Here is a 71,101-nt window from a genome sequence, read left to right as displayed (position 1 = left end):
GCCAGTGATATTAAATATCGGAAGGTTATCCCACTCATTACTGGAGAATAGGTTTCGTTGAAATCAACGCCAGGTCTTTGCGTAAAATGTTGTGCCACTAGCCTTGCTTTATATCTCACCACTTCGTTGTTTTCATTTCTTTTACGAACAAAAACCCATTTGTATCCCACAGGAAGGATACCAGGAGGTGTTGGCATTACAGCCGAAAACACTTTCCTTTTATAAAGCGAGGCAATCTCTGTTTCTATTGCTATCTTCCACTTATCCCAGTTAGAGCGCTTCTTGCAATTTGCTCAGAGAGGTAACAGTCGACTATTGTGGACTTACGATCATAAGACTCTCCAGTCTCTATGAAATTTATAGCAATTTCATCTACCCTTAAAGATTCATCATGATTTCCCAAAACGATGGATCTAGGGTCTTCCGATGTTCCAGCCTCAGTGTTTATGCGCATAATTGGGCTAGATTGTGGATCATATATATCCACAGGACATTGCTTGTCCTCTAAGTGTCTATCAATGGAAATTTTAGATGTATTTCTAGTCTTTTCTTGCTTTTTGGAAGTGCTTCTCCCCCTCTTGTTTCCAGTTTGGGGTTGAGTGGTTTTATTAGGTACCTCCACTCTCTCAGGCACGTTCCTTGCAGGATATATTGATTTTGTGACACCTTTATAATCAGCAAAGGTGTCTGGCAGATTGTTTGCAATATTTTGCAAATCAATAATTCTTTGAACTTGTAGTTCAGTTTCTGTAGTACGTGGATCAGAGAATGAAATGCCTTCAGCATTCCAATTAATTTCCTGGCATTCTTTTTGGTACAATTCTCCCCCTAATGCCGGGAAATGATCCTTATTAAAAATACAGTCAGCGAAGCGGACAGGAAATAGATCCCCAGTCAAAGGTTCTAAATACTTAATGATGGACGGAGATGAATATCCAACATAGATCCCCAGTTTTCTGTGAGGGCCCATCGATGTTCGCTGAGGTGGTGAAATGGGTACGTATACAGCGCACCCAAACTTACGCAAATGGGAAATACTCGGAGGATGTTCGCTGAGGTGGTGAGATGAATACCAATACAGTAAAGTACTTTGTTAACCTTGTTAATTTGGTAATTTTTCCGTAAATTGCATTTTAACAACGGTTGTTTCTCTTAATTAAGAATTTCTTAATTAATGATGGATTATGCAAAATTGTTATATCCATATCCTATATACATATGGGATCCCAACACAAGTAATGGAGTTCTAGGCATTGGCTGCGCTTAATTCATATTGAATTATTCAGCCCAGAGACTGTGCCTATGGCAGCGATTATTCGCCCATTGCTAAGAGGTCTACATCATATTTATTTGAACTTGATGATTACCTATATTGTGTTCTTCCAAATTAGTATTTTGGTAATATACGAATGGTACATTTTTATGGTGACTACCATCATTCATTATTAAAGGTTACACACAAGTAGTAGAGTCTTAGGCATTGGCTGCGGTATATTCATGTGAATATATCAGCCTAGAGACCATGCCTATAGCAGCAATTTATTTGCCTACTACTGAGAGATCTAATTTATTTGCCTACTACTGAGAGATCTACTCTATGTTTTTGGACATAGAGATTATCTACTATGTGTGTGCCATATTAATAATGATTGTCTATGAGGTCTACACAACTTGTGACTACCTCTAATTGTTGTGAGGTTTAAAGTTCGTCGACTACCTCCAACTATCCAAAACAAAAAGAAGATATGGATCCCCTAAATTTTGCATTGGAAATTACAACATCAAAGTGATTTTTAATTTACCTTAAGTGTAAATTAATTATATCATTGGTCTGTCACATGTTTTGGATATTGACTTCAGAGGAGTCTATTGAACTCGCTCTTGATGGCATCAATATCCCACATAAACAATGGACATTAATATTGCTTTTATCCCATAAACTAATAAAAGAATTTAATGACCCTTGATTGGGGTTGTTTATTATAGATAACAGAAAATGTGCCTTGCTATTGTTAAGGCACTACATCCATAAAGATTATCGATAAGAATATCTTATGGAAGGAACAATTTATCTATATTAAACATCAATAAGAGATAAAATAGGAGTTATGACATAAGATTTGAAAGTTTTTCAATATGAAATTCCTGGTTCTTATGACAAGAAGAGGGAATAATTTTGGCTATCGCTAATGCCATGCAATGATAGTTTGGTCGACTCTTCTCCACTATCATTCTTCCTAAGGATATGAGTAAACAATTGATGACATTTAATTATGTCCTAATTCAACTCATAATTTACTAAAGTATAGAGATATCAACATGTGTTTTTAGGAAAACACAAAAAAACAACTTTGGATATGGCATATAAGTAATGAGATGGATCTCATTTTTGTTGTATTATGCATACAACCATCCCGTACACCATGTTGCGTATCCAAATTTTTCACACGGTTGATCTATTCAATTTGAAATGATCAGCTTGGGCATCCAAAGGGATGCGTGAGAAATTAATGGCAATTCATTTGGTCCTGACTTTCCCAAAGTATGGATACGATAAATAACATAGGGAAACAGATTTTAAAACCCTCTTATCTTAAAATCAAGTTGACTTTATTAGATTTCTTGATCATATTTAAAAGAATATGTATGGGTTTGTACAAAGATTGTATTTACAGTTCAGGCATTTCATGGTTGTATAGATACATCTATGAGATGATCTAGAGTGTGTAAAATTTACACACTCAACTATGCATTTGGTAGATAATGGTTCTAGTTATGAGTATTATCCTGAACATTACTAAACCTTTATACCTTCAATGACGATTGCTTGGTATCACAAGAGTTTAGTTACATATCCAAAAGCATAAATTGAAATCTATAAGTATAACATTAAAGTCATAACATGATCATCATTATTGGATTGCTATCATCAACTTCGTATTGAAGTCAGGTAGATTTACACACTCCTGACTTATGATTAATTGTATATCTCCCATATGCATATAGTACGTGGAAATATATGAAGATTTCCTATTTGCGTAAGATTGAGTTACGTTGTATACGTACCACTCTCACCATCACAGCATACATTGATGGGTTCACACAGGAAATTGGGGATCATCAGAGATTTCAAATTTCCGTCGATTGTTCAGTATCTAGATCTCTTAGAGAGGATCTATTTATAACATGTATGTTGGGTTTTAGTATAAATGAGCTTTTCCAGGCATTAGGGGGAGATTTGAAGTACCATATATAATGCCCGGAAAACATTTGAATGCATAAAGCATTTCAAGCTCAGGATCACGTACTAAATTAACTGAACTTTGAGTTCAAAGATTTGCATAGTATTGCAAATAAACTGCCACATGCATTTACTAATCATTAATCTAATGCAAGTATGTGCCAGAAAGAGTAGTGGTACTAAGTAAAACCACTCAACTCCCAATTGTAAATAAGAGGGGGAGCAGTATGGCCATAAAGCAGGATTATTCATGCTAGCAATAGAAGACTTTTCTTCTAAATTAGTAAATACAACTCAACCTATGGTTGAAAGATATCTAGAGGACATTTTATGTCCTATGGATATTTATAATCCACAACCCAGCTCAGAGGTGCACCAAAATACTGATGTTGGGATATCGGAAAGCCCTGACTCTCATTTAAGGAAGTCACGATGGGTCATTCAGGGTCCGTTTTTGAGTTTTGATAACCGAAGAATTATATCATATAAAGGCTACATGAGTCGACTCATACTTCTCTGAATAAATTATTTACATTATTTAAAGTTATCTAGTTAATAAGACTATGGTAGAGTGCTTTGTCACTCTTACTGGAATTTGACGAGTAAAGTTATACATACAGAGATAGTCTTGCTCACCAAAAGAGAGGTGTTTGGTAGTAAAGCTAACACCTAGATGTACCTTTACTGTGGGTACAAAAGTGTTTTCATCCTAGAATGGATTGAGAACAATGAGGTGGTGAGATTAAAGCAAGACTAGTAGCACAAGGGGTTTACGCAAAGCCCAGAGCATTGATTTTCAAATGCAAGTTATTCTTCATAGTAAATTATAAAATTTCTGATACTAACTTTTGACTGGCAGTACAAAAGCATCTATCTTTGCAGTTGACAGATGTAGTGATTACATACGATCACTTGATTTGGTATATTGTGAAACTTCCGGGAAGGAGTTCACATATCCAATACTTATATATAAAATCGCAACATATACCGTATATTACTTAAGTCGATATATGGTTTAAAATAGTTAAGTCGATTTTGGTACAATCGACTTTGTATGTATTCCTTATATTGAAGGGATACATGATTGATTACCCGTGGTGTTCATTTCAGAATCCTTAATTGGAATTTCTAGTATTATATGATTGTCAATAAACTTGACATCATTGGTAATGAACACTTGTGAAGAACACGTTGTAATCTATAGACAGAGTTTAGAGATGGGAGATACGGTCTAAACCAAAATTTTATTTTGTGTTTACGATCCAAGTATCTTCTCCCAGGTTTTTGTAGTAAAGCTATCTATATCCATATCATATTGAATCATTTAATATGAAAGGGAATCCTATGGTGGTTCTACCCCATGATAGAGAAAGATATGAGGGGAGATTGTTTTTATGCTATAGTGATTGAGTTAAGATAATGGGACATGTGGTCCATTATCTCTGTGCTATTTATGCGTTAATATATATATTGCAAAAATTTCCGGCCGGATATTATCTTTGTAATAATTTTCTATCTAATAGTTGCGCTATTCTGCCTAAGGCTGGTAGATTCAAGTTAAGAATATTTTTGATATCTTAAAATAGCACATACGAATTTGGTATAATCCGAGATCCGATTACGTGGATATCATGATTCTGGTTATCTATAAGATCCCCAAAATTCCAGATCATTGAAATAAGCTTTACATGAATATGAAAATACCATTATATAATAGTCTTTAAGTAGACATTTAATGGTCAATTCCATTAATTATTCTGACATTGTACTATACAAGACTGCACATGAATGTGCATAGCTTGGTAGAATGATAGATCACATAATGAAGTTATGTGGTATTGATTCTATTGAATCAAATGTCATTATCTATAAAGGTAATGCAGCTTGTGTTGTTTAGATGGAGACAAGTTATACTTAATGCAATACTTTGCATTAAGATTTTCTGTTCCATAGGTCAGATGGACATATGAACATTTGCAAACTAAGTATTGTGATAATCTCATTGAGATTTTCACATAGTCTACCATATTTCACATTTTATATGTGTTGAATACATTGGTATGAAAGGTTTGCCAGTTTCAGGGGGAAGAGTCTCTCGCCTCTCTGATTAATAACTTATTGAAAACATCATATTGCACTCTTTTTCTTATGAGTTTTCCCTTCGGGTTTCTCATATAAAGTTTTTAATGAGGCAATATCAACACAAGACTATGTCATATCATCCATTTTTCCCGAAGGGGTTTTTGGTGGATGATATTGGGACATATGATGCATTGTACTATTTTCTTTATGTGAGTTTTTCCTTTTGAGGTTTCTCATATAAAGTTTTTGATGAGACAATGACAACATAAAGTTATATGCTATGTCGTCTAGTTTTCCCCACTGGGGTTTTTGGAAGATGATATTTGAAGCATATTGACCATAGGGTCAAGGTGTTATTAGACTAAGACTTTGGATTTATCTCAGGGGTCTACTAACATTGGTAATTGTATATTATGGTATTTCTCCTTATTTTTTCCACTGGGTTTTAAAGAGTTTTTGCCTAGTATACCGGTATTACTTTGGTTTTTCCCACAGGGTTTTCCAAAGATTCTCCTCACATTTTTCCTAAAAGGTTTTTGGAGGAGTTATATATTGTACTGCATCTCCTGATTTTTCCCATAGGGTTTTTAAGGAGTTATTCGATTGATTACAAGACCACAAGTAGATCAAATTGATTACAAGACCACAAGAAGGACAAATTGATCAAGGGGGAGTGTTATGAAGAAATTAGAATTAGTGATCAAAATTTGTAATAGTTAATAAGATTAGTCAGTAGACGGTTACCTTTTATGAAAGGGCCATCACGAAAGGGCCAACTCACGAAGGGGCCATACCGAAGGGGCATGTCCCTTCGGCCTCCCTTGGTCTTGTATATAAACAGTGATCTCTATTAATCAAGTAAATCCAACCATTCCATTCACTTTCACTTCTAACATTAACTACGGCGTGGAACGCATGGAAGCACTAAGAAAAAGGAACATGCCTAGCTTTTGTTAGTATCATTTTCGTCTTCAGGGCATCCTTTTGTAATAATGAATTATGTTAGCCGTTAACATGTCGGACCAAGGAAGCAATGATATAGAGGACTGGTGACCAAAGCAAGCACAAGCTAGGAGAAAACTGGTGGAATCGCTCCCTTCAATTGTAGAATCAGTAGCAGCCGCATGCAGGAGGAAGCATATTCCCAGTGGGCAGCCGGATTACAGAGTTATTGTTGGTCACCCACACCACTCACCTGGAGCTAGCTCTCCACCTTGGTAAGTTCATTCTTAAATTTCTAGTCTGGGCCTAACTGATTAGTAAATTGTTGTGCTCATCAGTACGTAATCTCAATTATTCAGGCCGTGCTAGCACAGATAGGCTGCTTATTATGACATGTTCAATTGTTCATGCTTTGATTTTCTGCTAAAGTATGAGCAATTCAATGTGGTGCTAACGACTTGAAATTTGGCAAATCAGCTGACCATGGCAGGAGGGAATCTAACCCTAAACTGCTCCGCTAGCGCAATCCAAGAATGCTCCTCTCGGATGGTCTGCCCTGTCGACGCCACGACAACCTTCGGCAACAGCATGAGAGGGCAGATATGGCGAGTCAACGCGCTGCTACTAACTGAAGCTATCCTGGCTGGAGTCATAGTTGGGATAGGCGCCTACGGCCAGCGGTACCGCCACCACCCCATCACCCGCTTCATCTTCCTCGGAGCCACCACACTGTTCTTGCCCATCCTCTCCTCTGTCGTCTCCACTGTTGGCACCTCCCCTACTTACACCTTGATGCTAAATGATTTATTTCCACTGTCTGCGTTGGTCGCGAGTTGCGATGCGACCGATCACTACACCTTTCTCATAGTGTGGGCATTCCTTGTTCAGATCGTCATGATCAATACTAGCACATTAGTTGCTGTTGATGACAGAGAAGGTCAAAGCAAAGGCCCCCCTTTCGAACTACTTGTGCAGGGGGTCTGGACCCTTTACCTGGGTCTCAGCGGCGGCTTCAGTACAATCTTGAAGAGTGACGCTATTATCTTTATCGTCTTCATACCTTTTCCTCTTCTCTGCTCCAAAATTGTGCTCAAATATTATGCATTCCAAAAGGCACGCCGCTCCTTTGCACTTGGACGCAACCCAGGACTTGTTTTTGTCCACATGCAGAAGCTACAAGCACACGAATCGAACCAACATGTGGAAGCACCTCCTCCTCCTCCACTCCTGGTTATGAGAGAAGAGGGAAAAGAAGTGGAGATGCAGCCTCGTGGGTATTCAATCAAGGATGATGATTCAAGGACAACACGGATCCACCACAACATTGGCTTGGTGACCATTGACAAAGTTTGGCAATTGGATATCGCAACGCCAAAACTCAAAGATCTATGCTTGTCTTTTGCATTGTTCAAGTTGCTGCGGTGTCGATTTGCAAGATACAAGCTCACTAGCTCTATGGGGACCCTCACCTTTTTCCGGAGCTTGTTCCTAAAGGTTGGGGAACATGACAGGGTATTTGGGTTGATTGTAGATGAGCTCTCTTTTGTTCATGATTACTATTACTCATCCCTTCCAATATCATATTCAAACTGTTCAATTCCCATCGTGAGTATCTTTCTCTCTCTCCTGACCATAGGCTACTGCACCTTCTCTATATGGAAAGTCATGTACGCTCTGTTCTCATCATTTCTGTTCTCATCATTTCGAGAGCTCACCAGTTCCTTTTCGGTGCCATTGCTTCACTGTGAGGTATGGTGTATTGATCAAGGCTTGGTTAGTAATGTGTCGTCTACACATCTAGGAAGGTATTACCTTGACTTGGTGCCACTACTTTTGGTTCTTGTGTTAGCGGTGGCAGCAGAGATCAAGGACATGGCTTCCTACATTTGCTCCAACTGGACCAAAGTAACCCTTATCTGCCGCCATGTAAACCGCGCCTCTTCTCCACAACATTCTTCCCCGGGCAAGAAGAAATGGGTCAACCTTCTATTGCGATGTAGATGCAAGTTGATGAAGCACTGGGACGGAAAAATGAGCCAGTGCTCAGTACTGGTACTTCAGTCGAGACGAACAAGCCCACTAGTTCTTGTGAGGCGTCTTCTTCCTTTGCCAGATCACAGGAAAAAGGTCAAGGTGACAGCGGCTGTGAAGGTTTGCATCATCAATGCACTAAGAAGTATCATCAATGGAAGCTTGAGCAATGGTGTGGAATCTCTGCGACGAAGCCAAGTTGGTGAAAGCTTCATCTGGGCCTGCGATGGCAAAGGTACATCTGATACAATACTTGTATGGCATATTGCCACATGCATCCTTGAGGTGAAGCACCCGTATGGACATGATAAAAGGCAAGGTTCTTCACCAAACCTCGATTCTGATCATAAGATTGTTGCCACTCACCTGTCACGGTACTGCGCATACCTGGTGACCTGGTGTCCGGAGCTACTTCCCGACAACAATGCATGGAGCAAGAGCCTACATGAGGCTGTCAAGAAGGATGCAGAGTGTGCCGTCGCCGGCCACGCCTCAGGAAGGTCGTCGACGCCAGAAGACGACTATCAGAAACTGGTCGAATTGCTGAGTGCGAACGCGAAGCATGAGGTGCTCAAGAATGGCGTGGAGCTCGGAAAGCAGCTGGTGGAGACGATCAACGACAAGGAAACAACGTGGAAGTTGCTGGCCGACTTCTGGTCCGAGATGATCCTGTACGTCGCACCATCAGAGAACCTGAAAGGGCACTCAGAGGCCATAGCCAGGGGTGGCGAGCTGATAACGCTGCTTTGGGCGTTGCTCTTCCATGCCGGGATCGTCAGCAGGCCAGGCGAGGACGACGGCGCCACTGCTGCCTCCGGTGTTGAGGTTTGATGGAGTCCTCCAGCTAGTGGTTGGCCTTGTTCTCCTGTGCCATCTTAATTTGTTTTTGCTTTGGGTTATTTATTCGATAGAGGTGCATTGCGATGTGTGCTATTGTTTAGACATGTGTCCATTTGAGTGAGACGTCACTCACCTTCAATTTCTCAAACGTTGTTGCTGCGACCGTGTTCCAAGTCGGTTTGATGATTTATTTCCTGAAAGTCTGTAATATTGTCGAGGCTTGAGACTACAGTTTGTTACACTTGCAACGTACTGTCCGTGCCTGATTGGGATGTGTGTTTGTTTTTGCAACGAAATTAATGGTGACTGCAAGCACTGCGTTGCAGCTTTAATTTGTTTTTTTTTTGAATCGCAGCTTTAATTTGTTCAGAGTCGAGTGCGTGTCGCTTCGTCAGGTTAGGCAAAGAGAAGAGAAGGTCGGGTCACGATGTTCACCGTCTCTAACTGCGCCGACCATGAACCTTAGCGATTTTTTTATTTTTATATTTTTTATTTTCATTTTTTACAAAAATATATTTTTGTTTTTGAAATTTACAGAAATATACCCCGGCCGCCCCGCTGCCGGGCGGCCGGGGCCTGGTCGCCCCGCTGCGGAGCGGCAGGGACTTTTCTGCAAAAAATTTTACAAAAAATTTACGCTAAGATCCCTGGAGGACTGATCGCCCGGCAGCTGGGCGGCCAGTGCAAGCACCTCGACAGCAGCAGGTGGGTCGTGAGCAGGTGAGCAGCTTGGCACATTTCTTCTCCATTCAGATTAGTGTCAGCCGGCAGCTTTTTTTTTCCTCGCATGGAAGGTCACTTTCACTCAATAGTGCTACTTGCTTTGAATAGATAAACAACAATCTCTTTGCTTGTATGGTCCGCGGTGGTTTCGTAATTATGATATATTTAGTGTGTTGCTCAGTACAATCTCTTTGCAAGCTTTTTTTTCACGGCTGCTCTGCCTTGTTAATGTTTGCATGCTTAGCGATGACAACTCTTTTGCAAGTCCTCTTTTGCGACACTTAATAATCGTTGCTTCTGCTTTGCGTCGAGATTTGCCTAACCATTCTTAGCCTGAGCACGTCACGAGTTGGTTTGTATCACCTTTGCGGGTAGAAGAGAGAGACGTGTTGAGTTGAATTGGTGTTGACATAGAATCACGCCAATTCATCACGAGTTGATCGTTTTGACGATCGTTCGCGCGTGCTAACGCATTCAGTGTGTTGGCGCGATTCTGTGTCAACACCAATTCAACTCAACATGTCTCTCTCTTCTACCGGCAAAGGTGATACAAACCAACTCGTGACGTGCTCACGCTAAGAATGGTTAGGCAAATCTCGACGCAAAGCGGAAGCAACGATTATTAAGTGCCGCAAAAGAGGACTTGCAAAAGAGTTGTCTTCGCTAAGCATGCAAACATTAACAAGACAGAGCAGCGGTGATCAAAAAAAGCTTGCAAAGAGATTGTACTGAGCAACACACTAAATATATCATAATTACGAAACCACCGCGGACCATACAAGTAAGGAGTAATCAATTGTTGTTTATCTATTCAAAGCAAGTAGCACTATTGAGTGAAAGTGACCTTCCATGCGAGCAAAAAAAAAAAAAGCTGCCGGCTGAGACTAATCTGAATGGAGAAGAAATGCGCCAAGCTGCTCACCTGCTCCGGCCCACCTGCTGCTGTCGAGGTGCTGCTTGCACCGGCCGCCCCGCTGTTGGGCGGCCTAGGGGGCCGGCCGCCCCGCTGCCGAGCGACCGGTCCTCCAGGGATTTTAGCGTAAATTTTTTGTGAAAATTTTTATAGAAAAGTCCCTGCCGCCCCGCAGCGGGGCGACTAGGTCCCGGCCGCCCGGCAGCGGGGCGGCCGGGTATATTTCTGTAAATTTCGAAAACGAAAATATATTTTTGTAAAAAACAAAAATGAAAAATAAAAAAATAAAAAAATCGCATGAACCTTAGCCTAAAGTTTAATCTTTGGCCCAGTAAAGCCCAGCAGGCTAACAAAGAAAACCCACGTCTCATCACCCCTTGCGGCCCAGCTAGCACGCTAGTTGGCATATGATGACGTACTCCGTGCATCGGTGAAGCAGAATAACTAAGATAAAATTTCGTATTTGACACTCGAAAAACTAGAGTTCCTTTGTTAGCCCGCAAAAAGTTTTCATTTCTTATTTGACACCGAGTTCAATTTTGATTCCCTACTAGCCTATCAACCCGTACTCCTGCGCGGACTAATTAGAATTAACATAAAATGAGACATATAGCTAATAATTATAATTATTTGTTTCACACTCACTTTCATCTATTATATATTTTAACACATACTTTAGAATAATTATTTATCATTATCTAGTTGTAATAGATTTTATTTTTCATCGCACCTCTATCTATATTTAATATATATTTAATTGAACCATTTGCTTGTGAATTGATATTCTTATATCTTCCATCATACATGAATACATGGTGATGCATATCGTGGGTAGTAATAATAAACAATAACATAAATAATATTTAATAATAATAGAAATAGTAATTCAAAATTTTATATTGGCACACTTCAATATTTTGTTATAATTATATAATTTTGATTCTGATTCAGAAGTTACTTTAATTTGATTAATGACATAGTTGGATAATTTATATGCAAATTTAGAAGGTTATTTTCATTATTTTATAATACCATATGTGGGTAATTTACATGAAATTAGGGGTTACTTTAATTTTTTTAATAATAGCATAGGTGAGTAATTTAGATACATATTTAGAGGGTTACTTTAGTATATTTTTATAATGGTAGAGGTGGGTAGTTTATTAGAAACAATAACAGATTCAATGACTATTATGATTAGAGTTATCAAATTGATGGCCGGATGTTTTTGATTTTGTGAGAATTTCTCTATCTTTTAGAGTGTCCACCTAGGATCCTAGGCGGCTTTACGTGGAGGCTTCAAAGGAGCCTCCGGTTAGTAATAGTCACATATGACACTTTGTTGGACTTTCCATCCAAGAACCGTTAAGTGCCCTATAAAAAGACAATTTTACCCCATACGGACCCCACCACCTTCTCCCTCATCTCCTCCCCTTCTTCCTCCTCTACTCCCGCAGCCGCGAGGTCGGGCGCCACTGGCCACCGTGCCCCCGTGAGAGGGCGCGTGCCAGTGCCAAGCATCAGCATGGTTGAGCTTGCTGAGGCTAGCAATCAGCAACAGCCGACAACTCTCATCTTCGACGCTGCTCTCCTGAGCAGCCAGGCCAAAATCCCGCAGGTGTTCCTATGTCCGACCGACGAGCCCCCTACACCCCCCCCCCCCACTACTACATATTCATTTTCACCGCCGGCCCTAAACCCATTTTGATATATCGGCGGTGAAAATGGGTATTTTCACCGTTGGTCCCTGTTACGGGCCGGCAGTGAAAATAGGATTATCACTGCCGGTCCATGTCACTAGCAGAACCTCATAATACAAAACCTCAGCTCATTCAGTGAAGTACAACTAGAAAACCCCCATAATACAAAAGTTGAAACTATAGTGATCATAAAGTCTGCTCATCAATGGTTATTTGGAAAGAATGCAGTAATGTTGAAACAATAAATCAGTCGTCTAAAATGTTATACAGTCGTCTAGTCGAACCTAGTCGCCATGGCACCAATAAGGCGACTAGTCGCGACTAGTCGTCGATCAGGTCGATTAGTCGACCCTAGTCAGTCCTAATCATCGCTATAGTCGTCCTATATATCCCACGACATATATGTACATGTATATGTACTTATATACTATATAGCAAGCACGAACACCACAATGATAATCAGTTTGGTGACACTTGTGAGATTTGATGTTTGAACTGTCCAGAACTCCATATTCTTGTCCCACACTCCATATCCTTGCTGTTATGCTGGTCTGCTGGACATCTTTTGGTTTTGGCCTGATCGTCCAAGTAGCTAGTCGGACGACTAATCGCGATTAGGCGATGATTAGTCGGACAATCAGACATCTGATCGACAAAAGCTAGTCGTTTCACTTATCGAAGCCAGCGGAGCGATAAGGTCGACTAATCGCGACTAATCGCGATTAGTCGGACGACTGTATAACATGGGTCGTCTATGAAATGAACATTTGATGAACTACAGTAGCAGCACATACTAAAGCATAATCTGCTACTAGTACTGCTACTTTTATTTATATTGTGTATCAGGTACATTGGATAATTCATAGTGAAGTGTTTTGTCAGTACCACGATTAGGGAGCTATTCTAGTAAATATGCTCCTGTGGATTCCAAAAGCTAAAGTAAAACATATTTGGAATTGCTCGAGCATGATTTCACATCTCCTAAGCATAGTTTCAGTACTAACAAATAAAGGCCAGCTATTTTCAAGTCAACACCAAATAAAAGTTCAGAGGCAGGAGCACAAGCCCAAACTGCCCAGGCTGATGCTGGAGCACAAGCACAAACTTTGCAGACTGATGAGGGACCAGATTCTGATGAAGATGACGATCTGCCACCGCTAGAAGCAAATACAAACAGGAATAGAGTAATGGACCATATGAACTGTATTCTGACTCAGACAATAGTTCTGATTCCTTAACAAATTAGATAGTAACATGCAATTGATGTTGTGGTATACAGTAGTGTCTGTTTCCGAAACAAATCAGGCTCGGATGAAATATACTGTGACATGATTGTGAATGAACGGAAGCAGCAACAGACAAAAGAGCCGACCCCGTGAATGCTAAGCTAGTGCCATTTGTTTCAGCTATTGCAGGATCAGTGGACGGATGACCACCACCACTGACAAGAACAAAAGCAGAAAGCCAACAATGGCAACTCCAACTGTCTCACCTCTTGTTGAGGTCGATGCCGGCCTTGCGCGCTACGGCATCGAGGCCGTGCTTCTCGATGGTCTTGAGGGCCTTGGTGGAGCGCAGCTTGACGAAGCGCCTGCCGGCCTCCCACCACAGCTTCTTGTACTGCAGGTTCACAAACTGCAGGCGCGAGCAAGAGTGGCGGCGCCGAGGGGTCGAGGGAGTGGGATCTCCTCGTGACGGCGGTGCGGCAGCTCCTCGCGACGCGGCGGCGCGTGACGGGGGCGCGCCGGACCTCCTCGCGCAGCAGCTCGTCGGGGGTCCGGGGCGGGGGAGCTGCGTCGGGCACGGAATGGAGGGCGGGCCGGGCGGCATCGGGGTGGAGGGCGGAGGGCGGGCCGGGCGGCGCGCAGGTGGGGCGGCGGCGGAGGGGATGGGCGTGGAGGATGGAGGTGGCGGCGCCGTGGATGGCCTAGCTGCCGCCGGAATCGGACCCCCCCCCCCCCTCCGGTGGGATCCCTCGGGCACAGGGGGCGGCGGCGCCGGGGTGGAGAGAGGAGGGCGGGCGGCGGCGCAGGGGTGGAGAGCGGAGGGCGGGCGGCGTGCGCAGGGGGCGGCGGCGCCGGGGTGGAGAGCGGAGGGCGGGCCAGGGGCATGTTTCACGGGCGGCGCAGGGGTAGGTTTCACGGGCCATGTTTTATTCAATTTGGCAATTGGCCCATCACCACCGGCTGTAACGGGCCGGCGGTGAAAATAATTTCCATTTTCACTGCCGGCCCCAACGACTTTGGGCCGGCGGTAATGATTAACGGACCGGTGGTGAAAATAGCGGTAGTAAAAATAGTTTCTGTAGTAGTGCCCCCGCCCCGCCCCGCCGTTGAGGAGCTGCCCGCGTGCCCGCTCGAGGCCTGCAAACTGCAGGCCAGTAGCTTCACGGGCCGCTTTGCCGCCAAGCTGCACCAGAATTGTCGTTCGGTTGCTGCTCCACAGTGGTGGCAGACGGCGGCGGCGGTGGCTACTTCGCTGGGCAAGGAGTACCAACACCACAGCGGGGTGTTCGGGTGCTACGACTTGGAGATGAGCCGGCTGTTGCTGAGATCATCGAGGTGCTCTGGATTAGAATCGGCATGGGGCGCGGCCACTTCTGGCGATTCTTCGAGGGGGAACGACTCCATCATGCACCTCAACTACCCGCCCTACCAGCGCCCCTACGAGATGCTCGGCACCGACGCACGGCCTCCCGCGGGGCCATGACGGCCAGCGGCGCATGGCCTCATGGCTGCGTGGACAGGGCGATGCCGCTCGGCCTCATGGCACTACTACAAAAATGATTTGTAGCAACGCCTCATTTTCTTAGGGGCGGACCAAAAAGTCACATGTTCCTATAAATAGAGCGAGGGTACTGTAGAAATGGTCTGCCCCTAAAGATGGCATCTGTAGGGGCGGCTGACCCCCTCTGCCACCCCTAAAAATGGGTGCCATTTTTAGGGGCGGGTGGGAGGGTCAGCCGCCCCTACAAACAATCATTTTTAGGGACGGCTCACCCCCCCTCCCCCATCCGCCCCTGAAAATGCCCTCATTTTCAGGGGTGGCTGAGGGGGTGAGCCGCCCCTAAAAGTATCATTTGTAGGGGCGCCTCATCCGCCCACCCGCCCCTAAAAAGGTATATAAAAATCTGTGACCTTCTTCCTCCTCCCGACCCTCAATTATTGGCACGGGAGAGGTACTCCCCAAGATCGAAAAAAAGGAAAAAATGGGGGAGTTTTTCAACTCGATTTTCTTGAAGTTTGGGGCTCTAGGAGGTAAGTTGACGCTAATTTTTTATCATTCCTAAGCTCTTTTGTTAGATTTGTGGCTCAAATGGTGCTCTCTTTTCCTCTAACTAGCTCTAGATCTCCATGGTGTGGATTAGCCATTTGAGACACCATTTGCCTCAAACTTTTGGATGAAGTTTGTGCTATTTTAGATGGAGAACAAGATTATCTAATCATTAGTATTAGATCTACATATTTTAGCCTCATTTCTAAGTAAAGTACTCACTAGATCTATGGAGGAGAGAGAAGAAGATTTATTTTTTTCCTATTTTCACTCACATGCATGATAGATTTTTTTTGCAAGAAATTATGGTACAATAATATGTTTGGTTTCTATTTTCTTATTTAGTACTATCTAAATTACATTTTATTAATATCTACGCTTATAGATTAGTATGTATATTTGCAATGCCATTTATGGTTATTATACTTAGAGAAATGAATTTATGTTTTCCCTAATTATTTACGTAAGTAGTTTCTTTTTTTAATTCATTTAAATTATTTGTTACTGTTCAGAGATGGATACGACATGAATGTACACTGCAAAAAAGGACAGATGCCTATTTTCGTGAAGAGTTTAACAAATTCATTCAAGTTGCCGAGAACCACGCAAGAAATGAGAAGACACAGCTGATGCGTTGTCCATGCTTTGACTGCAAGAATTTGAGAGTATTCAGCAACCCAACTACAATCAGATCGCATGTGATAGTGAGGGGTTTTGTCAAGGACTACATGGTCTGGAAGCAACATGGCGAGACTGGTGCTCCACCTCCGGCGAATAATCCATTGAGTCAAATCGTAGAGGACGAAGATTTTGACAGAATGGTTAGTTCTTATTTTCATGATGGCGGAGATGATGATGGTGTTAGTGGATCCCATGGTGATGATGGTGATGCTGATGATGTTGGGGTTAGTGGATCTCATGGTGATGATGTCGAGTGTCCCATGGATAGTGATAGTAGTGATGATGAACTTGATGATGGTGATTTTCTCGGCCAGTTGTTGCGCCACACTAAAGCGGATGTATTGGTTGCTAGTGCCCGAGGGTTAGCAAACTTCGAGACAGTGAAAAAATCAGCTGAGGAACTTATTTATGACTACTCGAAGGGATGCCCGAAATATTGGACCGTGCTTCATTTCATACTTGAGCTGTTGACTCTGAAGGCTAAGCATAGTTGGTCAGATGATAGTTTCAATGATCTGCTGCGTATCCTGACTTGGTTACTTCCAAAGCCAAATAAAGTGTCAGCCAACACATACAGAGCAAAGAAGCTTGTCAGCCCGTTCATCATGGGTGTGGAAAGAATCCATGCGTGTCCTAACCATTGTATATTGTATCGTGGGGACACTTTTAAAGACCTGAAGAAATGCCATGTATGTTCCGCAAGTCGGTACAAAAACAATGCTGGATACTGTGGTGATGACAATCAAGATCCAACCAATATGAATAAGGGGAAGGGGAACGTGGCGAAGAATAATAGTGCTGCCTCCATTGAGCCAGATGACGCTACTTTAGGCATTTCTGAGAAGCAGAGCCGAATTCCCGCCATGGTTATATGGTACCTCCTAGTTTCCGATCGCCTTAGGTGTTTCTTCTCGAACCCAAAGGATGTTGAGCTGATGCGATGGTGGGATTCAGATAAGCGCAAAAAGGGTGACAGAAAACTTCGACATCCAGTTGATGCTCGGCAGTGGAAGGAATTCGATGACAAGTACTATCTGGAATTTGGGAATGACCCAAGAAATGTTCGGTTTGCACTGAGTACGGATGGAATGAATCTGTTTGGTGAAAGAAGTAGCACCCACAGCACATGGCCAGTGATACTGACGATGTACAACCTGCCTATATGGCTGTGCCAGAAGAGAAAGTATCTTTTGCTATCCGTGCTTATACAGGGTCCCAAGCATCCTGGCATCGATATAGACATTTTTCTTGAGCCTCTGATGCAAGAGATGGAAATTTTATGGAAAGAGGGTATCGATATATATGATGGTTTTGCACGGCAGCCCTTTAATCTTAGAGCTATTATATTCATCATTGTTCATGATTATCAGGCACTGTTTGTTCTGTCAGGACAGATCAAAGGTAGGACGGGATGCACAGTGTGCGTGGATGACACCGTATTGTCTTTTCTTGAGGGTTCTCGGAAGGTAGTTTACCTTGGATACAAACATTTCTTGGTTGAAGGGTATAGGTACCGAAGTAAGAAGTTCTATAATCATTTTGATGGCAACCCTGAATTCCGTTCTACTCCAGAATGACGAGACGGGCATTATGTTTTCAAAATGGTCCGAAAGGTCTAGGTCATTTATGGGAAGAAGAAGGAAGATGGGAAGAAGAGAAAGAGAGATAAGGCACCTATCGAAGGCGTACCATTCAAGAAACAGTCCATCTTTTACAAGTACTTGCCGTATTAGGCAGATCTTGAGGTCCGCCATGCAATCAATGGTATGCACCTCAAGAAGAATGTGTTTAGTAACACAATTGGGCTCCTTCTGGAGACATCAGCCAAAACAAAGGATACGTACAAGTCACGACAGGACTTGATAGCCATGAAGATAAGAAAAGACTTTCACCCTGTTGACAAAGGAAATGGTAGATATGAACTTCCCCCAGCTAGCTACAACTTGACACGTGATGAGAAGAAGGCGATGTGTGAGAGCTTAAGAGGGATCAGAGTCCCGAGTCGTTTCACATCCAACATAAGAAAACTAGTGTCGATGAAAGATTTGTCACTATGCGGCTATAACTGTCATTATTGTCATATGTTGCTTACGTTGTTCCTCCCCATTGCAATTAGAGCGATCAAGCGAGTATATGTAAGGATGGTAATCAGTCGGTTATGTTACTTCTTCAATAGGATTTCACAAAAGGTGATAGATGAAGATGAGTTGCAGGATCTCAAAGAATTCATTGGAAAAACTATGGCGCAGTTGGAGATGTGCTTCCCTCCGGGGTTTTTTGACATAACCGAACACCTAATGATTCACATGGTCGACCAGATATGGGCACTTGGTCCACTTTACCTTCATGAAATGTGGACGTATGAGCATTTTATGTCCATCCTCAACCGCTTCGTACTGAATCGTGCTCATCCTGAGGGGTCCATGATAGAGGGATACAGTACCAAGGAAGTCATCGAGTCTTGCCTAGGTTACCTAAAGGATAACATGTCCCATGGTTTGCCAATTTCACATTTTTTGGGGAGGTTGGAAGGTGTGGGCACGGTTGGGAGGAAAATCTTTATCGACAAAGATTTTAAAAGGTGTGCAACAAGCACATTATAGCATCTTGCAACACCTCACGATAATGACGCCTTTAGTCAATGAACACTTGAGCATGATTCGGGCAGAAAGTAACGGTCGCTCGGGGTATTGGATCATGAGAGAGCACAAGCGTTTACTGACTGCATGGTTGAAGGACCTACATCTACCAGATGGGGAGACCATGGAGGAACAAACAATCAAAAGATTGACAGCGGGTCCATCTATCCAAGTCACATCATGGCAAGGTTATGATATTAATGGATATTTATTCTATACTACCGTCAAGGATAAGAAGACCATGTCCCAGAACAATGGTGTTCGTATTGCGGCCTTAGACGAGAGAACAGGTGAAAATACAACATATTTTAGTATCATAGAAGATATATGGGAAGTGCACTATGGTTCCAATATAGAAATCCCAGTCTTTCGGTGTTGTTGGGTCAAACATCCGAAAGGTCTTCAGATGGACACATATGGACTCATAATTGTAGACCTCAACAATATTGGTTATAAAGACGACCAATGGGTACTTGCTTCACAGGTCGCACAGGTACTGTATGTAGCTGATCCTGCAAAGAAGACAAAACATGTTGTCGTCCCTGGAAAAAAAGATATCATAGGAGTTGAGGGTATCGAAGATGTGGAAGAGTATAATCAGTACGAGCAAATGAACCTCTTCACAGACCTACCACAAGAGATGAAAATTATAGAAGCAGGAATCAAAAAAGATGAGAAGCCATGGGCACGCAAAGATGGTGAATCGAGAATTGCTACGGCTTAAATACATCCTGAATTCATGTATTCAGAAATGTTATGCAAAGATGTATTCTGAATTCTAAATATGAGTTCTATTAATTTTGCAATGTGATATATTATGGTTTTTATAATTTTATTCATTATAATCATTCCATTGTAATTTTGATATTTTCACTACGTTACACATATCACAATATGGCTAGGGTAAAATTTTCAGAATTTTATCAACTGTTTTCCTATTTCTCTTAATTAAACAAATTTTCTGAGGGCTGGGCCGGCCCCCACCCGCCCCTACAAATTTATTTGTACGGGCGGGTGGGGGCCAGCCCGCCCCTACAAATATTTTTCAAAATTCCCCCAAAAATTTGTTTAATTCAAATAGAGTTGTACAACAATTCAAAAAAAGGTGTAATTTGCACCATAAGCAATTTATGACCTATAGAACTGGTGAATAATATTAAAAATATAATTCAACATGTTTTGTGTTAAGGACTGTTCAAAACATAAAGTTAGTCTTAAGTGGCATGAGATAGTAGTGGGACACATGACTACATTATAGTGTCAAGAATTTTATTCATTATAATCATTGCAATGTGATTTTGATATTTTTCCTACGTTACACATATCACAATATGGCTAGGGTAAAATTTTCAAATTTTATCATCTATTTTCCTATTTCTCTGAATTAAACAAATTTTCTGTGAAATTGTAGAAAAATATTTGTAGGGGCGGGTGGGAGGCCGACCCACAACTACAAATTTATTTGTAGGGGCGGGTATGGGGGCCGGCCCGCCCCTATAAATATTTTTTAAAATTCCCCCAAAACTTTGTTTAATTCAAATAGAGCTGCAAAACAATTCAAAAAAAACGTGTAATTTGCACCATTAGCAATTTATGACCTATAGAACTGGTGAATAATATTAAAAATATAATTCAACATGTTCTGTGTTAAGGAGTGTTCAAAACACAAATTTAGTCTTAAGTGGCATGAGATAGTAGTGGGACACATGACTACATTATAGTGTCAAGAATTTTATTCATTATAATCATTGCAATGTGATTTTGATATTTTTCCTACGTTACACATATCACAATATGGCTAGGGTAAAATTTTCAAAATTTTATCAACTGTTTTCCTATTTCTCTGAATTAAACAAAATTTCTGTGGAATTATAAAAAAAATTGTAGGGGCGGGTGGGAGGCCGACCCGCCACTACAAATTTATTTGTAGGGGTGGGTGGGGGGCCGGCCCGCCCCTACAAATATTTTTCAAAATTCCCTCGAAAATTCATTTAATGCAAATAGAGCTGCAAAACAATTCAAAAAAACGTGTAATTTGCACCATAAGCAATTTATGACCTATAGAATTTGTGAATAATATTAAAAATATAATTCAACATGTTCTGTGTTAAGGAGTGTTCAAAACACAAAGTTAGTCTTAAGTGGCATGAGATAGTAGTGGGACACATGACTACATTATAGTGTCAAGAATTTTATTCATTACAATCATTGCAATGTGATTTTGATATTTTTTTCAACGTTACACATATCACAATATGGCTAGGGTAAAATTTTCAAAATTTTATCAACTGTTTTCCTATTTCTCTGAATTAAACAAATTTTCTGTGCAATTATAAAAAATATTTGTAGGGGCGGGCGGGAGGCCAACCCACCACTACAAATTTATTTGTAGGGGTGGGTGGGGGGCCGGCCCGCCCTTACAAATATTTTTCAAAATTCTCTCGAAAATTCGTTTAATTCAAATAGAGCTGCAAAACAATTCAAAAAAAACGTGTAATTTGCACCATAAGCAATTTATGACCTATAGAACTGGTAAATAATATTAAAAATATAATTGAACATATTTGTGTTAAGGAGTGTTCAAAACACAAAGTTAGCCTAAGTGGCATGAGATAGTAGTGGGACACATGACTACATTATAGTGTCAAGAATTTTATTCATTATAGTCATTGCAATGTGATTTTGATATTTTTTTCTACGCTACACATATCAAAATATGGCTTTGGTAAAATTTTTAGAATTTTATCAACTGTTTTTCGATTTCTCTGAATTAAAAGAATTTTCTGCGGAATTGTAAAAACGATTTGTAGGAGCGGGTGGGGAGCCGGCCCACCCCTACAAATCGGCTTCCTATATATACCAACACTTGGAAAGAAATTTTAGTTTCTTGGGCGCGAGTTCAAACAGATGGCGTCAGGATACCAAAATTTCGACATTGCCACCTCCACCGCCGCCCCCGCAGCTCCGCGCCCGCGCCGCCAACCCGCACCGGACCGCCGCTCCTCCGCCCCGGCCGACGCCCTGGACCCACCCCGAGCTCACTCCGGTGCCGCGGACCTGCCTCGGCCTCCGCCCGGGACCGCTCCATGCCCGGATCCGCCGCTGTCGCGCCCTCTGGCACTCCGGACTGGCCTCCGCTCCTCGTCCGCCTCCACCACCGACCCCAGCCTGCGCTCCGGCCACCCGGACCATCCCCGAGCTCGCTCCCACTCCGGTACGCCCCTGCTCGTCATCCTCAAGCACCTACCCTTCCTCCCCCTACCCTTCCCCATCCCATACCGCCGGCCAGCGGCCGACCGGCCATGCCACGGCCGTCACGCGCTTCCTCCCCACGCGCGCAGCCTCGCCGGGCTACCCCGGCAACGGGAAAGCCAGGCTGCTGCGGCACCAAGCCGCCATGGCGCCACGATTTGGCCAAGCCGGGTGGCCTCCCACTGACATGTGGGGCCCAACTGTCAGCCCGGGTTAGGGTTACGGTTAGGGTTAGAATTATTTTCTAATTTTTATTTGTAATGTATGTTTCCTATTCAAATGATTTCTAATATATTTAGTTAGTTAGAAAGTATTTCATATATACTTAGTTTGCAAATGATGTTTATTTGGTTTGCAAATAATTGTAATTGAAATGTGGAATTGTGCATGAAAGAGTTCGCAATGTCTTCATTCTATATATTGAATGTAAATTGAATGTATATTTTTATTTATTTTGTAGTATTGAATGTAGCATTTTATATAGTTTTCGAGACCCTGTAATGTTGTATATATAGAATGTGTATTTCTAATTTATTTTATAGTATTAGTTAATTATAAATAGAATGTGAATGTGAGTACATGAATTATTGTCTCCATTATTTATTCATAAAAAAGTGTATATTCCAAATGTGAATGCAACAATTGCAGCATTTCTATTCCAAATAAGTGTATATTAAATGTGAATTGTTCATAATCCGTGTAGAAGTCATAGATGGATCCTCTGCCGTCATCTTCCCCATGAAGGGATGCCAAACTGCAAGACGAGCTTCAACAAATTGCATCCCAGATGGAGTTGGAGACCCAAGCCGACGTCGATGTCCAATCCGCGACGGACGAGTCTGAAAGTAGGGACGAGGATGTCCCTAGGGTTGGACAAGGGGCTTGGGTGGACGGCAGGTGGCAGGTGGCAGGATCCCCTAGATCCACACCCGTTTCCGCAAAGAGAAAGCCGTTCAATGGATGCGCTTGATCTGGATTACGAACCGAAACAACGTCAGGTAATGAATGAACGATTAATTACAACGAAGCATTCCATACGTTTTCATAGATTGCGCATTAGGACTTGATGAATCGTATTATCCATGTAGGCATCGAATGGCCGGGGTAAGAACCGACACGGACCCCCAAACCCCACAGAGGAAGACAATGAAAGCTCGGGACCCAATCCTGCAAGTACAACTTCCATTGAACAAAACAAAAGGAAATGGGGTCATCGAGGAAGAAACCAATACTCCGAAGGACAATTTACTATTAATGCAATTAGCACGGCAGGAGAGCGCATAGATCCTCAACAAATTGTACCAAGGTTTCGGAATGCTATCAGTGCAATAATAAGAACAAAGATGGTTTTGGATCCGATGATCCCCAGTTGGCCCCTATTTCCTGAGGGGAGAAAAGAAGTGATGTGGCAATTGTTGAGCAGAACATTTATTGTGCCTAGAGGAACTAGAGAACATGTAAAGCATTATTCTCTGAAGATGCTGGGTGAAACTTTCCGCTGGTGAAAGAGCAAACTGAATACACGGTATGTCCAGAAGGGTCGAACGCCATTTGCGAATTACGGGGACATCACACCAGCACAATGGGAAGAGTTTGTTCGACAGAAGACCACTGAAGACAGAGGCGGAGCCACCCATACCGCACAGTGGGGCAGCTGCCCCAGCTATCCTGCTGTGCTAGCTGTCCTACCCCTCTGGCCATCCACACCCCCACTCCCAATGTCCCAAGTGCAATTTGGTGACCATAGAATTGTCTGCGGCTACGTCTGGACGTCAGCATAGCCGATCGGAGAAGATAATAATTAGCAGGTATGTGTCAGCCCATTAGCCATTAGGTGGCCTAGCCCAAACCATACATTTTAGTTTTTCCAATGGCTAGGCAGGTAACCCAATGTGTCCAAGACTGGGTTGTCAACTATATTCCTCATCTATCATATGATTGTGCTTTGGGGCTGCGCATTGCATTAATAATGCACTGCACCACCACGAAGAGCACACTCAACTATTCATGGCACAAGGCATATGCATGTTAATTTTCTCGAGCATATCAATGCCTTATGCCCTAGCAAACTAATGTTACTATAGGGCGTACTCATTGAAATTATCTATATGTTTCTATTATCATCGATGGGACGATGATGGTTTTCATTCTGGATCCTGCCCCAGCTAAAATTCCTGGCTAGCTCCGCCACTGACTGAAGAAGCTCTAGCCCTAAGCCAGAAGCAAACTGAACTAGCAAAGAGCAACATACATAAGGTCCGTCTTGGACCAGGTGGGTACCAAAGGAAGATCGATGGGTGGCAGTGTGAAAGAGAGGCGCCAATAGCCGCCAGACCGACCCTTATGAAGCAAGGATTGGACGCCCTAAGCCAGCCCGGCCCTTATGAAGGATTGGACGACCGTGGATGGCAGTGGCTTGAAGCAAGGAAGCCAAAGATAGTTGAAGGGAAACCAAAATTTGATCGACCCGAGACCGAAGCGGTGGCAGAAAGAATGTTACAACTTGTCGAGCTTCAGAAAAAAGGTCAGTTCAAAGCCAATAGGGAGAAAGATGTGCTCAGTATGGCCATTGGGTCCAAAGAGCATGGAGGCCGTGTTAGACTTATGTCCTCTAAGTTGAGCATCTAGGATGGGTTCGAGAAGGACCGGGCTAGGTACAGGAGCCATGACCGATATAAAGAAGAAATCGTTGCTGCTGTAGAGAATGCAATGGAAGCAAGGTTCAAGAATTTATTTTATGCAACACTTGCGGAGCAGCAGCAGTCAGGGCGACTAATGTTCCCAGTCTCACAAGTGGTGGGGCTTCAACAGATGGTGGTCATGCCCCCTCCGGTACACGGCCAAGCGAGTTCGGCATGTGCACAGAGTAGTGTCGCCTCGACCACAGCTCAGCAATACCCGGTGGATACCATAATGAGTACTACTCCTTGCTTGTTGCTCTATCCTGTTGGCAAAGCTGGAAAGACAAAGGAAGTAGCCAAGGCTCAGGTGCATCTGGCTAGGGGTTTATTCGAGGGAAAATCGATCCCCATCGGATATGCATGCGTACAAGTAGAGCAACTCTTAAAATCAAGCTATGAGGATAACGAGATAGATTTTCCCACTGCAGATGGAAAGAGTTGCCTTGGAGAATGTGTCGGTACCACCATTCTATGGTATAAATGAGATATCTTATTGGTTGGTCAAGTACCTTTGGCTACTCAGGCCCTGCCATCACCACAACCACGAGAGGCATCGCCAGCTACTCCATTTTCACGAGAGGTATTGTCACCTCAGGCTCCGCCATCACCAGCGGCTCTAGTATCACGAGAGCCATCACCACCACTACAAGAACCACCTCGAACATCACCACCACCATGAACATCTCACGAGAGCTGGATCCGCCATCACCAACACCACGACAGCCATCCCCACAGGCCCCCGTATCACCACCACCACGAGAGCCATCCCCACAGGCTCCCATATCACCACCAGCAACACGAGAGCCATCCCCACAGGGCTCGGTATCAGCACGGGCTCCACCAACAACCCGATCACAAGAGCATACTCCACCAGCCCCACTTCGATGACACGATCAGTACTGCCTCGAATGCTGCGGCTTTACCAAAAGGACAAGGAAGGGTCAGAAATTGTGAATAGATGGCATGCCGCAAACAAGAAGTCTGATGAAAGTGTTAAGAAGGCTAAGTCTAAGGATAATCCACAAAATTCTAGTGCCAGCAGACGGTCGGGCTTTTCTACACCCCGTACTGACACCGACTTCCAAAAGTCAATTGGGGTTGATGACATTTTAGACTTGGACGATGCTCCTATAAAATTTGAGTACGGAAAAGACTTGCTACCAGGCTTGGCACTAGCAGATTGTCCTCCTTTTATGAGAAGGCTTCATAATTGGTACAAGAGGGCATGTAGACTTGGACTCAGAACCATACATGCCCCGCACCATCCGGATGTATTCGGAACTAAGGGGCCTGAAATCTTTGATATCACGTTCGATTTTGAAGACATCCAGCAAATGTTCCGCCTCAAAGAACTTGGCATTGAAATGATTCGACTCTGGTGCATTTAAGTGCTCATGATACTAATTCATTTTATATTACGGCATAAAATATTATATTATATGCATAAATATGTAATTGTCATCCATTATATTCTACAAGATGCAAACATTTGATGGTATTATTTTAAAAAAGAAGGTCCGATATCTTGACCCCGCAGCGATTTGCGAGGCCAAGCACGCATCGCCAAAATGGATGAACAATGATGATGACCACCTAAAGTCATTTGAAACAAAGAAGGCAAAACAAAAGGAACGAAAAAGATTTCATCAAGAGACCTTCACAAATGTTGCGGCCTACATATCGCTTATGATGTCACGATGGGAAGACATGGATGTCATATTTGCGCCATACCACATCCAGTAAGTCTAATATTAATCATTTCATAATAAACCATTGCTCCGATCCATGCCTCCAAAATGTACGTAATAATTTTTTTAGAAATCACTGGATTGCGTTCCAACTACAACCAAAGCTCGGAAGAATTCTCCTATTGGACTTGTTGGATTTGCCAACCAAGAGATACCAAGAATTCATAGATATACTACAATTGTGAGTGAATTTCTTATCTTCCCTAAGCATGTCATGCTTATTTCTCTAGAGAACTATATATATATATATATATATATATATATATATATATATATATATATATATATATATATATATATATATTAACTTTCAATTTCTTTCATTTTAAAACAGGGCTTACAAGTACTACATTCGTAAAGGAGGAGCTCATCCCGCAGACAAACCAAATGAAATGACTCTGCGCGCAAGGTTCCCGTGCCACAAGCAACCCACAGACTCCGTGTACTGTGGGTACTACATGTGCGAGCATTTAAGGGTGCAAGGGAGATATACTACGGACCCCGAACGTGTAAGAGGCTACTCTCTTTATTACGGATATATGCATGTCTACTCTATTTTTTACTGTAACCAGCACTTGCTTAATTTTACAATGAATTCAATAACTGCAAATTCACTCTGTGTGACACGATGATTATCTCCATGAGAAATAACTTTTAAATGTAGTCGACGATTTGTCCCGTTTCATTTTGCATGAAGTGGTCAACGTGAGGGGCAAATTTTTTTCACGAAGCACAAGATTTGGCAACGGATGACAAATACATTGGGCTTCGTGAATGACACAACCAACAGCACTGTGCTGCCACTAGTAGCGGTCCTAGGGAGGATTAGTGAAAAACATTTATTCAATATACTCTTCAATGATGTATTGTAATGATGTTTGCTTTTCATATAATTTAATTTTGTATGTGTAAGAATTTTTAGTTACCGAACATATTCCAAGTCTCTTTCACCAACTATTATCGATACTTTAATGATCAAAATCGATGGGAATGCAAATTGCAAAAAAAATGCGGGAAACGTTATCGAAAGTTTCAAAATCGAATCTAGGCGGGCGGGCAAAACTTTTTAGGGGTGGGTGAGGTGGTGCCCCGACCCTGGAAATAGAATTTCAGGGGCGGGCGACCCCCAGTCTGCCCCTGGAAATATATTTGCAGGGGCGGGTCGTGGGGTGACCCGCTCCTGGAAATGCATTTTCAGGGGCGGGCGACGGCGTGACCCGCCACTGAAAATTCATTTTCAGGGGCGGTTGAGGGGGTGGCCCGCCCCAAGAAATCTATTTTTAGGGGGGTTTCACTACCCACCCCTGCAAATAGATATTTTTAGCAGCGAGAACTAGCAACGGGCGCGCTACCCGCCCCAAAAAAATATGTTTTTACCCGCCCCAACAAATTCTTTTCGTAGTAGTGTGGCTGCGTGGAGCAGAGGAGGGAGTAGGCGAAGAGATGAGGGAGAAGGGTGGTCGGGCCACAGGGGCAAAATCATATTTTCACAGGACATTTAACAGTTCTTGGATCAAAAATCTAACAGTGTCATATATGGAACATAACTTTTTTGTGGGCCAAGAAAGGAACCGGTAGTTTTTCCGGTGTCAAAATAAGAAACTTCCTCTAATGGATGTTAATTCCATCGTCTATCTTACAAGTTCAGTCACGGATCTAAATTTGACTTGTAAATTTATCTATTTATATAAATTTTTATAGAAAAGATGAGAAGTCAAATAAACGGGAAAAATCACTGGTATCATATTTTTAAAAATGGAGGTAGTAGTTCAAACAGTTTATATATTGTCAACTGCAAATGACTACTTCATTCAGCTAGTTCCTGTTGGCCGATAAGTGCAAAACTCACATGACAAGAAAACGGATTATCACGAACGGATACAGTAAGACCAGAAATGTTTCTAAAAATCACATGATTTTATCGTTGAATATTTTTATATCATCACATCATATGCATATGCAGCTGACACAATGTATTCGTTTCGACCCGGTAAACAAACCGATCATACAGGCAGAGCATGCTAGCTAGAGCTAGCTAGTACGGGCTCTGGCCGACGACGTTGCCCGGCGGGTTGTAGTTGCAGGTGATGAAGACGCCGCCGCCGTTGTCGCAGACGACGCGGGCGCAGCCGACGGCGGTGGAGTCGCGCCACACCACCTGCGTGTAGTGGCCGCACGACCGGCCCTCCGGCGCCGAGCAGCTGTTGCTGCCGTGGTCGTACCACCGCTTCTCGGCCACCCACGACGCCACGGCGTCGGACGCCGACCAGCCGGCGCCGCCGCCGGAGCCCCAGAAGATATTCTCGCCGTAGGGCCCGCCGGAGTGCACCAGCGCGCAGTCTCCCCGCCGCCGCGCCGCGTAGCTCCGCGCGTACGCCGCCACGGTGTCGTCCCAAGACACGGCGCCCACGCCGACGTCGGACCGCGCCGTGTTGTGCGGGTCCACGAAGTCCTGCGGCGAGTCCTGCGCCGCGCACGGCGCGGCGAGCATGGCTGCAGCCGCCGCGAAAGCCGCCAGGGCTAGGCACGCCCGCTTCGACGCCATTGCGGATTAGCTTATGAAATTGAAGCTCCCGTACGTGACTAGATAGAGCTAGCTTGTTGCCGTTGTGATCGATCGATGCGCATGAGCTGAGGCGAGTAGCCGGGGTACTTATAGTGCCAAGAAAGGAGGAGATCTCCTGTTTATGATGGTTTTTATAAATGTCACCGAAAATCCATCATAGATTAAAAAATTTCTTGTTGTATGACACCAAGCTACTATTATAGCTGGTAAAAGAAACAATGCTGGTCCATAGACCATAGTCAATGATGGAGTTTAAAAGATTTCCAAGAGGGGAAAGAATTCCATGGAGGCGATCGCCTTTCGTTTCGATAGAATCGGCGGGATTAATTTGGATTAACTTGACGACTTTGGAAGGATTATTACTTTACCTAGTCTCGGCCAGCTGGCCATGACTGATCCATGCGCGCCATTGTTCGTGCTTGGCCTAACAGATTATATGTTGGGGTTCCATAAGATTACCAAGAGTAGACAATATAATACGACATCGTCGAGGTAAAGTATATATATGGCCCAAATAAATGAATTTTAATTAGTTAAAATATTTTTTCAAATTATTAAAATAATATGAAAATGTAATAAAATTTATTTATTTAAATAAATTTTATTGATGCTTTGAAGGTTGAAATTAATTAAACGATGGAGAACGAATGAAGGTGTATTTGTAGAACTTGCACGTGGTGTGCAAATTAAAATTATGAGCAAATCGTCTATCACTAAAAGAATATCACCGGTTAAATTCTGAAGTAAATCTGACTGTGTGCCCAAATTTTTGGAAAGAATCAAAGAAAGTAGACTTTTGTTTGAACTAGCCACTAAGATTATATATGAATGGGAGATGACTACATTTCCAACTGCCCATATATGATCCGACGAACTAACGAAGTTATTACTCGTGTACCAATGGGAAACGGAGGACGGTTAGGCGTGTTGGATGCAGATCAGCGGATGCAATGCTGTAAGAGAACCAAAAAAAAAAAACTCGTCACGATTGCCTTGATTACGAACGTTAATGAGTTGGCAATTGCTTACGTTTAGCCTTTAACCGTCCCGTGACACACGTCTTGCTCGGTTTTGACGAAACTTTGCGTGCCCAAAATTGATCACAAACTTGCATGCGTATACATGCAACTACTGGCAATGCCAAGATTAAATGGTTAAAGAGTTCAAGTACACCTCTCAACAAGTTTCTGCTGAATAATCTCGATTTGGGTCCCTTTCGCCATCCCTCAATGCAACCCCAAGGGTTTCTGGATAATTCCAAATCTCGTGATGGTTACAATTGACATGTGTATGTACAAAATAAAGCTCGATTGCACATCTCGTGAACAAGATATCGTCGACATGTGAAGGGGACATGCATGCATGCTTCTCTCTTCCTTTCTCATCAATCAAAAGTAAGTTTTTTTTAAAAAATAATTCCCCAGAAAATTTCAAAGTAAGAATATACACTACTCTAGCTCAAAAGTCTTAGCAGCCTGCTGATTTTCGCGTGCACGTGGTGCTGCTTACAAGCACTGCATTCGGCTGGTCTCCAGCCCTCCAGCGCTACAGTATTTCCCTCTCACGTCGCTCCAACTCCAGACTCCAGCCACCAGCCAGGTAATAGTATTTTTCTCTCACACCACACCAGCTCCACCCTCCAGCTCCAGCCTGCCGAACGCAGTGAAGTTACGATCCATTATAGACTAGTGTCGTATGATTTACCACACAGCATTCGATCAGCTAGCACTGCATAGTGCATAGGCTTCTCTTGTTGATGTTTGGTCACGGTTATTGTTATTGACCATTAACTCTCTTTTTTTTTTGGAAAAAATAATGACCATTAACTGGGCCTCGACTAGAGATCTCTTCAATTGGTTTCGGTTAAACTTAAAAGCAGTTCGGGACTTACAGGCCGTATCAGTGTATCGCCGTGGAACAAACGGGCCGCAACCAAGCTCAGGTCTTGTTTGTTTTTTTTTCAGTTTAAATCATAAATTCTATCGCATCGTATGTTTAAATATTAATTAAGAGTATCAAATATAGATTTATTACAAAACTGATTTCATAAGTCGTGACTTAATCACGGGATGAATATATTTTAAACTTAATTAGTCTATAATTTGACAACTAATTGCTATAGTAATCATCCACTAATCGTGTATTAATTATACTTATAGATTCGTCTAGAGTTCTAATTACAACTTATAAAATTAATTTTATATTAAATTAATATTTAAATATTCAAATTGTGATCGAGACACCTCAGCACCGCGCAAGAAAGGCCCGCATAGCCCACTAAACGAATCCCAAAACGGTGGGCTGCAACCGGCATGCAGGCCCACTTGAACATGGGCCCATGGATGATCCGTTCTACCCCACCGGCCCAAGGATTTGTTCTTCTGGGCCCACCTGCAGCCTCAGCCCCTTCACTCTCTCCGACACGCAGGCTCGTCTCCCGTCTCGCCGGCGTCACGGCAGCTCCAGATCCCCAATCCAGTGCGCACGGCGGCGAAGCCATGGCCAGCCGCCGCGACGGCGAGCACCAGGAGAGCCCGTGGAGACCTGGGGCGCCGGGGGCGGAGGGGGACTCTGGCTCCTCCCCCTCCGCCATCATCCTCTTCGCGCTCGTCGGCGCCACGGCCACCACCGCCGCCGTAAGTCTGCTGCTCCCCGCGCCCAGCCTCTCCCTCGCCCCGGATTCGTGGATGCATTCATCGAGCCTCGGCGGCGGCCGATCCTGATCGATGTGTGAATCCTCCTAGGCCTCGTAAGGCCACTTCGCCGTGTCTCTGTACCGTGGTTGCGCGGAACCATTCTTCTGAGATGTTCATCCACTTGAGCTGTTTTTACCTGTTCATTTTCCGTGTGCAATTATACATTATGATTGGTTTCCCTGCGAATTTGTAGGTCGGCCAGCTGCGCCGGACGGTCAGATGGTTCTACACTCAGGTACAAAAAAAAAATCGTGTCATTTCTAGAATTCCTTGCCTTGAAGGTGTTTTAGGGAAAATTTTAAAAAAATATTTTTCCTTTGATTGAAGCTTAGTAGGTCGGAACCATATGTGTACTGGGAGGATATACCTCAAACTCGGAGGCCAAATCGGTCTGGTGAAGCCTGGGAACAATATTACCAGAGGATGCGCGAAAGGAGCGAGGATCAAAGGGAAAGAGTGGTCAGTTCCCTTCTCACATACAAGAGATAAGAAATGCATTTTAGACATTTGTATACTGAAAGTGATGCTACTAGACTATTCATTGTGCAGTCCAGCTTCTTAACTTAGAGATGAACTTGCCAAAAAAACATCAATTTGTTTGGCTTATATTATTGACTCAGTAAAATATAGTTATAAAGCAGCCAACATCATCGATGATATATGTTGTCTGGTGGAAAGCAAGAGTAAATCTCCCTGAGTTCTTTTTCTACCCTATTCAGAATTATGTCAGTACAATTTCGATATGAGAATATGTGCTTGAGAAATCTCAAGTAAAGAACCATCTTACAAATTGGTCACTATGTTACTCATATGTTTTTCATCGTATTTGCATACTGATGATTTGTTTCAACTAATCCTCAGCCAACAGTAGTGATTTCTGTAGGAACGCATACGTCGCATGCAAGATGTATTTAAAAAGGAGAGAAGTAAATGTCGGGACTATCGAACTTGGGAAAGCCACAATCCCAACTATTATCAACATAGTCAAAGAGAAGAGTGGTACTGGGATGCAGAAGCATTTTATGCCAATCAAAGGACAAATTTCAGGTCGATGCCCAGGGAAACTATGAGTTACACAATGTCACGTCACTATTCTATTTTGGGTCTTGACAGGTATGTAGTAACGCCCATTCATGTCAATAAACATTCCATTTATTTCTGAGCTGCACGTGATGCTTGCCTCGTTTGTTGTCAACCAATATCATTCTTGCCCCCCTTATCCATCTGTTTTATCAATAGCAGTCAAGCATGTTAGCAAAGAAGCACTGGCATCCACTTACATGTGGCCATGCGCTGATGCCGTTTTTAGTAACTTTGTACCTTATGATTGCACTAGGCTAAACATAAAGAGTCACCCTGCTTTGTAGAGATAATTAACCAACTGTTCTGAGTCTTTTCACATAAATAATGTAGATGTAGGTGTAGTATTACAAATTTGTACTCAATATCTATAATTTTCGTTTGGCATATATATGTGACATTTGAAACATTCTACTTCAGCCATGGGCCTTATGGGCCAAATATATAGAGACCATGTACTAATATGTTTACTATTACTGTAAGTACTTAACAGTAGAGAATAGATATGCTAAGTAAATGATATCATGATGATTGCCCAATGGAAGTTGTTTCTTTTCATTTCACAGGTCAAGATCAGAGCCATTTTCAGATGCTGAAATCAAGGTGCCTTCTTGTACCTGGTTATTTTGTGTCTGATGAATATGATAGCTACAATGAGTGCAATGTGTTATGTTATAGTCTGTTGTACAGACTCCAGTTTTCTGTTGGGTTGGGCCAGCTCCAAACAGAGAGTTCAAAGACACACGTTTTAAAGAATTTTTTTACAGAACTTATTAAGTTACTCTCTGCAATGCTGAAATGGTAGCTATGAGCTAGATGAGTTAGGGAGAGGTGTTCAACTAAATATGTTTTAGGCATTTAAAAATTTGAGACTCACTCATCAGCACTTTTTTATGTGCTGGATCACTAAATTAGTAGAATAAATTTTGTACCTTGTAGCCAGGAATAGATAAGTCAAGTGAGCAAAGCAAGGCATGGCTGCACAAGGAGACATTCTTCTGCCTAAATTCTTGATTGTCCCCATTAGTCGGCTGAAAATTGGGGTGGCATGTGTTTTATATTTTCTTTCATGTCTGATAGCTAAAGCGTTCTTGTAATCATCTATCTGATTTTCTTACTTGCTTTATGGCTCCTGCATTTCAGAATGCTTTCAGAAGAAAAGCAATGGAGTATCATCCAGACCAAAACCAAAACAACAAAGGTAAATGCTGTTTCTTGTTTCTTCCCAGCCCCTTTATGTAAATCTGACATATGTATATCATGTAAATCTGTGCTCAATAGCTGCCTCTTTTTTTTTTCTTTTTTGCAGAGGTCGCTGAGGCAAAATTCAAAGAGGTTATGGATTCTTACGAAGCAATAAAATTAGAACGGCAAAATGGAAGCTGCTGATTGCATCTAAAGTTTTGTGGGCTGGAGGGAGGGAACACTGTATATATGTCATTTGACGCGAGACAACCAATATCAAGACTATAAACCATATGCCTCAGACAAGCTGATGCAAGCATTGTTGTTTTACTTGATAATCACTAATAAAACCATGTAGAATAGATTGGTTCCCACTGGTATAAGACACAACTTCAGTGTGGCGCTCAACAGGATGAGTGACTTTGCTGACATTTTTTTTCTCTTTATTCATGTTCTGGTTCCTGGTTGCAATATGTATCAATAAGATTATACTGGCCATTTGTTATTGCTTGGCACAATCTGTCTCAATTGCCATGATGCTTGACGACTCGAATTTATCGACATGACAGGAAGGGTCAAGGAGAACCTATCCATCCATGGTCACTATTTCAGACACTACAGGGTTTCAGACAAGAAAGCAACCCTTAGTCACGATTGCTGCGGAACAGCTTAATTTACTTAAATTTGTTGAGTTATGGTACTACATGGACCGTCTTTGATAGGCTGATAGGATGCATTGCACTTCAATTTTGTGCTATGGACAAATGGAAAATACAAGTGCCTCAACGGTACAAGCCTTGGAATACTAACTTGCTTGTGAATCCTACAGTTGCCTCCTTTCTTGTAACGGGAAGGATTGATGAGATCATCCGTGGAACCGAACGGCGACCGCTGGCTCGAACAGTCGAAACGACCTGCCAATGGGGTGGCCACGGACCTTCATCCTGCTAGCTATGCATTCTGGCTGGGTCGTCCAGATCTTCAGCTGGGCCGGCGAAGCTTGTCTTCGTCTGAAGATGCACGCCTTGAGCTGTCACAGGCTCACTGCAAATGTGAATCGAAGTTGTGAGCTCTGACAGAGCTCACAAGTACATGCCGTTTTCAGGGGATGCTGTCTGTCTGTCCCTCCCGAAGCAAGCCATTGGCATGTAGCAAGGAAACACACGGGACTGATGATCTGAATCCAACATAGGGCTTGCGGTGAGAGCGAATCTAACTATAACAATGACAAAGGGTAGCTTCAGCTTATCGCTGACTGATCATCCACTCTTTTTAGTTTGGCCAGCATCTCCTGTGTGCATGTTCTGCCTTCCATGGATGTCACTAGCAATGTCAGGTTCTAGAAAGGCTACCTGCTGTTCAGGCGGCCTGTGAGGCTGTGACATGCTGCAGTGACACTGTTGGTGGTGAAGCCCTGACGAATTGATGGTCCTTTCTCCATATTTTGTTCCTTTTTTTGCCATTATATTTCTACTTTATGAATTCTTTTGCGCATGCATGCATGCTTGGATCATATTTCTCGCCGTAGAGTTTTTACTCTTTGAGTTTTTTTTACCGGAGCTTCTGCGCCATCTTCTTTTTGAACAAGTCAAAGCAAAGCATAAGAAGGTACTGTGCCATCCAAAATCGAAGCACTAGTTGGTAACGGTCCCATTGTGCAGGAACCAACGAGTAGCAGCAGCATGCTGTTAGCAGGTACTAACAGCACCATAGTAGTAGCTTAGTTTAAATCCCAACCAGAGGATTATCAGTTGGGTTACTGGAAATATTCCAAGACATCAACCTCTATTTCGATGAACAAACATGAATGACACAAGAAAAATCCATCCGTTGAGACATCATGCATAGAATGACATCATCGGAGAGCCCTTGTACAGTTAGTTGTACTTGAACGCCCTTTTGTTTTTATAAAACGAGGGTGAATGAATGATAAATCTACGTTGTTCGTACCCTTGAGGTGCTAAGATTAATGATGAAGCCTATGCAACAAATGTCTTGTTGTCGTTGGCTTCCTGTGTGTTTGTTTAACCAATAAAGTGGAGAGCTCGATCAGCGTGTAAAACTTGTACAAACCGAAGTACCCACCGATCGACATTCTCTTGGACTGACTGCTCGTCTCTTCTTTACAGTTTACACTGACTGACTAGAACTACTGGCATGTACCATTTTTTTAAGCTAAACTGGCATGTACCATTTTTTTTGTGAAGATAAACTGACATGTACCATCATCTATGTGAAAGTAGTGAGTAGTGACATGGTTTCATCTCCCAATAAAAAAAACAGTAGCGTAGCCTACTAGCAGTTCTGAAAAGAGAGGAAAATCTCTGCGCCTCTGTCTAGCTGCTTAGGCCCCATTTAGTTCCTAAAATTTTTCTACAGTATCCGTCACATCGAATATTTGAGCACATACATGAAGCATTAAATGCAGTTGAAATAAATAACTAATTACACGGTATAAATGATTAGGACGAGATGAATCTTTTAAAATTAATTAGCCCATAATTAAATATTAATTGTCAAATAACAACAAAATGTGTTACAATACCAAAATCTGACTTTTTACTCCCAGTTGAAGTTTGGAAATGACATTTCAAGACACATTAGGATCCACTGTTCAGAGCTGCCGCTTTTTTTCTCTATTTGTTTGTACAGTCTGGCCCAGCGGTACCATGACATGTACTGCATCATCGATTGCACCATCCACAGCGTTTGCCTAGCTTTGGTCATCAGGTTTCAGATGGACAGTATTCACAACACGTCTGAAGTTTCTGAATAGGTTTGAAACCAGCCATTCGTCACATGCGCAACACATATATAACGTTCTCCTATCGATCTTGCAATAACACATGCCCTGTTTAGTTCTCAAAAAATTTTCTACAGTATCCGTCACATCAAATGTTCGGACACATGCATAGAGCATTAAATATAGTTAAAAAATAATTAATTACACAGTCTAATTGATTAGCACAAGATGAATCTTTTAAGTCTAATTAGTTCATGATTCGACATTATTTATCAAATAACAACAAAATGTGCAACAGTACCAAAATCAACATTTTTCACCAATTAAACAGGGCCCGAGATGAATGCAGCTGGCTGACTGGAAAAAAAAATTGTATGGAGTGCAGGCCCGAGGGCATGCATGCACCATTTTGTCCAAGGGTCAACCGCAGCTACAACCTCTGCAGTAGAGTAGAGTAGCTAGAACATACAGTAGTACTACAGTGCTATTCTTTTCTTTGGCTGTGTTTAGACGGAGAGAAAAGGAGATGCGAAAAGTCACATCGGACACTGTAGCATGTTGTAGCACTTTTCGTTTGTTTATGGTAATTGTTGTCCTACCATAACCTAACTAGGCTCAAAAGATTCGTTTCGTCGTGTACATCAAAACTATGCAATTAGTTTTTTTATTTACCTACATTTAATGCTCCATGCATGTGTCATTTGCTATATTTAATGTTTCGATGTGATGTCGATGTGATGGAAAGTTTGGAATTGGGGGGAGTTTTTTGGGAACTAAACACAGCCATGGAGGAAAAAGGATGCGAAAAGTCACATCGGATACTGTAGCATACTGTAGCACTTTTCGTTTGTTTGTGGTAAATATTGTCCTATCATGACCTAACTAGGTTCAAAAGATTCGTCTCGCAACGTATATCAAAACTATGCAATTAGTTTTTTTATTTACCTACAATTAGTTTTTTTATTTACCTACATTTAGTACTCCATGCATGTGTCATTTGCTATATTTAATGTTTCGATGTGATGGAGATGTGATAGAAAGTTTGGATTTTGGGGGTGTTTTTGAGGGATCTGAACACACCCTTTCTTTCTTTTTTAAGGAATTACAGTGCTCATGTGATCACGGGACTGACTGACTGACTGGAACGCGGTAGCAAGCACCAGATGGATGAAGCCTGCGGCGACAGCTGTAGGACGTGCGTGACGCGTCAGGCGAGCATAGCAACAAGGAAAAGGGAAATCGCAGGGGCGATTCGCATTCGCCAAGGCAGGTGCAGGTGCTGAGGTGCATGCCCACCGGCCACCGCTCCGGCGGCCGGCGCAGAGCCCGGCGGCCGCGGCCTTGCCTGGGCTCGCCGGCGGGCCGGCCGCTGGGTGCACGCGTCGTCGCTGGCGCTCGCGGCGGGTGGCTACCTGTTGAGCTCGTCTTGGCTGCGCGACACGCGCATGCACCCTGCGCCCTAACGGTTGGTACGCGTACGCTGCATCTGGATCGCAGGGGTAGGCACCGGCACGGCCAATTGCCAAATATTGCACTGGAGCTACAAGGAAAGAACAACAACAGTGGATGCAAGAAATGGAAGGCAAAATCAGTATATTTGGGATTTACAAGTACACCCTGCCATAGACCATCCGTCACAACCACGTCACTTTTCCGTGTCATGTTCAATGTTTCTACAGCCGGAACCGCGTAAATCCTACAGATTTCACTCAATTAGCCGCAGAATCATGTGGATAGACTTCACTTGATCTTGATTCCGGCACAAAAGCTGGAAACACCGTGCAGCCATTCAAGCTCACGCTCAATGGGCAGATTGGCAGGCGCCAACGCAATTGCTCCCAAACAAATGGCAGACGCCATCGCCATAAATCCTCGTCCTCCTCCCTCCTCCTCGTCTCTCTCTCCATCTCAGACGTGTCGAGCACTTGAGCTCGCTGTTCCTTGCCCTGTAGGCCTGTCTCTGTCTGCTTCCCCTTCTCATCTTCAGTTCTTCCCCCTTTCGTCTGTCTGTCGCCTCCATCTCCTTCTCATCGCATTTGCAGTTTTGCACTCGTGTGTCAAGCTTGCATTGCACGGAGACCGGCGTTGGAGCTGGGCGAGCTCAAAAGAAGGGGAGCCCCAGGAATAGAGACAGCCTCTCACTCTCTGCGTGCGTCTGTCACTCACTGTGCTCGGCTTGCTATTTTCGGACAGACGCGGGAGCCGCGGGTTCTCGGGCCGGCCGTCGATGGCGCCGTGGAGCGGCTTCTGGGGCGGCAGGGCCGTCCTCGCCGGCGGCACGCCGGTCGTCGTCAAGATGGACAACCCCAACTGGTCCATCTCCGAGATCGACGGCGACGACGAGGGCGCCGCCCTCTTGCCCGGCGCCGGCGGGCGGAGGCGCCGGAGGAGGGGCAAGAACGCCAAGCAGATCACCTGGGTGCTGCTCCTCAAGGCGCACCGCGCCGCGGGCTGCCTCGCGTGGCTCGCCTCCGCGGCCGTCGCGCTCGGGGGCGCCGCGCGCCGCCGCGTCGCGGCCGGCCGCACGGACGCCGACGCCGAGGACGAGGACGGCGAGGCGCCCGCTACCGCTACCGCGCCCGCGCCGCCGCGGCATTCCTGCCGGTTCTACGCCTTCATCCGGGCGTTCCTCGTGCTGTCCGTGTTCCTCCTCGCCGTCGAGCTCGCCGCCCACGCCAACGGCCGGCGCCTCGCCGCGCCCGCCGCCGTGTCCTTGGCCGCGCTCCACGCGGCCTGGGTGCGCTTCCGCGCCGCCTACGTCGCCCCGCCGCTCCAGCTCCTCGCCGACGCCTGCGTCGTGCTCTTCCTCGTCCAGAGCGCCGACCGACTCGTCCAGAGCCTCGGCTGCTTCTACATCCACCTCAAGCGCCTCCAGCCCAAGCCCGTCTCGCCGCCGGCATTGCCCGACGCCGAGGACCCCGACGCCGGCTACTACCCCATGGTGCTTGTGCAGATACCAATGTGCAACGAGAAGGAGGTGACAATGCAGCATTTGCACTTGCCATTGCGCCTAAAATTCCAATTTTTTCATCAACCCACAAGAGACCCAATTTTTTTTTATCATGCATGCTGTTCATTGCTCTGTGCCATTCAGGTGTACCAGCAGTCAATTGCGGCGGTCTGCAATTTGGATTGGCCCAGGTCCAATTTCCTGGTGCAGGTGCTGGACGACTCCGATGACCCGATCACACAGGCATTGATCAGAGAGGAGGTGGAGAAGTGGCAGCAGCATGGTGCGCGCATCGTGTACCGCCACCGCGTGCTCAGGGAAGGGTACAAGGCCGGTAACCTCAAGTCGGCGATGAGCTGCAGCTATGTCAAGGACTATGAGTATGTGGCGATCTTCGATGCCGATTTCCAGCCTTACCCTGACTTCTTGAAGCGCACCGTGCCACATTTCAAGGTATCCTGAGGTGAATTCAGCACTTAAATCATTTGAATTCTGCGAATTATTAGCATTCTGATGATTGTGATATACCGCATTGGTTGGTTGCAGGACAATGAGGAATTGGGGCTGGTGCAAGCGAGATGGTCATTTGTGAACAAGGATGAGAACCTGTTGACACGGTTGCAGAACATCAACCTCTGCTTCCACTTTGAGGTGGAACAACAGGTGAACGGCATGTTCATCAACTTCTTCGGGTTCAATGGCACGGCTGGGGTGTGGAGGATCAAGGCTTTAGAGGATTCAGGGGGCTGGATGGAGCGGACAACGGTGGAAGACATGGACATTGCGGTCCGCGCGCATCTGAAGGGCTGGAGGTTCATCTTCCTGAATGATGTGGAGGTACAGTAGCATGCCGAATTGCTTGCAGATGGCATTACCACAATGTTGGGATCATATTGTTTACTCTGAAATACTAGTGCTAATAAGTTTATTTGATCTCTGCGCAGTGCCAATGTGAGTTACCGGAGTCGTACGAGGCTTATAGGAAGCAACAACATCGGTGGCATTCAGGCCCAATGCAGCTGTTCAGGCTGTGCTTGCCAGACATCATCAGATGCAAGGTATTACCGATCACTCCTTTCCTGCTCTATAGTCACCAAGCTCCTGAAATTGTGCTGTTGAATTTTACTCTCCCATAGACATACTAGTTCTCTATGTTGTAGCACTTTTACAGATTAGTTTGTGACAAAAAAATTGCCATCTAGCTGGTGAAATATTTTCATTTAGTTTGGACAGACTTGGTCATCTAGTTCATAATTGTCCTCCTAATGTTGCCAATTTCCTGTGGTTGCAGATTGCGTTCTGGAAGAAGGCCAACCTGATCTTCCTCTTCTTCCTGCTCCGCAAGCTCATCCTGCCCTTCTACTCCTTCACGCTGTTCTGCATCATCCTGCCACTGACAATGTTCGTGCCCGAGGCCGAGCTCCCGGACTGGGTGGTCTGCTACATCCCGGCCCTGATGTCGTTCCTCAACATCCTCCCATCACCGAGATCCTTTCCCTTCATCATCCCTTACCTCCTCTTCGAGAACACCATGTCCGTGACCAAGTTCAACGCCATGGTCTCCGGCCTGTTCCAGCTCGGCGGCGCCTATGAGTGGGTGGTGACCAAGAAGTCCGGCCGGTCCTCGGAGGGCGACCTCGTCGTGCTGGCGCCCAACAAAGAGCACCGGAAGCAGCAGCAGCAGCCGGTCGCCGCCGCCGAAGCGAAGAAACCGCCGGCTCCGGTGGAGAAGAAGAAGAAGCAGCAGAAGCAGAAGTACAACCGGATATACAAGAAGGAGCTGGCGCTGTCGCTGCTGCTGCTGACGGCCGCCGCCCGGAGCCTGCTGTCCAAGCAGGGGATGCACTTCTACTTCCTGCTGTTCCAGGGCGTCTCGTTCCTGATGGTCGGCCTCGACCTCATCGGCGAGGACGTGAAATAAAATTAAAACTGTTTGGTGGCGACATAGATAGATGGATGGTTGGATGTAGCTGTAGCTTTGTTCAGGATTAGATCAGTCCTCTGAATTCTCGTAGGATCTGTAGATAGTATAGCTCTCTCCGTCTCTGATCTCTTCTTGGCTTGTAAATTCTCGTAGCTGCTCAGGGGTTAGCATCTCGATCGATTCTTTTGTATGAAGGATGAAGCTGCTGATGCTCGGTTTAGATTACAACATGGCGGTTGCTTGCTGAGTGCGTCACCCCGCCATTGCTGGTATGATGTGATTGCACGGGAGGTAGACGATGATGCTGGCCACGAGCTGTGGGTGTGTGACGCCATGACTGGGGTGAGTGGTTGCAGCTCTGAATTGAACGGGGCCATGGATCCATGATGCGCAGGGCCGGAAGGACAGGGGGGCAGCTGTGGCGGTGATCGGCTGAGATCATCCGCCTCACATGAACGCGTCAGGTTGTTGGCTGGCGGCCGGTACACAGGATTGATGCATTCAACTGTTGAATTCTTCTTCTCTTGTGCAACTGCTCGTGTGCTGTATACTACTGCTGATGTACCGCTTCTCGAGTCTCGGTAATATAAAATTATTTTTTGATTAGTGATGACCACCTTTAAACTAGCAACCAAATGCTCTTTTGAAATTCAGAGCAAATTTGATTGTGTAAGGTGGTGTTTGTTTTCCATCCCTCGGTTCCTCCACAATTTTCAGCTCGAAAAAAGTACTTGTGCAAAGAGGTGGAAAATGCGACAAATTTAAATCGGTCCTTTTTCTCTGTTACAAGCCACTTTAGCTGTAGTTTTTACGGATTGAAGATATATAAATTTCGGAACTATTATGGGTATTTTTGTTCTTTCAAATTTGCAAACAGTGCCCAGCTTTTCCATTTCTGATATACTATTGATATAAAATAATTGGTGTTACAATATATTTTTTTTTTGAGGGGGTACTAAAGCTTTCATTAATTAGGAACAAAGTACGAATTACAAATGCCATCCGGCGGATCGAAAAACCACACATGCCTCCCTAACGAGTTATACAGAGAACTTCTTGCCAAAATGTGTGCATCTTGATTAGCTTCCCTCCTTTCATGGACGAAGACCATCTCTTGGAAAGAAGCCGCTCCCTCCCTGATCTCCTTTATGATATGGCCATAAGACCCCAGTGTGGAGCCCGACAAGCTTCTCACTGCATTGCTGCAATCACTGGCCATTTGCAATCATTTGCTAAAGCTAGACCTTCCCTGCATGCCAATATTTCCATAGTTTCTGGATCAGTAATACCCTCTATAACCACTGAAGATGCTCCAAAAAAATCTCCCGCTCCATTTCTTGCAACAGCTGCTACAGAAGAGAAAACTTTATTTTTTGATAGAGCAGCATCTACATTAATCTACAATATATATTTATTGGGCTCATGATCCTCGCCTAGCCCCAGTTTATAAACCAAAAAGGTTTAAGCCCATTTGTTTAATGGGCCGGGCAGCCCAGTTGAGGCCCTCAAACACGCACGTGTCCCTCTCCTTTCGAAAGCCGTTCATCTGAAATCCACACGATGCTAAAAAAAAAACACCGAAATGAAGACCCAGCCTCCCTGGATGCAAGCTCTATGTGCTAGATTCAATCGTTGGGTGTTCTGTGTTCAGCTGAAGTTCCAGCAGCGAATTCAATTCATACGGTGACTGACAGTACCAATTTATCTGAAATCCAAACATGTTCAGTAGTTGATTTGGAATGAATTTGCATCCTGAGTGACCCACATTTCAACGGCTCAAACTTTAAAGGGGATAGCAACCAAAAACTCAACCAGGCATGTTGGCAGAGATGTGAATAAGAAACAAGACCAATCAGCTGTGAATAAGAATTAGTAGTGGATTAGTTTCTGGAAAATATATATATTTTGGAGGAGATGCACATTAGTTATCTCCGGCCTCCATATTACAAAACCCCTTCTCCTCCGACCCCATCGCCGTCGTCGTCGCCGTCGACGGAGCCGGAGAAGAAGGAAACACCAGAGGCCACGCCGTGCATTCTCTGACTTTCGGTAACCTCGCTCGATAACCTACCTACCTACCTTGACTACTAACCAATCTCCGATCCCCATGGCTAAGTAACTAATTAACCTGCATTCTATGCCAACCATCCAGCCAGCTAGCTAGCTAAGAACCCTAAATTAACTTAGTGAACAAGGCCGGCCGGCCGGCCGGCGGCAAGCCGCCGGTCGTCGGAGTCGGACGCGCGCGCGCACGCGTGCACGAGGAAAACGGTGGATCGGGAAGAAGTGCATGGTGCGCGCACGGAAGCCGGCCGTGGTGGGCTGATCAGATCGATCAGGCGTCGGTCCAGGCGGCGAAAACGGGCATGTGAGCGATGGACACGGAGGCGGCGGCGGCGGCCCTGGCCGACGCCGGCGACGCCCAGGAGCCGAGCGGCATGAGCGGGCTCATCGGCTGCTTGTTCATGGCCGCCTGCTGCTGCTGCTGCTGCGCCGGCGGCGGCGGCTTGGAGAAGAGCATGGAGAGGCCGCCGCCGCGGTCGGGGCTGGCCTCGCGCGAGTTGCCGAGGCTGGTCACCAGCGACGACGCGCTGGACATGGGCATGTGCGGCGCGACGCCGGCTCCGTGGTGGCCGGCGCCGCCGCCGGCATCCGCGGCGGTCACGAGGTCGTGCAGCACCGAGAAGGCCTCCGCGCCGGACAGCACGTCGTGGTGGTGGCCGTGGGCGTGGTGGTCCGCGGCTCTCGGTGCTGCCGCGGCGGCGCTGCCGCTGCCGGGCTGCACCTGCAGCGCGGCGTCGGCGGCGACGGGGGCCTGGTGGTGGTCGTGGTCCTTGTTGCGGCGCGCGAGGTCGCCGGGGAGCAGCGTGTTGCTGGCCATGATCTTGTCGACGTCGTAGCGCGTGATGTCGAAGTTGGTGACGGCGTTGAGGCCCCGGAACTTGATGGCGGCGATGTCGTACGCCTCCGCCGCCTCCTCCTGCGTGCCTGCGGCAGCCACTAGTCAGAACGACGAGCACACACGTAGCCACGTCGGCGTGCATGATGGATTCGAATGCGATGCGGATGCATGGAGGAATGAATCATCTGTCTGTCTGAACAGGAGAATCGGCATGATGGGCGCCGCATGCTATTGCTGATGGCGGTCAAAAGCTCTCTCCAGCGCGTGCGATCCGCGACAGTGTAAAAACAAGGAGCATGTCAGCCTTATGCAAAACACTTTCTTTCATCTCTCTCTCTAGGAATCACACATGCTGATGCAGGCAGAGGGCCATACCATGCTACTCCTACAAAGCAAGCACAATGCAAGTCTAGAGAGAGAGAGAGAGAGAGAGAGAGAGAGAGAGAGGAGAGAGAGAGAGAGAGAGAGAGCTGGCATGCAAAAGGAAATGAGAGGAGTAAAGCAGGAAGACATTCTTTGGCAGGGAGGAGGCCATGATTGGGGGGCTAAAGCTTTGCGTTCCGATCCATACGACTCCTCATCCTCATCAGAGGTTGCTGGCCTGGGCTACACATGACACAGTCACACACTAGAGCAGCAGAGCACGCATGTGCAGATGAAAATGATGACGGCGACAGACAGGGCTCCGCCTTGTACCCTCCGGCCATGACAGCCTCTGCATGAGCTCATGCTGCTCAGCTCCGCCATCCGTCGCCATGGATCGACCTGACCGACCTACTGCTCGCAGCTCTGCATGCGCTCACTCTCTGCAGCCAGACGGCGCCGTCTAGAAAATAGAAATGGGTGCAGATTGCAGAAGAAGCTTTCTGCGTAACTGAATGAATGAGGATGCAGATCGTGCAGAGATGATGGAGCAGTATAGGAAGGAAGGAGGTTGCATACTGAAGGTGCCGAGGTAGAGGTCCTTGTTGCCGGAGACGCGGCCGATGCGCGCCTGCCACCGCCCGTGCTGGTGGTGCCTGCACTTGCATTCGCATCCAGCAAAACAAACAAATGACCCCTCTGTAAATCGGTACAGTTCTTCTTCTGAATGCGGTAAATAATCAATCGATCGACATGGATTGTTCATCAGTGTGTTCAGGTGTGCAAAGGATTCAGACCTTGTGACTCCCCGGTACATGGACGCGCCCCGTGAGAAACCGCTGCTCTTCCTGCACCCAAATGCCCATCAGCTTGTTCAGATGTTCTCACACTAGCTAGCAAGCAGCTGCTTGGTTGCCTGGTCAAACTGAATGTTCAGTTCAGATGACCTGCAGCCTGGCAGGTGATGCACGTACACAGACAGTATTGTTATTGTAGTAGAGCTGAGGAACACGAGCGTACAGTACCTCCTGAGGTGTGCCACGTACTCCTGCCGCGTCATGTTCTTCATCTCCTCCAGCTCCTCCTGGTAGTCCTCCAGCTGCATTATTGACCAATCAACGCACCACATTTAGGCCATGTTTTTTCTTGAAAGAAAACATTTAGTAGCCTTTGTTTTAAGCTAATAAGCAGTAAGCACAGTACTGTCACTGCGACGAAGTTACCCATGGCTGTCCAGGTAACAAAAGTCAAGATGAGGAATTACCGGGAAGTTGATGTGCGTGGAGGGGCCCCAGTACTTGAGCGCCGCCAGGTCGTAGGCTCTCGCCGCCTTCTCCTCCATGTCGTACCCGCCTAGCACAGACACCCGACAAGTTTTTACCTCGCCCAACGACAGTAACTCTCTTTTTCTAAATCTTTTACCGTGTGCTGCTAACGACACACTGACAGAAGTGCTCAGTGCAGCAAAGAGTGCTTACCGAGGTAAACTGCAGCGTGACAGGCAGTAGATACAGCCGTACGCAGTGGAAAATATTCCGTGTTCCGGTCCCCAGCCAGAGCCGTTTGGTTCACCAGAGACAAACACAAACACCAGCTTTTGATTAGCGACTAGCTAGCTAGTTAATGACGCTGCTAATTAATGACAGTGGTTGGAGGTAACAATAATCTGTCTCCTAGCTTAGCTAGGGTTTGGTTGATACCTTGCCTGCCCTTCCTGGTCTGGCCTTCCTTCTTGCAGCTGTTGTCCCACAGGTGCGCCTCGTACCTCCCCGTCCACCTATGCCTGCTTAATTTTATCGACCCGTCGGATTAGTTATTAGCACGTAAATAACTACGCGACCGCTTACTTTCAGCGGTTTATGCGTAGACGCATGGTAGATAGATAGACGTGTGTGTCGTTGATCAATGTGATGCTGTGCGTGCGTGTACGTGAGCGTCGTTGTTATCATAAAAAAAAGATTGTTCATTACCTAGCACGAAGCTAATAACCTAATACTAGCTAGCTAACAATGCGCAAATATAGATAATGCCATTTATTTATTTAAGTTTGTCATTACGAGTAGTTTAGTTAACAGAGTTAACCACCTGTTAAACGTGCGTGCTTAGTCATCAGCTAATAACCTAGACGAGGAGAGCGCGCGATGTGTGTGTACCTCGTGACGCCGCGGTACTGCGACGTCCTCTGCCCGAACGTGTCGATGGACTTGCGGTGGTGCACGGGCTGCTTCTGCCCGCCGGCCGCGCCGCCGCGCTTCCGCCCGCCGTCCATCGCGGCGGCGGCCACCATGCCGTACTCGCCGGCGGGGTGCGCGGTCACGCAGCTCGACAGCGACCCGGGGCTCATGGACAGGGCCAGCGCGTGGTGGTGCCCCGCGGCGGCGGCGGACAGCACGCCGCTCTCTGCCGCGCTGGCGCGCGCGGCCACCCAGCTCGCCATCGCCGTGGCGGCCGCCGCGGCCTCGTCGTCGGCCACGAGCGAGGCCGCCGAGGGCCCGCCGTACAGGTCGACGCACGGCTGCAGGAACGACGACCCCTGGTGGTGCCCCCCGCCGGCGCCGCCGTAGTAGTAGAAGCTGGAGGCGGCGGCGTTGTCCAGGCTCAGCGCCATGGCGGCCTGCGACTGCGCAGCGCCCAAGAAGTCCTCGAGCTTCGGCCCTGCCGATCGGTCAATCGATCGATTCATCACACACGCACACATGATCCACGAATGAATCCAAGACACCAATAGGAAATAAATGGATCGGCGGCGGGCACATACCGTGGTGGTGATCTTGATCGCTTCGCCGGAGCGCCTCCATGATGCAGAGGGAGCCGTCGGACTTGAGCGGCATGGACGCGAGCTGCGGCGTGTAGTACGGCGACGCGCTGGTGGCCACGGCGTCGCCGGCGCCGAGGCCGTAGGCGGCGGCGGCGGCAGTGACGGAAGGGAAGAAGAGGCCATGCTGCTGCTGCTGCTGCTGCTGAACATGGTGGTGGTGGTCGTCCATGGCGGAGGCCATGTAAGGCGACAGCGAGAAGCCTAGCCAGCCGCTCGCCGCCGCGTTCGTGGAGTTGCCGTTGCCGTTGCTGCTATTGTTGGTCATCGTGAAGCTAAGCTAGGTAGCAGAAAACAAAGGAAAAGGATCAAGCTAAGCTGGCGGCAATGGCGATCGGGGAGGAGCAATCATTGAGGAGCACGCGGCGCAGCGACGCGCCCCGCCATTGCCGCGAGGTCGGGTTGAGATCGAGCTTCGTTCGATCGAGGCTAGCTACTAGCTAGGCGAAGCAAGCGGCGGAGTGTGAAGTGGAGAAGAAGTGGGCAAGCGTGCTTGTGCTTGCGTTGCGAGTGTGCGCGTGGCTTTAAAGAAGTAGTCTCTCCAGCTCCAGCAAAAGGAATGACTTGCTCCCACATTTACACACAACATCCAACCAAAAAAAAAGGGTGGCAAGAGAGGGAGGGGGGAATGCTTGGACTTGGATAGATAACATTCTCTTCACACATGCCTCAGCTCATAGGGATCTGTGTAGCTACTCTCTCTCTCTCTCTCTACAATATTGTCCTTGCAAAAAGTAAAGATCAAGAAAAATCTCTCTCTCCAATATGTCTGTTTGTAGATAGCTTTTGCTTAATGCTCTCTAACTTTGAACATTGATTGTTTTTGCAGAAAAAAATATTTGGGTTGCTCATGAGTAATTAGTATAATTAAATCTATCATAAAATTAAATAGTGTACAAAATTTACATTCTTTATTATTATCCGTTTCATTTAAAATCAAAGGCATGAAGGCAGCTATCAACATTGCCTATGGAAGACTATATATATGGATGTCTAAAACATAAAACATTTTTTTTTACATTAGCAACTGAAGGAGCACGATTCTTCCTTTTCTTAAAAGCAAAAGATGAAAGGAATATGCTGGTTCGCATCACCACCCTTGTCGCCATTGGTGCCTGCAGTAGCGTTGCTGTGTATAGTGGTAGGATGTGTAGGTATTTAGTAGAGCCACTTTTGTTGTACTAGGCAAATACTCACTGCACAAGCAGTCACTTCTGAACAGTTGAGGCACTGTGTGCAGGGCCTCCTCAATGCCAGCAGCAATCCAAGTGATCTGCTGAGCTGATGAGGCCTCAGGATCCAATTCAAAGCATACTGCTCGACCTTCTCTTTTCTGAAAAAGCAATCCACATGTGTGAAATTTATACTTGTACAGGTACTACATTGCCTCTTGCTACTCACTGCAGCAGCTGCTCTCTACACACTTCTTAACCGGGTACCTGTCTACAACTAACTACAGTATACAGTAGAGAGAGAGAGAGAGAGACCATGCATGGCATGGTGTGAGAGAGTCAACTGTTCCTTGATGTCGATCTCTCATGGCAGCAGTGCAAGTAGAAGGTGGTCTGGTCACGCATGCATGTTCGTGTACACAGAGTAGTCCTGGCGTATAGGTACAAGGGGCGATTCATGATCGTACAGTGATATACGTACAACCAGCCCACTTCTATACCTGACACATTGAAAGCGTCAGATCTTGTATAGTTGCCTCCTTTTTATTTCGGGAGGATTGTATAGTTGTCTTTGCTCCACACACATTTATAGCTGTATGTGCCAATGGATAGATACACTGCAGTTACAGTGTCACTTGCACAGAAGAGATGTTTCAGTACACATAAATCTTGGCTTCAAAATTAAACTCTGTTGGTTTTTATGTGTTTCTAACTAGCCCTTGACTTCTTTTTTTTTTTTAAAAAGTAGCCCTTGACTTTCATATGTGCTCCAATAATTGTGCATATACCATTCTGTCCTCTACTTGCTGCAGTTAAAGACACGCACCAGCATAAAGCTGCATGATGTACAATGATACTAGCTGGTAATTCTTTTATGTATATTATTAAATTCATGTAAAATAATGGCAATACAAACACTGGAGCATGGCCAACTAACTCTGTCACGTACTTTTGTATTTTTTCGATTTTTTTGCAACATAAAGAAGCTTCTTGGCGTATCTACCAATTCATGATTCATGATGGCGCATGATGGTACACGTACACTCCAACACCAAGCACTACTATCTACAGTTCATCACAGTATTATAGAGAGTCATGCATATATGAATACAAATTTGTGACCGTGCATGCATGTATCGGAGAGTGCAGCGTATGGTTCAAAAAAGAGAGTGCAGTGTTGAGATGCACCTTGCAAACCATGCAAGCACTATGCTAGAGCTTGGAGCTGATAGATTCTAGATAGATTGTTTTCTTTTGAATTTTGGGTAGTCAACAGCTGCAGACAAAAAAGAGAGATGTCGGTCAATAGCATGTTCTCATGAATGATGCAGGGGGGCAGAGAGAGAGAGAGAGAGAGAGAGAGAGAGAGGAGAGAGAGAGAGAGAGAGAGAGAGAGAGAGAGAGAGAGAGAGAGAGAGAGAGATGGAAGGCTGTTGCTAATTGGGAGGTACCAGTACTATTTCACCATCCCCTTTAAGCATGCTTGGCTACTTCCTGGCAGGTGGCCAGTCTCAGCTGGCCCCCAGCAGCTCCCTTGGACTTTTGCCATGGCTGAGGGCAGAGCTCCAGCCCCAAATCAAGAGGAACAATGGCTGCAATCTTTTTTTGATGAAACATTGGCTGCATATATGGTATGATGCTCTTGGTATGCATGCATGGAGATGGCCTCCTTTTTCCCAAAGAGCTTGGTGCTGCTGGTGGAAAGTGTCTATTTTGTTGTTTTCTTTCTTCAGTTTTGTCAAAAGGGGGACTTGAGTATGCATGCATGGCCTAACAAATCCTCCTTTCCCTTTTTATATTTTTTTTATAAGTTTGAACTTGAGCTGGCTGAAGTACCCTAGTTAAGACTTTAAGCAATGGCATGTACAATTGCATATGCAGGGGGAAATATCCTACGACAGATATTCTATCACCCATGATTACGTAAGGAGGTCTCTAGCTAGCAGGTAGAACAGTAAGTGCTTCAGAGGCTAAACCCTGAAGATTCTCCATGAGAATCTCTCTTGGACCAGTGCTTGTGGCAACCCACCCAAATGCATATAGGATTTGGTATTTTGAGATTTTTTTTTTAAAACACAGCAGATGCATGCAAATAAAATACAGATGTACTATGAACCCAACCATGTTGGCACATGAACAGTGTATCTGATCCTGAAACCCCCAACCACACAAGTCCTGCTCCAAGAAGCAACACACAACAGCATCACCTGACTCAAGTGTCAGCATGTCACAAACGATCCAAGATTGGCGTCATAATGAAAAGGAAACTAGGGATCCACTCCATGCACCCATATCATGACTCAACATTGATTAAGGTAATGATGGCAAATGGCCAGCAGCTACAGCCCATGCATGCACTTTTTTCCTCCATTCCTCTTGGGGAGTTGGAGGTCTCTCACTCTCTCTTCTCTTGGGAAGAAGTGAGAGGTGGACAGCAGCACATGTACACATCACATTCAGGTCTGAACACAACCGCCACACCTCACAGATAAATTATGGCCAATGCATGACCATTGAAAAGGAAAGCAACCAAGATACCTCTGAGTATTGGGATGGTAGCAGCAGCAGCAGCAACAGCACAGCAAGCTCCAAAAGAATGCCACTCTTTTTCCCCATGCTCCAGTCCCTTTCATGCAGGGGATGCATGCAGTGCAGGGGGCTTAAAGAAACTTTGCAGTTTTGATTTACTCCCTTGCATTTATGCACAGGGCAGACCCGGCAGAGACTACCATCTGTATGGGCATTGGACTTGAAGAGGGTTTACAATACTTCTTCTACTTTTTTTGGTTATTAATGACGCATGTTATAGGGATGAAATGTCGTTGTAGAATGTGGTGCACAAGGTCAAAACAGACATATATACGTGTATGTTCTGTTATTTGCAGCCTAAAACCGGCCAGGTTTCCCAGGAATTTGCTCAAAATAAAGCCCCCCTTAGAAAAGAGAGGAATTTGCTCAGTTGGTCAAGGTGTACCCACTGATCAGTCACTTGTCCAAAATTTTACCCTGTCGTTCACTAGCAGAATGCTGTGTGCAGTTTATAAAAGTTAAACCTCCAAGACTTCCACCACGGTTATTTTATATCTACCAGCATCAAAGGCACCTCTACATCACTAACTTATAGTCATCCTTTTAAATATAAACTTAACTTGAGCTCAAAGCCATACCTTGGAGTCGAGACTATGTTCGGCTGGCTGTGGCTAGTGGCTAGTTTAAGCTGGCAATATTAGGCAATTGATGACACACTATAAAAAAACAATTGATGACACTGTAGTCAATCACTTAAGAGTAGCAACAATGCAAAAGGTAAAAATTCAAACATTGAGTAAAATAATTACTTTAAGTTTATTTCGAGGTGCTGGACCATGTAGGGACGTCAGATATGGATACCGTAGACCATCATAATTTAAAGAACAATGCATGCTTGTAATCTTAAGAGAGACAGGATCGATATGGACAACAGTGAACTACAAAAGTGAGGCAGCAGGGTACGTAGACAAGTCCTATAGATCCATACATTCCTCCAATAAAAACCCCGAAAGAAATCCCAAACGAAAAGGACTATCTCCGTATGTGTCTGGCTTTCTTAGGATCGGACTTGGGTGCAATAATATGCGCCCCTTTGTGTCACCTAGTAGATTGCCATGCATATGCTTGTATGTAGCCATGGCCCCACACGCCATCTATCTATCTATCACATGTGATGAGACAATTCGTGCATGAGAGAGAGAGAGGGTATCTCTTCACTCTCTCTCCATCATGTACACCTAAAGGCACATTTACATTCCATCATGTGAGTGGAGTTTAAAATAGTTGAAAGTTGTGGGAATTAATGTAGGGGAAATATTATTCTAATGTGCAAAACATCAAGTCATTGTGTCATACATGAAAAAAAAAATGATTGTTTGGTGATACATGTAGGTCATGTTAGATAAAAGCAGGATCAAAGAACAGGGTTTTGCAACAGCTTCCAAGCATGATGTGATTGAAAGAAGAAGAAGAAGCCGTTTTATTTCCATTTTTTTTAAATTTTTTCTCTCGAAAGTCCATATGCCGCGCAAGTAGAAATCCTGCCAAAGTAGGGCCTTACATTATGGGGTATTATATTACTTTATTTGGCTGAGAGCCATATTTACAACTTGAAAAAAAATTCTATTTTAAAACGGGCCATGGGTTAAGTCGGTGATTAGTCCATCTAGGATTGCTGTTCCTTTTCGAAAAAAAGAAAAATCTGTTGGCCAAACATTTAAGCTTTGACCATAGTCGATTGCTAGTCAAAGTGCCGTGTGTGTTAATGACTGCATCTTGCGTAGCTTTTACTGGAACAAGAGCTTCTCAAATAAACTATCAGTAGAGAATAGAGACATGCATGTTAGGATTTGAGCTATCATCATGGTCGCTTGACCAGGCAGGAATCCAGCCGCCAGTTGATTGCCTAAACTCTGTCTGGTTCGTTCAAAGCTTGCGCTTTTCCTAATAATAAAACATGAAGTAATCTAATCGCGCATGATCAAGATGTAAACCTGAACTGGGAGTTCTTCGTATCATGATTGATCCAAGTGCCAGACAGTGAGACAACATGTGATCTGGTCAGTTAGTTTACTCTATTCCCGATTGATTCGTACACTCTTCATTGCTAAGCGCCCTGCATGCTGCGCTGAGCTGATTTTTTTTTGGGATAAGCAGAACAAATTTTCCTTTTAAAACGAGTTAATAAGTAGTACATCAGTGACTGCAGAAGCTAGGCAGGAGCTTTTTTCTGGTTTGGCAAGCATGCGCCTCATCTTTCCGACCTATTCGGCCTCATCTTGTCTCGCTTTTGGAACGCATTTTGCAGCATTCCCTCTTGAGCGTTCAATTGCAAGACAAAGAACCATTCATCACCTTTTCCTCACGCTGCTAGGATCGGATAGATGCAGCTACACCTAAGCTAGTCACGTTCACACACTGTCGTCCATCCAAAGGCCGTTAGGTCTTATCTAGTTTGAACTTTAAGAGAAATTTTAAACGTATATAGTATATAATCCCATACCGACAGTTTTTTTTACGAGTGACCGACAAATTCAATAACACTCGGACTGCTTTAGAGTACTACAAATTGTATCGTCCCCAAAAGTTCATTTCAGCAAAACAACAATCTTACTATTACTAATTGTAGGCTCCTTTTAAGACTCCACGTGAAGCCATCTAGGATCCTCAGTGGATACTCTAAATTCTCGCAAAAATTAGAAACATCCGGTCATCAATCGGACATCTCTAATCATAATAGTCATTGGATCTGTTATCTTTCCTAATAAATTACCTACCTCTGCAATTATGAAAATAGATTCCTCTGGCATTATAAAAAATCTAAGTAACCCCTAATCTTCGTGCAAATTACCCACCTATACCACTATAAAAATAATGCAAATAATCTCCTAAATTTTCATATAAATTATTCAGTTACGTCATTATTAAAGTAAAAGTAACCCCGTAAATCTAAATATTAAAGTCCACCGATATAAAATTCTAAATTACTATTTCTATCATTATTGATATATTATTTATGTAAATTATTTATATAAAAATACTACCCATGAATATGCCACCATGTATTCATATATATGCAAGAGAAAAGAACACCAATTCACAAACAAATAGTTCAATTAAATATATATCAAACACACATGGAGGTGTGATGCAAAATAAAATCAATTGCAACTAGACAATGATAAATATGTACTCCCTCCATACCCAAAATAGTTGACGTTTTGGACAAGGCTTGAGTCAAACCTTGATAATATAAATCATGAATAACTCTCAAGTTGTTGAGTTTGAAAATATAAAAATTATATGAATAGATTTGTCTTGAAAAATACTTTTGTGAAAGTATACATATATCACTTTTTGATAAATATTTTTATAGAAATAAGAAGTCAAAGTTGTGTTTTGGAGACCATGTCACTGTCCAAAACGTCAATTATTTTGAGTATGGAGGGAGTATTTTAGAGTATGTGTTACAATATTTAATATAGATGAAAGAGGATGTGAGATAGATAATTATAATTATTAGCTATACATCTTATTTTTATGTTAATTTTAATTATTAGTCCGTGCAGGAGCATGGATTGATAAGCTAGTAACATAACTTGCCAAAAAAAAGTCATTTTCTACATGTTTTGTTTTATGTACTTTATCAAATATATAATTAGAAACCTTTTAAAAGAACATTGGCCACTCGCAAATAAAACCATTGGAAAATTTGGCTGCTCTTTTGGTTACTAGCTAGTTAAAACTGAAATAGTGTTATATTGTTATATAATTTTTTTTAGATTAAGAATACTGTTATATAATTAGCGTGCACGCCAGTGCATGTTACCAAGCTTAAGAATATCATTGGTGTTTACTATATACATATATATTGCCAACCAAAAGACAAACGCAAAAGGCGGGAAACATTCGGCAGCTACGAGCTGCCCAGATCGCTCACGAGGAGAGCTAGCGGCAGGTATATATGTAGCTGTGCTGGGTTGAGGCTCATCAGAATGCTGATGAACAGTAGTTGAGCTTGAGCACCTGCAAAAATGAACAAGCAATCACTACTAGAAAACAGGTCAAAGGAACCACTTGTTGCTTGAACCGGTACTAATGTGAGACATCAGCACTAGCTGCATCAATAGCCGGTACTCTTGGCCTGCGCCGAGCGCTGGCAAGGCGCGCCACGGCACAAACCGGTGCCAATGCACTGACAAAGACACCGGTTAAATCCATCAGCCGGTACCAAATTGGCCATGCATCAATGGCACCGGGTGATGGCATGAACCGGCCTATGGAGCAGACATTAGCACCGGTGGAAGAAACCACCCGGTACCAATGCCTCTCGCGTCTGGATATTTGTAAGTGATGGCCGCGTCCTCTCTCGTCTCTCTACCCCTCTCATTTCTCTAGCTCTCATCTAATCTACCCCTCTCTCTCTCTCTCTCTCGCTCAGTCTCTCACTCACCCCGGGCGAGCGCCGCGCCGTCGCCTCGGCTCTCCCCGTGCGCTGCGCCGTCGCGTGCGGGCGGGCGAGCGCCATGCATGCGGGCGTGCACCGCCGCCTTGGCTCTCCCCATGCGCCGCGCCACCGCCTCGGCTCTCCGGCCCGAGGTCCTCCCCTGCTCGAGCGACGGGCAGCCCGGCTTCTCCCTCGCGGGGCGCGGCGGCCCGGCTCGAGCTCCGCCGCCGCGGCGGATCTCCGGCCGGCCTCCTCCGCGCGGGGCCACAACGGCGGACGCCGGATCTGCGCAGGGCCTGCGGCGGCGGCAGTGGGTGCGCGCGGCGAGAGGGGCCTCCAACGCCAGCCAGCGGAGCTCGCACGGGCGGCCTCGAGCTCCGCGGCTGAGTCCATGGCACGCGGCGGCCTCGAGCTTCGTGGCGGCGACGGCCCATCCCTCCTCCCTCCACAGCGGCAGCCCCTCCCTCCTCCCTCCGGCCGGGTGCTCGCCCTCCTCCTCCATGGCAGGCCTCAAGCTCGGCGGTGGCCCTGCTCGGCAGTGGTCCTGCCCGGCGGCGGCCTTCAGCTCCCTCGGCTCGGCGACGTTGGGCGGCGAGGCGAGCAGGGGCCGCCGGCGGGTTGGATCCCGGCGGCCGCACCGCCCCTTCCCCTGCTCCCTCTCTTGCTGGCCTCCTCCGTCTGCGCAGCAGCATCCGCACCGGAAATTTGCAGGTGAGCAACTCCCGGCCGGCGAGGGTCTCCGCGGCGGCGAGCGGCTCCACCCAGCCGTTGGTGATTTTTTTCTTTTTTTCTTATTTTTATGAAATAGAGATGGGTGTTGATTGTATTATCCTGTGATTGATTCTTTGAATGATAAATCTATATATGGATTTTGTATATGTCAATCCAATATTTTGTGGTTGATTCTTGAATGATTGGTGGAAGGTGGGAAGAGAACGAAAGAGGATACGAGGGAACGGAAGAGGATACGAGGGAACGGAAGAGGATGCGATGGAACGGGGTGACCGTCTTTGGTACCGGTTGTTATTTTCAACCGGTGCCAAAGAATACTTTAGGCACCGGTTGATTTACCCGGTGACGAAGAGGGAGGCCATTGGTCGCGGTTTCGGGGTACTGGTTCAAAAACCGGTACCTATGCCTCCTTTCAACCGGTGCCTAGGGCTGTTTTTCTAGTAGTGAATGGATCAGGGAAAACAAAAGAGAAACGCATTCGTACCCAGAAAAAAATTAAGTGCTGTATGATCTCAGTTTGCCTCTATTGCTCAACAGTCATAGCTATGGTTTCATGCATGTGTTCCATATATGGCCTGACATAGGCAAAAGAGCAAAAGCTACACAAGTCAGTCGACCACTAGAGACCGCTGGCAATGAACAAAATAAAACTTGACAGATTCCAAATGTATTGTGAATCTTTTTTTTAGGAAAACTACGGCACCCTGACGATGCCTGAACTTTATTGCATTTGTGAGACAAAATACATGACAATTTACAGGGAGCACAAACAAGCTCCAGAGAGAAGGGCTCTATAAAAATCTGACCTTAAGCTAAAGCTGATTTACATTACATGAAAAGAAACTACTCCAAGCTTCAAGTTTTGACCGATCTGCTAAAGAAGAACATCTACTATTAGACCAAAGGGAGAGATCTTCACTGCAACGCCTATGTATTGTGAATTTGTTTCTCGATCTTTGCTGTATTGTTAATTTTTAGTCCTTCATGCAACACTCTAATAAGGGAATGCCTACTTAATTAGTACGTTTTATTGTGAAATAAAAGAGTAATATATATTTAGAGGTTTAATTAGGTCCTAAAAACATATATCAAAATTGAATGGAACACCAAGAAAAGATTGAAGTGTACATACCAAAGTTCACTATTAGCTAGTATCATTAATGTTAATTAGGGTCAAATCAACCACCATTTGTGTCATGCATGTACTTTAAAGCAAGGAGCGAGGATGCTGCATGGTATATATACTAAGAGCAGGTATAGTGGCCGGCTGGGAGTGGGCGACGTCCGACGTGGGAGGTAGAGAGAGAAGGCAGCGGGCTGCTCACAAAACGCCGGCTTCACCGGGCGAAGACGCGCTGCGCGGACTATGATTGGTTGAGCAGTGTTGCAGCAGCGGGGCCCGTGTCACACCCGGTTTCGAAAAGAACACCAGATGTATCACATATGTGCGCCAGGATCAAGTTTCACATATATGGAAGACGTCATCATTGAATATATCAAAGACAATGTTTCAATAGCGTAAACAAAAAGAAATAAGTACTTTATTACACACTCCGATAGATAGACACGAAGGTCTTAACGTTTCACCGATAACCTATATGATATCTTCAGAATATCTTCATGAACTCCCACAGGAACTTTGACTGGTGAACGCTCCTAGAACTCCTCAAAGTCACTGAAGTAGTCCACTTCATTGTTCTCTTCTGAACAGCAATTAGGCAAGGGTGAGTACACTTATAGTTGGTACTCAACAAGTGGGGTGAAGATGCAAAGGAATCAAGGAAAGGCTAAGGTTTATTGCAGTTAGCATTTTAGTTGGTCAAATTTTATTAGCAGCACCTAATTACTAGGTATAAGTTTATACCAACCCACTTAAGCATAAAGATAATCAAATAACCAACATTTAATCAAAACCACAATTTAATTATTATTCAAGTTCAATTATCATGTGAGGGTCCAAGCCGCTCATGACCGCGAGCACGGCTGATATATCAGTTTTACACTCTGCAGAGGTTGTACACTTTCCCCACAATTTGTGTCCCCCTATGTCGCCCGGGTTTGCAAGGCCCTTAAACACTTCCTTTGGTGAGTGGCGAGGGGTCCACTACGAAGCCTTTACAAAGACACGCAGAAAACCAACAGCCCGTTAGAGTTTCAGTAGCGGAGTGGACCATAATCCTCCCTAATGGTCAGCACAATAGCAAAGGCTGCTACCCCAAGAGGACCGGGCTATACCCCAGCACCGACCCCCTCCTTGCCCTTTCGGTAAGGCCATCAGTTAACTACGCGGCTAATTAATTGGCTAAGGTCAGAGCCATGTGACATTGTGGTTGTACTGTTTTCTTAGGTGGTTCTCCATATTCCAATTAAACAACATGATCTTATAATTAAAACAAGTATAACAACATAAATAAAGTCATGTTTAATATGTCAAAGATTATAACCATAACCATCCCAAGATTGAGCATCTAAGCAATTCTACCCAACAAAACTATTATAACGGGTGATCCAAGACTTTGGGTAAAAAGACTAGGTAATGTCCTTAGTGGCTATCCCATCAAGTTTATGCAATACAATAGTAAAGTAAAGTGAATTAACATGATATTACTGGGATAAAATAGAGTATGCAGAGGGGGAAGGCCACTTGCCTTCCTCGCCAAATTGTTGTTGCTCTTCCTCGTTCACTTGCTCTTGATCCTCCTCATACGGCACATCGTCTACACGATCACACAAGAAAAAACAAGCACAAAATAAGAAACAAGCACATCTCTTTTCAATCCATACCACCAGTACTTCTCTTTCAGGTCTTGGTATATTTTAGTGCTACCAGGGTGGATGGAATAAGCTAAATCATGTGCCTCTTTCAGAATGAGTTCACGAAGACGATCAATGTCAGGCACACAAATTCTATTTCTGAACCAAACAGTTCCTTGTTCATCTTCTGTGAAATCTTGGGCTTTGCCTAAACTAATTAAAATCTTGATTTCCTTAACTTTAGAATATGTTAGTTGCCCTTCTCTGATCTCTTGTTCCAATGTAGGTTCAATTTTCATGGTCATGGCTTCAGTATGATAAACAATCCCTAAGTTCAGTATGATAAACGAGCTATAGCCATATTTGCTTGACCTTTTCGACTTAGTGCGCCTGCTACAACATTTGCTTTGCCTGGATGATACTGAATATCCAGATCATAATCTTTAATCAACTCTAACCATCTGCGTTGTCTCAGGTTGAGATCCCTCTGAGTGAATATGTACTTCAAACTTTTGTGATCAGTGAAGATCTGGCATTTATTCCCGATCATATAGTGCCTCCAAATCTTTAATGCGTGCACTACGGCAGCTAATTCCAAATCATGAGTAGGATAATTTTGCTCATGCTTTCTCAACTGTCTAGAGGCATATGCTACCACTTTGCCATCTTGCATCAACACACATCCGAGACCGAGATGTGAAGCGTCACAGTAAACATCAAACCCTTTGTGAATATCAGGCATTATCAACACTGGGGTGGTGGTTAGCCTCGTTTTCAGTTCCTGAAAACAAGACTGACATGTGGCATCCCATTTGAATTCTTTCCGTTTTTCCAACAGAGAAGTGAGAGGTTTCACGATCTTTGAGAATCCCTCAATAAATCTGCGGTAGTAACCTGCAAGTCTGAGAAAACTTTTGATTTCTGACACATTCTTGGGCAGATTCCAATTCAGAACATCCTGAACTTTACTGGGGTCAACTGCAATTCCTCCATCTGAGATAACATGTCCAAGGAAGGATACTTCTCTCAGCCAAAAATCACATTTACTCAACTTGGCATACAACTGATTTTCTCGAAGCTTCTGTAACACCAATCTTAAGTGTTCCTCATGTTCTTCTTCATTCTTGGAAAATACCAAGATACCATCTATAAACACAACCACAAACTTGTCGAGATACTCCATGAACACCTTGTTCATCAAATACATGAAGTATGCTGGAGCATTTGTCAATCCAAATGACATCACCGTGAACTCATACAGACCATATCTGGTTGTGAACGCCGTCTTGAGAATATCTGATAGTCGAATCCTTAACTAATGGTATCCTGATATCAGATCAATCTTAGAGAAAATCATAGCACCTCTCATCTGATCAAACAAGTCCTCAATTCTAGGTAGCGAGTACTTATTCTTGATGGTCACATCATTAAGTGCTCTAGAATCTATGCACATTCTTCTACTGCCATCTTTTTATCAACAAGGATAACTGGTGCTCCCCAAGGTGATGAGCTAGGGCGGATAAATCCTTTCTTTAATAATTCTTCTATTTGTTTCTTTAATTCACTCAAATCCTTAACATCCATTCTATACGGCCTTTTAGAAATAGGAGCAGTGCCAGGTAAAAGATCAATACTGAACTCAATATCATGGTCCGGCGGCATACCTGGTAAATCTTCTGGAAAGACATCAGGATATTCAATAACAACTTTGATATCTTCTAGTTGCATTCCCTTCATCTGATTCACTGTTGCCACTCCTTTGGGTAAGGCATCAGCCACAAATTCCACTTTGTCTCCTTGAGGACTAGTCAAGAGCACTGACCATTTGCGACAGTGAATAACTCCATCACATCCAGCTAACCAATCCATTCCAAGGATCACATCAATGCCATTGGACTTTAGAACGATAAGGTTGGCTAGAAATTCTACCCCCATAATATTCATACTAACTCGAGGGCACATCTGACTAGCTTTCAACTCTTTGCCCGGGGAACTTACTAGAAGACTTTGCTTCATAGGACACACAGGTAAATTATGCTTTGCCACAAATTGATCGGTAACAAATGAATGTGATGCTCCAGAATCAAATAAAACTGATGCAGGTTTGGAATTGACAAGGAATGTACCGAACACAACATCTGGAGCCTCTTGAGCTGTTTCAGCAGTCACGTGATTCACCCTGCCACGCATATAGTTCTGCTGGCCTTTGTTGCCCTATGGAGTCTGGTTGTTGTTTCTGGCCTGCTACTGCTGTGGTTGCTGTGGATTCTGCCTCTGTCCATTGTTCCTCTGATTCTGGGGGTCTGCATGTTGCGCTTGGGACAATTGTTGGCATAATGTCCCACTTCACCACACTTGAAGCAGCCATTGGGTTGAGCTGGGTTGTTGTTGCGGACTGGAGCTCCTGATGTATTGCTCGAACGATTCTGTTACTGATTGGGAGTGTGCTGAGTCTGCTGGTTGAAACGCTGAGTTTGCTGCTGGGTGCGCTAACTCTGCTGATTCTGCTGATAGTTTCCACCTTGTCCTACAGAACGAGATAGAAAACCCTGAGAAGAGTTGTAGCGGGGGTGGGTGTTGCTGCTAGACTGCCCCTGAGACTGGAACTTCCGCTTCATTTCACCAAGTTCCTTGCGCTTGCTCTCCAAGCCTATAGCTTTGTCGAGCAGTGTCTGAAAGTTGGGGAATGTATGACTCTGGAGCTGGTAGTTGAGTGGCCCTATCAGACCATCCAGGAAGCGATCATGTCTCTTTGCATCAGTATCAACATCATTAGGAGCATATCGAGACAACTAAGTGAACTTGTCCCTGTACTCGCTGATTAACATATTGCCTTGCTTAAGAGCCAAGAATTCCTTCTGTTTGAGCTTTATCACACCAGCTGGGACATGATGCTCACGGAAACTGTTTCTTAATTCAACCCAAGTGATGGTGTTGGCATCAGCATGAGCAGCAGTGTAAGCATCCCACCAGTCTGCTGCAGATCCTTCCAGACGACCTGAGGCATACAAAACCTTCTCACGGTCATTGCACTGAGTGATATCCAGCTTCTTAGTAATGACTTTCAGCCAATCATCTGCATCAAGTGGATCCACAGAGTGAGAGTACGTTGGGGGATGGTGACTCATGAATTCCCTGTGCTTATCTCTGGGTTGCTGGGCTGCATGAGGCTATTGCTGATTCTGCTGCGCTTGCATATTTTCTACTGTGGCGGTGAGGTTCTGCAGAAGCTGCACCTGAGCTGCCAAGAATTGTTCCATTGTTGGATTTGGAGGTGGAGGTGGCAGTGGATTTTCTCAATTGACTAAGTGTGCACGCCTTGTGCTAGGAATGTCTTGGCCCTCCTCCTGACCTGGTGTTTACCATCTGATTGTTAGAGAAATAAATTTTGGATAAGAGTGTTGAACTGGTAAGATAGATAAAGAAGAAGAGAACCAAGATATGAACCCAAAACGGGGTTAAAACATTTTATTAAGACAAACCAAATTTAAACAAAACGAAACAAGCACTTGTCCACAAAGCAAGCATTATTACACCATCGTCGTCCTCGCAGGAACAATACTAGCGAAACAAAGCATGTAAAGGGTGACCAGCCTAATAGCCTAGAAGCCTAGTCTAAAAGACCGGTGGTGGAGCCTGGTTCGCCATAGCGAAGTCTCTTGCAGGGTGACGACACAGCGAGAGTCGGAGGCTCAGCATCCTGTGTAGGTGGTGGTGCCTGCCCTGCAAGCTGGGCCTCAAGCTCTGCGATCCGATCCTGGGCCTTCTGCAGCTTCTCATGAGTCTTCACGTAGTCCATGGTGACACCCTCGAGGTCGGTGTTGAGCGCTACAGTGACTAGGGCGAGTATGTTGAGGCGGTCATGTTCATCATCTCCCAAAACAACCACCGTATCCTCAGTGCCACTCGTGCGGCGAGGAATGTGGCGAAACTCGGTGGTGTACAGCTCCTGACGGTGGGTGAGGCAGATGGACCAAAGAGCTCTCCTGGCGGCGCTGCTGACGGAGGCGGCGTAGGTGGAGTGAGGCGCGGAGGAGTCGTGCGCTGAAAGAGTCTTCATGCCCTGGTAACCCTCGAGGCGTCCCCTGATGTGCACCTGGGTGAGGTAGTAGTCGCCGATAGCAGAGTCGGTGTAGTGGTACGTGAAGTAGAGGGGGTTCACATTGTTGCCCAATTCTGTAAGTACATCCTGCAGCAACAAGGGGAAGTAACCAGGCTCGACCAGTGAGGTGTAACATTACGAGTTATCACACGAGGACCATTGCCCTGCTGGCCACCAGATGAGTTGCTGTTGTTGTTGGAGTTGTCATCCTGGCCATTGTTGCTCTGCCCATCTCCCTCAGAGTCTTCACCATCACCCTCATCATCAGCATCATAACCATCATCATGATCATCCTCGCTGTCATCACTATCATCTTCGGAGTCGTCCGGGTCTCCTCCAGCAGCAGCAGGTGCTGGAGCATCTGGAGCAGGAACAGCTGGCGGTGGAGGTGGTGCATCTGCTGCTGGTGCTGGGTGAGCTGGCGAGTCAATCGGCATAAGTTGACCATCCTCATCTTCAACATAGTAGTAGAGCATCTCTGGATCTTCCTCAACATCCTCCACGGGCTGAGGTGGAGCTGGAGCAGGTGCTGGAACTGGAGCTGGGGCTGAAGCTGGAACAAACTGAGCAACATAAGCGGGTGCGGGACCTCCGGTGCGCTTGCGAGCAGTCTGACGAGTCCGGACCATCTGAGAGAGCAGGAACAAAACTCAGAATAAGTTGGAATCAAATCAAAATAATGATAAAGAACAAAGAAAATAAATTAGATTTTTATGAAGTAAATTAATTTTTTTAAGCTAAAAGGCTTGCTAGAAAATAAGTCCTTAATTCATCCATTTCTATATAGGTTTGCGTCCTACAGTCAACATAGCTCTGATACCACTTCTGTCACACCCGGTTTCGAAAAGAACACCAGATGTATCACATATGTGCGCCAGGATCAAGTTTCACACATATGGAAGACGTCATCAGTGAATATATCAAAGAAAATGTTTCAACAGCATAAACAAAAGGAAATAAGTACTTTATTACACACTCCGATAGATAGACACGAAGGTCTTAATGTTTCACCGATAACCTATACGATATCTTCATGAACTCCCACAGGAACTTTGACTGGTGAACGCTCCTAGAACTCCTCAAAGTCAATGAAGTAGTCCACTTCATTGTTCTCTTCTGAACAACAATTAGGCAAGGGTGAGTACACTTATGGTTGGTACTCAGCAAGTGGGGTGAAGATGCAAAGCCAACAAGGAAAGGCTAAGCTTTATTGCAGTTAGCATTTTAGTTGGTCAAATTTTATTAGCAGCACCTAATTACTAGGTATAAGTTTATACCAACCCACTTAAGCACAAAGATAATCAAATAACCAACATTTAATCAAAACCACAATTTAATTATTATTCAAGTTCAATTATCATGTGAGGGTCCAAGCCGCTCATGACCGCGAGCACGGCTGATATATCAGTTTTACACTCTGCAGAGGTTGTACACTTTCCCCACAATTTGTGTCCCCCTATGTCGCCCGGGTTTGCAAGGCCCTTAAACACTTCCTTTGGTGAGTGGCGAGGGTCCAATACAAAGCCTTTACAAAGACACGCAGAAAACCAACAGCCCGCTAGAGTTTCAGTAGCGGAGTGGACCATAACCCTCCCTAATGGTCAGCACCTTAGCAAAGGCTGCCACCCCAAGAGGACCGGGCTATACCCCAGCACGGACCCCCTCCTTGCCCTTTCGGTAAGGCCATCAGTTAACTACGTGGCTAATTAATTGGCTAAGGTCAGAACCATGTGACATTGTGGTTGTACTGTTTTCTTGGGTGGTTCTCCATATTCCAATTAAACAACATGATCTTATAATTAAAACAAGTATAACAACATAAATAAAGTCATGTTTAATATGTCAAAGATTATAACCATAACCATCCCAAGATTGAGCATCTAAGCAATTCTACCCAACAAAACTATTATAACGGGTGATCCAAGACTTTGGGTAAAAAGACTAGGTAATGTCCTTAGTGGCTATCCCATCAAGTTTATGCAATACAATAGTAAAGTAAAGTGAATTAACATGATATTACTGGGATAAAATAGAGTATGCAGAGGGGGAAGGCCACTTGCCTTCCTCGCCAAATTGTTGTTGCTCTTCCTCATTCACTTGCTCTTGATCCTCCTCATACGGCACGTCGTCTACACGATCACACAAGCAAAAACAAGCACAAAATAAGAAATAGTACAAAAACAGTGTAAACAGAACTGAATAAGCTAAAAAAAGATGTAGAGCATGATGCAAGGATCGCGTGAGCGTGAGAATCGCTGAAATTGGAGTTAAAACAAAGAAGATATGGCCAAAACAAGGTTCTAGGGACTTGTTTGCAAGAAACCAGGGGCTAGATCATAATTAAACATATAAACAGAGGGGTCAGAGTGTAAAACAAGGCTCCAGGGATGGCGGGTTCAAATATACCAGAACTCAGGAGCTAAAACGAAAGAAACAGGGCCTTCTTTGAATTTCTTTTGAACTGAAGTGGACGGCGGGTTGATTTACATAAAACCCAGGGGCTCTTTAGCAAAAAGAACGGGGGCGGCTCGGTTGACCGATATTGACCCGGATCTTTGGCAGATCTGGCCCGTCAGATCGCCATCCGACGGTGGAGAGGCAGGGAGGGCGGCTCAGCTGCGGCTCGCGCGGGCGACGGCTCGCGGCTCTATGGTTCAATTGGCTCGACTGCTGAGCTCGGCTCGGCGGGGCGGCGTAGGGCGGCTCCAGCGGAGCCGGCGGCGATGGTTGCGGCGGTGGGCGGTGGTGCAGTCGCTGGAGTTCACCGGATTCGGTGCTCCGGTGGTCGGTTCGGCACGCAGGAGGACCTGGGAGGTTGAGGAGGTGACGCCGAGGTCGATGGAGGCGTCGGGGCGGCGAGTTGACGGCCAGGAGACGGGGCTCGGCGGCGAGGGGCGGCCGAGGAGCTCCGGTGAGCCATTGATGGCACAGTGAGGCGGGAACCCGGGGGAAGAAGGGCTGGCGGTGGTACTCACCGCACAACGAAGCTCCTGATGCGGTTGGAGTCGACGGGGAAGCAGCGACGCGACGGATCGATGGAGGCGGCGCCGAGCAGAGCTCGCGTGGCGGCGATGAGCGAGCGGGGAGCGACGGCGAGCACGAGAGAGGATAAAGGAGCGGGATAGGAGGCTCGAGCGTGCCTTCTGTAGGCCGAGCAAGGGAGCGGGGCGACCGGCAAGGGAAGGGGCGCGACGCTCGGGTGGTGGCCGGCCATGAAGGCCGAGGTGATGGTGGCAGCCGTTACCGGCCGAGGAAAGAGGGGAGGTGAAGCGATAGAGGAACAGCTCCACTCAGAATTGATGGCGGGCCGGAGTGGAGGGGAAGGGGAGGCGCGCGGGGAGGGGAAGCGCAGCCGGCGGCGCTCAATACTGCATGGAGGTGAGACGGCGGGAGGAAGGAGGTGAAGTTGACGGGCGGGACCCGCAGGTCAGTGAGACAGAGAGAGAGGTAGAGAGTTGGACCGGTGGGGGAAGCTGGGCCAAAGGTGATTGGGCCGAGCGGGCTGAGCAAGAGAGAAAGAGAGGGAGGAGGGAAAGGGAAGTGAGTTGGGCTGGAAAAGAAGGAGAGGAAGTTTTGTTTGTTTTTTTTAACTCAAACACCATTTGAATGATTATTTTGAATTCAAAATAAATTTGAATTTTGGATGTTTCAGCCCGCCACTTTGCCGATGCGCTCCCAGCCAGCAGCCGGCTGATGTGGATGGGTGGTCGGCTTTTGGGATGGAGCCCTAGCAATAGGCTACAAACAGCTGCATGGTTCTGTAATCGCAGTACCAGTGCACGCTGTGTCGTTGCTGTGGCCGCATTTAAAGATGGGTGGCACCCAGCCTGCGCGCCCCCTGTGGTTTTCATTGTCCCTTCTTCACGAGTGGATGGATGGTTGGGCGCACAAGATCCAAACAAAATCTAAGCTAGATTCATCTCTCTCTCTCTCTCCCTCTCTCTCTCTCTGGCTGTGTGTGTGCGTATGTAGGGACATACATGCTATGGTAGCTAGGGTTGTGTGGAAGAACGCAAAGCAGTGTGTGTGTGGGTCGTACTACACATGCTGCCCAAAGAGAAGTGTACCGAAAGAGGGGCTCCGATAGCTACTATACGTGACTGCAAAACAGCTGATGGAAAATGTTGCTTGCCCTACGGCACCTACCCCTCTTCCTCTCTCTTGGATCGTGATCTCTTTATGTCTCATGTCAGGCGACCATTGCATGCGCATTGAAAACTTGCACAAGAACAGGGAACTGACACGATTCAATTCGTGCCATATATATCGTCCTAGCTAATTAACCCAAGCAAAGCAACATCATCCAGTTTTAGTACGAGTAATCTTTCGAAAAAAAATTAGTACGAGTAATTATATATGCAGTAAAAACACATGGATGTGTCTGAAAATGTCTGATCGGATCACCAGAGAATCAACAGACTGGGCAACAGAAAACTGAATGAGCTGAGACCGCTGCGACTTCTGCCTTGTTCGTTTGCTAGCTCAACGCGTACTAGTCGCAAGCTGATCTGATGAGTGGTCGCCATCTCGAGCAAGGGATCGGAGGTCCAACGGTGTCCTTTGTATTCTATGCATGGGTAGTGCACGCTTCTTCAGAGCTCACCAGACCACACACACACACATGCTATATATATAGGCTACATTATGCTGATATTATAGCTATCTAGGCTCTCTCTCAGGACTATACCACTGCAGTTTCTGCCGTTGCCGTGCATGGCCATCCCATCTGCTCATCACAGAGAGAGAGAGAGAGAGAGAGAGAGAGAGAGAGAGAGAGAGATCATCGATCAGATGTGAACAATTAAAAATTTTTAATGCACCATGTATTCCGTCGGATTGGGGCCTTGCATTGCCTGAGATGATCAGAGATTCAGAGGTGTGGTAGTGGCAGCAGCTCGCCACAGGCCCCTCGATGATCAAGTAGTGAATTATTTGCATATATGTGCATGTGGTCCATGTACACATATGTGTGTGCATCCAGACAGCAGGCAGGCAGACAGAGCGGCTATAAGGAAGGAATAAGACTCCATCCAATTCGTGCAAAAGCGTCTAGTACGTCGTCCTCCCATGCATCTTCACTTGGCCCTAATAATCCATCGCCAGTCATTAACAAGCTTAACCCATGAGGACCACATCCATGTATATATGTGCTGCAGCAGCAGCTTTTTTGGACCAACTAATTAATGAGGCATATGCAGTGCATGTGTCTAGCTGTGAAATGCTGCATGTATACTTCATCATCCTATATGAAATATAAGTCTGTCAATATTTATACTATAGAAAGAGTCAATCTTTTTTTAAATTTTTTTGACTATATGATTGTCTGAAATTTATATATATAGATTGACAACACAAGATTAATTATTTATATTGCTAACTAATTAAGGTTCCTTTTGGAAAATATTTTTATAATATGCCTATCTTTTCATCTAAGATAATATATTTTTTATACATATTGTTACTCAAAGTATCACGTTGTAGATTGTGATTAAACAAATAATCTAATTGATAGATAATGGACAGTACGTGCAGACGACAGTGTCGCCCCATGAGGGGGACGAGGAGGCAACGCGTGACAAGCTAGAGACTGATGGAGCACGCACGTAGAGTAGTAGCAAGCTCAAAGTGATCGGGTGCTCTAACCTAAGAGGGAGAGGGGGAGGGGGTGAATTAGGCGCTAAAAAAACTTAGACCTATGGCTCCAACTAGTTTGCACAAAACTTAAACTAAAACATGCTATCTAGATGTGCAACTAGGTAGTTCTAGTGTGAAACCCCTATCCCAAAAGAGTTTAGCAACCTATAGCCTTTCCTATCAAGAAACTATTCTATGAAAGTAAAGTCACACAAATTGCTAGAAAGAAATGTGGAAGCTTAATGAGCGGGATAGGAGATAGCAAACTCTTGACGCGGGTGTTTATCCCGTGGTTCGGTTAGCCACAAAGATACACCTACATTCACGTTGTTGTAGCACTCACTAAGAGTATTGCTACTCGGCCACCAAGTCTCTTCCGTGAACACAATCACGGTCACCTTGGCCCCGGGTTCCACTAAGGAGCTTCTCCACAAAGGATGGGGGTCTCCACGTCCCCCGCACAAAGTGTCGTCGCCGCTCCACACCAAGTCGGAGGGTCGATGATGTTGCCGGCGAGCTTTCAAAGCTCCAAGGTGCCGGCGCACCGAAATCTTCTTTTTGGTTCAGTTAAGAACCACAGCACAAAGGCTCTAGGCCTTGCAAACTCACTCACTAAGAGCTATCCTTTACACAACACTCTCAAAGTGTGCTAAGGGCTAAGGATATGATCACTATGCTCTTGTATGGCTTGGAGGTGTTCTTTAGTATGTGTGGGAAGTCCAGTAACTCCAGCAATCTTCAAATGGCCGGGGGTGAGGCGTATATATAGGCCACCAAGTCTTGTAGCCGTTGCTCCAATGGTCAGCAAAAAATCTGCGTATCATCGGATGAACCGATGCCTCTGGCTGGGGTAGCATCGGTTCATCCGGTCACTCATAACCTGAAGTAGCCGTTGAACTCCTGACAGCTGACACAGTGACCACCGGTTGAACCGATGCTTAGCCGTCGGTTAAACCGATCACTCACAGCACTCAACTCTTCTGCTGACGTCATTACACCGATGGTATGCACCGATGCTTCACCGGTTCAACCGGTGCTAAAGACTTGGCTCTTGCGCGACTTGCATCGTCTCTGGAACACAGTACGCCCAATGCACCGATGCCCCTTTTTGACCCATCGGTTCATCCGGTGCCTATAAGCTGACTTGGCTTCGATTTCCTTCTGCACCAAAATGCCATGGCGTCGGTTCTTCCGACAACCATCGGATGCACCGATGCTCATGCGTCGGTTCTTCCGATGCGGAACCCCCGTAGGGGCGGCCCTTCGGGCCTAGCTACGCCTATCTTTGTCATCACTTGAACCTAAATGCCTGAGAATGGTCATCTTAACAATCATATTAGTCCCATTGATTGCGTTGTTAATCGATCACCAAAATCACTCGAAATGGTATAAATGGTGCCATGTTCGTTTCACAAGCTAATAAGCTAGTGTAGCCAGGGTGGTAAGTCCAGTTGGCAGCATCCTAGTGGCTGGTGCTACTAAACAAGCAATGCGCAAGGGGGTTATCTACTTATCTTTAGCAAGTAGATATAGTATAGGGCTAAGCAAAAATGGGCACGCCTAAGAGGTAAGAGCCCTAATTCTGGCAAAAAAAAAGATGCATGGATCCGTCGTCTCATCTGAACGTCTATCTATCTGACCACCATCTGCATCGATCGTCGTCGGTAGGAGGAGAGATCGAGGAGAGAGCAAAACGGCATGTGGTGCGTGGGGTTCCCTGGCCGCTGCTGCTCTTTATTTGCAAAGCTGGGATCATCGACA

The 71,101-nt window shown here is 45.2% G+C and overlaps 6 protein-coding genes across 7 annotated transcripts; 4 read left to right on the top strand and 2 right to left on the bottom strand.

Annotated features, from left to right (window-relative positions):
- Positions 1-6,183: 6,183 nt before the first annotated feature.
- LOC120661180 lies at positions 6,184-9,414 on the top strand. The gene is made up of 2 exons (XM_039939919.1): positions 6,184-6,540; positions 6,743-9,414. The coding sequence occupies exon 2, from the start codon at positions 6,749-6,751 to the stop codon at positions 9,125-9,127; it is 2,379 nt and encodes a 792-aa protein (XP_039795853.1). The 5' UTR covers positions 6,184-6,540; positions 6,743-6,748; the 3' UTR covers positions 9,128-9,414.
- Positions 9,415-16,473: 7,059 nt separating this feature from the next.
- LOC120659553 lies at positions 16,474-18,003 on the top strand. Its single transcript, XM_039937734.1, has one exon. The coding sequence runs from the start codon at positions 16,474-16,476 to the stop codon at positions 18,001-18,003; it is 1,530 nt and encodes a 509-aa protein (XP_039793668.1).
- A 10,728-nt stretch (positions 18,004-28,731) lies between these two features.
- Positions 28,732-29,384, bottom strand: LOC120695838 (pathogenesis-related protein 1-like). Its single transcript, XM_039979063.1, has one exon. It carries the CDS (start codon positions 29,289-29,291, stop codon positions 28,782-28,784), a length of 510 nt encoding a protein of 169 aa, XP_039834997.1. The 5' UTR covers positions 29,292-29,384; the 3' UTR covers positions 28,732-28,781.
- Positions 29,385-31,726: 2,342 nt separating this feature from the next.
- Positions 31,727-34,810, top strand: LOC120661173. The gene is made up of 7 exons (XM_039939908.1): positions 31,727-31,948; positions 32,202-32,243; positions 32,336-32,467; positions 32,892-33,121; positions 33,655-33,691; positions 34,232-34,289; positions 34,398-34,810. The coding sequence occupies exons 1-7, from the start codon at positions 31,811-31,813 to the stop codon at positions 34,475-34,477; spliced, it is 717 nt and encodes a 238-aa protein (XP_039795842.1). The 5' UTR covers positions 31,727-31,810; the 3' UTR covers positions 34,478-34,810.
- Positions 34,811-38,798: 3,988 nt separating this feature from the next.
- LOC120661159 (putative xyloglucan glycosyltransferase 10) lies at positions 38,799-42,120 on the top strand. 2 transcript variants are annotated; one of them, XM_039939897.1, is made up of 5 exons: positions 38,800-39,993; positions 40,111-40,419; positions 40,513-40,803; positions 40,911-41,024; positions 41,258-42,120. In XM_039939897.1, exons 1-5 carry the CDS (start codon positions 39,244-39,246, stop codon positions 41,885-41,887), a joined length of 2,094 nt encoding a protein of 697 aa, XP_039795831.1. In that variant the 5' UTR covers positions 38,800-39,243; the 3' UTR covers positions 41,888-42,120. The 2 variants fall into 2 exon arrangements, with proteins under 2 accessions (XP_039795822.1, XP_039795831.1); XM_039939888.1 differs by having other exon boundaries at positions 38,799-40,419.
- A 1,627-nt stretch (positions 42,121-43,747) lies between these two features.
- LOC120661150 (AP2-like ethylene-responsive transcription factor CRL5) lies at positions 43,748-48,587 on the bottom strand. Its single transcript, XM_039939877.1, has 9 exons — positions 47,914-48,587; positions 47,309-47,810; positions 46,856-46,938; positions 46,634-46,642; positions 46,420-46,508; positions 46,181-46,254; positions 45,953-46,003; positions 45,735-45,811; positions 43,748-44,878 (listed from the first exon to the last, which is right to left on the bottom strand). Exons 1-9 carry the CDS (start codon positions 48,236-48,238, stop codon positions 44,226-44,228), a joined length of 1,863 nt encoding a protein of 620 aa, XP_039795811.1. The 5' UTR covers positions 48,239-48,587; the 3' UTR covers positions 43,748-44,225.
- Between the last annotated feature and the right edge of the window lie 22,514 nt (positions 48,588-71,101).

The sequence above is a fragment of the Panicum virgatum genome, chromosome 2K (assembly GCF_016808335.1).
Source record: "Panicum virgatum strain AP13 chromosome 2K, P.virgatum_v5, whole genome shotgun sequence".
Classification (NCBI taxonomy): domain Eukaryota; kingdom Viridiplantae; phylum Streptophyta; class Magnoliopsida; order Poales; family Poaceae; genus Panicum; species Panicum virgatum.
This window is presented reverse-complemented; position numbering and strand designations above follow the sequence as displayed.

Bases quoted from the DNA above. Each gene is read 5' to 3' on its own strand.
- LOC120661180 (XM_039939919.1), top strand. From the start codon at position 6,749: ATGGCAGGAGGGAATCTAACCCTAAACTGCTCCGCTAGCGCAATCCAA.
- LOC120659553 (XM_039937734.1), top strand. From the start codon at position 16,474: ATGGTCTGGAAGCAACATGGCGAGACTGGTGCTCCACCTCCGGCGAAT.
- LOC120695838 (XM_039979063.1), bottom strand. From the start codon at position 29,291: ATGGCGTCGAAGCGGGCGTGCCTAGCCCTGGCGGCTTTCGCGGCGGCT.
- LOC120661173 (XM_039939908.1), top strand. From the start codon at position 31,811: ATGGCCAGCCGCCGCGACGGCGAGCACCAGGAGAGCCCGTGGAGACCT. The intron at 31,949-32,201 runs GTAAGTCTGCTG...GCGAATTTGTAG, and splicing joins CCACGGCCACCACCGCCGCC to GTCGGCCAGCTGCGCCGGAC. The intron at 34,290-34,397 runs GTAAATGCTGTT...TCTTTTTTGCAG, and splicing joins CCAAAACCAAAACAACAAAG to AGGTCGCTGAGGCAAAATTC.
- LOC120661159 (XM_039939888.1), top strand. From the start codon at position 39,244: ATGGCGCCGTGGAGCGGCTTCTGGGGCGGCAGGGCCGTCCTCGCCGGC. The intron at 40,804-40,910 runs GTACAGTAGCAT...ATCTCTGCGCAG, and splicing joins TCTTCCTGAATGATGTGGAG to TGCCAATGTGAGTTACCGGA. The intron at 41,025-41,257 runs GTATTACCGATC...CTGTGGTTGCAG, and splicing joins CAGACATCATCAGATGCAAG to ATTGCGTTCTGGAAGAAGGC.
- LOC120661150 (XM_039939877.1), bottom strand. From the start codon at position 48,238: ATGACCAACAATAGCAGCAACGGCAACGGCAACTCCACGAACGCGGCG. The intron at 47,811-47,913 runs GTATGTGCCCGC...ACCGATCGGCAG, and splicing joins CGATCAAGATCACCACCACG to GGCCGAAGCTCGAGGACTTC. The intron at 46,004-46,180 runs GTACTGTACGCT...ATTTGGGTGCAG, and splicing joins TACGTGGCACACCTCAGGAG to GAAGAGCAGCGGTTTCTCAC.